General features: G+C 55.1%; 3 protein-coding genes across 3 annotated transcripts; 2 read left to right on the top strand and 1 right to left on the bottom strand.

The window, feature by feature from the left end:
- Positions 1–34: 34 nt before the first annotated feature.
- MKNK2 (MAPK interacting serine/threonine kinase 2) lies at positions 35–3,385 on the top strand. Its single transcript, XM_074163726.1, has 4 exons — positions 35–223; positions 355–519; positions 619–662; positions 933–3,385. The coding sequence occupies exons 1-4, from the start codon at positions 47–49 to the stop codon at positions 1,198–1,200; spliced, it is 654 nt and encodes a 217-aa protein (XP_074019827.1). The 5' UTR covers positions 35–46; the 3' UTR covers positions 1,201–3,385.
- Positions 3,386–11,972: 8,587 nt separating this feature from the next.
- Positions 11,973–37,750, top strand: BTBD2 (BTB domain containing 2). Its single transcript, XM_074163676.1, has 9 exons — positions 11,973–12,607; positions 18,683–18,802; positions 22,094–22,250; positions 26,064–26,169; positions 26,966–27,163; positions 31,649–31,841; positions 33,526–33,613; positions 35,054–35,200; positions 35,731–37,750. The coding sequence occupies exons 1-9, from the start codon at positions 11,973–11,975 to the stop codon at positions 35,890–35,892; spliced, it is 1,806 nt and encodes a 601-aa protein (XP_074019777.1). The 3' UTR covers positions 35,893–37,750.
- Positions 37,751–42,048: 4,298 nt separating this feature from the next.
- Positions 42,049–58,921, bottom strand: CSNK1G2 (casein kinase 1 gamma 2). The gene is made up of 11 exons (XM_074163911.1): positions 58,735–58,921; positions 50,204–50,244; positions 49,583–49,652; positions 49,018–49,166; positions 48,250–48,484; positions 47,946–48,031; positions 47,416–47,500; positions 47,161–47,309; positions 46,563–46,649; positions 42,971–43,077; positions 42,049–42,371 (listed from the first exon to the last, which is right to left on the bottom strand). Exons 1-11 carry the CDS (start codon positions 58,919–58,921, stop codon positions 42,317–42,319), a joined length of 1,251 nt encoding a protein of 416 aa, XP_074020012.1. The 3' UTR covers positions 42,049–42,316.
- Positions 58,922–68,394: the final 9,473 nt, after the last annotated feature.

Here is a 68,394-nt window from a genome sequence, read left to right as displayed (position 1 = left end):
CGGGGCTCACCCCCACATCTCCCCACAGTGCGGCTCTGCTGAGTACATGGCCCCGGAGGTGGTGGAAGCCTTCAACGAGGAGGCGTCCATCTACGACAAGCGCTGTGACCTGTGGAGCCTGGGCGTCATCCTCTACATCATGCTGAGCGGGTACCCCCCCTTTGTGGGCCACTGCGGCTCCGACTGCGGCTGGGACCGGGGCGAGGCGTGTCACACTTGCCAGGTTTGTGGGGGACCCCAGCATCGCCAAAACCCTCCGCCGGTTTGGCAGCACCCCTCCTGGCTCACCCCCTTTTATTTCCCACCCCCTTTTATTTCCCACCCCCCCCCCCCACCCTTCCCATCCCACCCCAGAACATGCTTTTCGAGAGCATCCAGGAGGGGAAGTATGAGTTTCCCGACAAGGACTGGGCGCACATCTCCTTCGGAGCCAAAGACCTCATTTCCAAGCTGCTGGTGAGAGATGCCAAGAAGCGGCTCAGCGCGGCCCAGGTCCTGGAGCACCCCTGGGTGCAGGGGGTGAGTGCTGCCCCCCCCCCCCCTTCTCTCCCCAAAGCCGGGGTGGGGGACACCCTCCTGTGCGGTGCCCAGCTCTGACCGGCTGCCCTTTCATTGCAGTGCGCCCCGGATAACACCCTGCCGACCCCCATCATCCTGCAGAGGTGAGTGTGGGTGGCACTGGGAGGGGGGGGGGATACGTCCCATCCCCCCAAATTCTGGCTCCAGTGGGCCGCTCTCTGCTCTGCTGCCGTTCTTGCTACCCGGGCAGCGGTTGCAGCACATGATTTGGGTTCAAACCCGGGTTTTGGTGCCTGATGGGTCTGGCGTGGCATGCACGCAAGGAGGGACACCCCGATATTTGACCCCCACTTCCCCCCAGCCTCCCCACATCCCACCCTGAGCCCCTGCCTCCCTCCCCCCCCCCCCCACAGGAACAGCAGTGCCAAAGAGCTCACCTCCTTTGCTGCCGAGGCCATCGCTGTCAACCGCCAGCTGACACGGTGTGACGAGGACGAGGAGGAGGAGGCGGAGGAGGAAGCACGACCCATCATCATCAAAGCTACCTCACGGGCCATGCAGCTCTCCCCCCCCTCCGAGTCCAAGCTGGCCAAGCGGCGGCAGAAGAGCAGCCTGGCCAAGGCGGTGGCCGCCGGGCAGCACCTGGTGGCCCCGCTGGTCCTGGTGGCCGACCAAGCCTGAGCTGTGCCCCTCGGACCTGCTGTACCCCGTGTCCCCCTCCTCCTCCTTTCTTTCTTTCTTTCTTTCTTTCTTTCACCCCCACCCCAAAACCCCTCCGTTTCTGGCTAGCGACAAGATCAGGACTCGTCCCTGTGGCTGGTTTCCAAGGTTTTGCTGATCTTGTAGGTCTGGGGGTGGGAGGGTTTGTTTAAGACCTTTTTATTTTTTAAGGTATTAAATCAAGCGTGAGGTTGCTTCACCCAGGGCACACTCAAGGACATCTGACAGACACACGGACTTTTGTTTCCCGACTCTTGGTTTCTCCTCTGACATTTTTTTGCCCCCCCCCCATCTTCCCCCTCCCTCCCCGACACCAAAGGACTCTTTGTATCCGCGGCTGCTTTGACGATTTCAGCTCATTTCATACTGTGAACAAAAGACCCTCGGTCGCGTTTTCAACAACGGGAGTCGCGTTTTAACCTCGTCCCTCCCCTCGGAGCTGCAGGTCTTTCTCCGAAAGTTGGGGTAGATCCCACAAACCGCCCCCCACCCCGTCCGGGGGGGGTCAGAGAGACACCTCCCGGCTGCGGGGATCCCCTCCGTCCCATGCTCGGGGGTGTCCCCGGCAGCGCTTTGGGGGGACGCGGTGGGTGTTGTGCAGGGAACCACTGGGGCCGGAGAGAGACGGTGCCAGCGAGGGAGCAGCGCCCCGTCCCACCGAGCCGCCCTCTCTCCTCGGCAGCCCGTTTCCAGAATAAGCTATTCACCCCCTTTTTTCCTTTTTTTTTTTCTTTTTTCTTTTTTTTTCTTTTTTTCTTTTTTTAATGATTATTGTTGGTTTTAAACTGCTAGCTGTGCTTCTCTACAGGGCACGGAGAAATGTCTTCCTTTCCTCCCACGCTCCGGCCGGCGGCTCCCCGGGTGTAAGGTCAGAGCCGGGGGGGGGACACACACGGGCCGTGCTCCTGCACCGGGTCGGGTGCTGCACCCCTGTTTTCGGAGGGGCTGCTCGCCGGTGGCTGTGCCCTCGTGGAGGTACAAGGCGGAGATGAGGTCTCCAGGGTGGCTGGAGGAGCCAAAAAAACCCCCCCAGACTCTTCTGGGAATAGCAGGGAAAGCGAAAGACCCCCCCCCCCGAGGGTGTTGGGAGCTGGTGCAGGGTGGTGTGCCGTGGCGTGGCCTCAGGCTGGCCCTGAGGCTGCCGTGGCAGAGAGTTGGGGGACACAGAGGGTACCCCAGAGATGCCGGTGGGCGAGCGGCCGGGCTGGCAGCGGCACCCGAGGGCTACGGAGCAGGGATGTGGAGCTGGAAGGTTTGGGGTCCGAGCAGTAGCGCCTGGGTGATGCAGGGTCTGATGGGGCAGAGCTGGGCAAGTGTTCATGCGTGTGCGTCCGTGTTCATGTGTCTTCATGTGTGTTCATCCCTTCCCTTGAGCTTGCTTTGGGGAAGGGAGGGAACACTTATAGGGAAAGGACTCGGGATGCTGGATCGGGATGAGGCCCTCGGTTGGGTTGTGCCGCGTGGGGCTGGGTCTGTCTGGGCGAGTGGTGCCCACACCGGGTCTCCAGCTCCCCCCAAACCCCCCCTCGCCACGCAGCAACCCTCCGCTCCCCGCCATGGATGGTGCCACCGAGCTGTACCCACTGCTGTCCCCGGGCCAGCGTGCCGGGAGGGAGGGTGCCCCCTTCCTTCGCCATCTCCCCTCCCTTCCAGAACTCATTGCTTTGAGCTATTTTGGAAAAGCAGCCCCGGCCCGTGGCGTGTGCCGGTGACAGCGTTGGGAGCTTGCTTGGAGCTGGGGAAGAGACTTCCCCGGGTCTTCAGCTGAAGATAGTCCCTGTCTCTGGGCGGGGAGCGGTGGTGGTGGTGGGGAATTCTCCTTTTTATTTTAAGACTGCTGACAGCAATACTATGCAATATACGTTGGGGTTTTTTTTTGTTTCAGGGAGGTGTGTGTGAGTTATCTCGGGTGTTGATGGAGTTTGGGGCAGGGACTGTCTTTTCTCACCCCTCCCGGCCCTTCTGCCGAGCGGCATCGGTGGGTCGGGGAGGGTGACTCCCCCCCAAAAACCACCTCACACCCGCGATCTGCCCTCTCCCCCGGTGCCCCCGGTCCCATCGCACGGGGTGGGGAGGGGAGACACACACACACACACCCCCCCCCCACGCAGGCACCGGGCCACCCCGGAGAGGCCTCCTTTAAAGGAAAAGAGGAAAAAAAAAAAAATAATAATAATCCATCTTGATTGTACATTGTTACTTTTTATAGCTTATTTTGTTTTATCAGTTGTAGATAATTCCTTGTTGTCTTATATTAAGAAATACTTGAATGACGTACAGTGCGCGATGCCTTGAGCTGGTGTTGTGAGAGCTGTTGGTAACGCTGCACGCCGCAGCCTTTTTTCTTTTTTTTTTTTTTTTTTTTTTAAAGAAAAGAAGAAAAAAAAAATGGTGGGAAGGGGATGGCAGGGGGATGTCTCTGAATTTTTTTTTTTTTTTTGCCCCCTGTGCTTTTATTGGCAAATTGAGTTTCCCCCTCTTCCCACACGTAAGACCTATCTCTTTTATATACATATATATATATAAGGACACACACGCTCTTCTTGATGGCTGGCACGTGGCCGGGGTGACCTGTGCTCTGTGGGGACATCGTCCCCGTGGGTGTCCTCGGCCGGGGATGCCGGCGGGTGCTGCGGGTGTTTGCATCCAGGGGATGGACGTGCCGGTGGGGGCATCCGAGCTCTTTGAAGGTGGCTCGGCCCAGGTTTGGCGTCGCGTTTTGGCTCGGAGGGGGTGTGGGTCGGTTTGACTGTGGACCCGGCACTCGGGGAGGGGGGGGGGGGGGGATCCATGTTGGTGGGATGGTGAGCCCCCAGCAGCTGGGGGGGGGGTGTCTGTGTGTTTTTAGAGGATCCTTAAATGCCTCTAGAGGGGGGGGATAGACTCTGAGACATCTCTAGCAGTGATGGGCACCCATGGGTGCCTCGGCAGGGCTCGGCACAGCACCGGCCTGGCTGGGGAGATGCTGGTGCCGGGGGTGGCCGTCCCCTCCCCACTGCCAGCACCTCCCCCGGGGTGGCTTCCAGACAGATGCTTCCCAACCTACGCTCCAGCACCAGCAAACCCCTCTCGCCAACACCCTTCTGCCTCCTCTTCCTCCTTCAAAGCCTTTCCCTGCCCCCCAGAGCATCTGTCTTGGAAACCAACTTCAAAAAGACTTTTCTTTCTTTTATTTTTTCTTTTAAGCTGGAAATTTTAAGTGTTTTGGCTTCCTCTCCTTCCCCCCCACCCTTCCTTCGGCCGACTAACTCGACTTAGAACTGGTTAGAAATGTTTACTGTGAAGCTAACTCTTTTTTTTAATCAGAACAGGAGAAACTTTCTCCTCTTTACAATTGATGAAGACTGCCAAAGCTGGTTCGACAAGAGTCACGTTAACGCACTGTTGGTTTGTACAATGGCAGTCTCCGCTGGGGGGCTGGCTGGGAAATAAAAAGTGAAAATTAAAAAAAAACAAAAAAAAAACAAAAAAAACCAAAACAAAACACCAAACAAAAAAAAAAACAACAAAAAAAACAAAAACAAACAAAAAAAACCACAAAAAAGGAAAAAAAAACAACAAAACACAAAAACAAGCACTTTACTGTATGTACCAGGTGAACTGATACAGCTGAATTGAAGTTTTCCTTTATAACAATTGTTGATGCCAGAATTTTGTATTCTGTTTTGTAAGAATTTAATAAAAATGCATTGAGACCTATGTGGCTGTGGGGAGGCTGGGCAGTGTGGGGCCGGCACCCCCTGCCGTGGGGCGTGTGAGGAGGGAAGCGCTCCATCCAAGGGCTCTTCCCTGGTCATCCTTCCCAGTCCTGTGCTGGTCCCAGGGTGGGTTGGGGGGGGTGGTGCTGAGCTTGGAGCTGGAGCGGGCAGGTTGGGATGCCAGGAATCGGGGCTGGCAGTGGTTCCGGCCCTGACTCACTTTTCCCAGGGGGGTGGTGTGATCCGGCCAATCCCCAAACGGGGATGGAGAGTCACGGTGCGGCACCGCGCTCTGCCAGCCGCAAACAGTGACACTGAGGCTGCTCTCAGAAACACCCTGGCCCATTTTCCACACACCCCCCACCCCATCTGTCAAGTTGTGGAGGGGTGTCGCGGATGGAAATACTATAATTCCGCAGCGATTCAAAACTTATTAATGATTTGAGGTAGATCAAGGGGTTGAATTTTAGCAGCACTTAATTATTAACCGACTTAAAGATTTAGAGAGTGATTTAATGAAATAATTGAAAGGTGACTTAATTACAAATTTGAAGATGCCAAGATTTGTACCAACAGACTATAAAGTATCCCAAATCCTTACATACACCTGTGAGCAAAAGCATCTATTTCAAATTAATACACATAAGCAAAAACATAAGCACTCACGCACGGGTCTCTAACTGCTGGGATCAAAGATTCCCTCAGTAGTGGGTGACTCTTGAGTTGATGGGTCACCTTTTGGCTCCTACAAATGGAAGGACATCCGCATCCATAAAAACTCATGTCTCTATCAGAAGTATAAAGGTGGACATATGGATGAAAAAGCATATAGTTAAAAAAATACCCTTTTCCCAAGTTTAGAGTAAATACTCACAGCGCATCGGCATTCCTCAACAGGCGGTAATGGCAACTGGAGAGGAGTTGACTCACCCTGGGCTTCTAACCCTGGAGGTGTCATCCTGAGCGGCTCCTGGCCCAGGGGAGGTGCTGGCCACAGCCCACGGCCAGCCAGGAGGGCTCCGAGGGTCTCGCTAGAGTGGCTCCTTAAAGGATCCAAGATAGTTGATTTCTGTCAGGTACTTCTCCGCTCTGGCCCAGCTCGGACAATGGAATAATCTGATACTTGCTACCGGTTTACACAAGCCCAGAACTCGCTAGATCTTGGGGTCCTGGTATCCCCAGTTCTGTGGCCACGATCCATACATTGTCAGCAGTGATTGATTATTATTTTTCAGATGGTAGGAGCCATGGGAACTGGGAATGCTAAGGGGGGTCCCACAGTGTTCTGGTCCGTTGCTCTCCACCTTCTCTTTCTCTCACGGTGGACCATGATGTTCTGGCCTGTTGTATTATTATGTAGTCCAGGTGGGGAGGAAATTGTGCCAAGTACTGAGGGGCCTTGAGGTTTCCCCTTCAAGGGGGAAACTGAGGCACAAGGCGAGTATGTGGTGGGGATATGGGCAGCAGCAGGGACTGGAGGCTGGTGATCAGGATGTGGGAGAAGGGCCTGCAGAAGCCCTGCTGTGCTTTCTTCCCTGGGCAGGGAAGACCTTGTTTAATATATATATATATTTTTAATATATTTTAATCTTTAAGGTACTTTCTGGCCTAAGTAAGTTTTCTAGCCCTGCTGCGAGATGAAGCTCTGAGCCCTCTGGATGCCATTGCCGTGGGTGGTAGGGACGCCCCACCAGCACTGCTGTCCCAGCAGACCCCCAGTTCTGAGGACAGCTTCCCAGTTGCTGCTGCCCTCGGCTCCGCACGCTGGCGAGGGTGGCTCTGAGCCGAGAAAGCCCAACAGCAGCTCGCTGCTGAGAATTCCTTGCTCACCGCTTGATAAATGGCACCGCTGCTCCCTGCAGCAGCCGGATGCAGGCAGAGTCTCCCCTTCCAGGCTGCTCCGGGATGGTGGCACCAGAACTGAGGTCCCCTGGATGCAGAGGATGAGAAGAGCATGTCCCATCCCACTGCACTGTCCCAGCCTCTGTTCAACAAAGGTCCTGTGCCTGTGGCCACCATATCACACCCTTGGACATTTTAGGAGCATCCAGCTCTTCGTTCTCCTTTTCCTCCTCCCTTGTGTATCCTGCTCTCCTTCTCCTCTTGCATGTTGTCTCACCTGCCCTTGGGCCCTCTGCTGTCTTCTCCAGAAACCTTTCCTCTCCTGCTCTTTGCTCATGGCTTGTCCTGCAGCCGATCAACCTTCCAAGGCGCTGGGTGGATCTCAGGTGTCAAAGGGCTCTTTGTTGCAGAGGCTGGTTTAGGTTTTAATCTGTAAAATTTCTTCACGTGGTCCCTCTTCCTCCCCATCCCTGGCTTCACCACCCTCAGAAAGTGCCTGGTGGTTGGAAACCATCTCAAGAGCACGTGCGGAGAAGGGCAGCTCTGAAAATAAACCGATGCTGGGTTAAAATAACCTGCGCTTCTCTGGTGCTTGAGCATCGGCCTAAAATAGGTTCCCCCGCTGGGATAAGGGGCTAAAAATAAGTCTGAGGTGATTTGCGTCAGAGAAAAGCCCCGTAGCAGGAGCAGCGGCAATGCCACCCATGCTGGCTTGGTGGCACCGTGAGAGCGAAGGGGCTACTGCAGAGGCACCGGGGTGGCCCGGGTGACGTAGCGGGTCAGTTGGGCTTTGGGTGACGTGGTGGCAGCTCTCCAGTTCGCAGGATTTAATTGAGCCATCAGGTCACAATTGGATACCAGCAGCCACAAGACTTGGGTGGGCAGTGGGGGTCTCACCTGGCTTTGGCACAGGGCACCGAGGGTGGGCAAGCGGGCTGGTAAAGTGTCTTCAGCATTTTGGGGCTAAGCCTGGCTACATTGGTGACGGGACACAAGCTGGATGATTAACCAATGTTTTGATGCACTATTGGCTAAAAAAAAACCACCCTTGAAGCGAGGAATGTGCATTCCCTCAGTCCCAGACTGCTCTCCTAAAGGGTCAGTGAGCCCTAAATCCCACTGGGCATGCGGAGAGGAAAGGCCTGAAGTGATCAAAAACAGGTTTAATTTTTTCCTTTTTGTGCTTTTAAAATGTTTATGGGATGGGACAGAGAAGGAAAAAAAAAATCACTGTGCATTTTGTGGTGAATCCCCACCCCTGTCCAGGCGACCAACACAAATCAATTTGGGGTAGGTTTTTTTGGTAGAATGTGCCATTTTGGTGTCATTTTTGTGGCTGGGGTGCAGGTTCTCCCTCTGTGGCCATCCCAGGGAGCAACATATGCCCTGGCAGCTCCCGGGTCCGGCCCTGCCCGTGCTGCCCGCAGTCAGTCACTGCTCCAGAACACCCTGCGACAGGCTGGTCCCTCTGCACCAGGGCAAGCCTTGGTGGCACCACATGGCACTGCCACCTCCACCACCGGCTGGAAAAGGCCTTGATCAGTCTGGTGTTTGTGGACTCGGGTGGTGAAGTGTGGCTTTTGGAGAGCCACAGGGTGCAGGTTCAGCTTTCCCGCAGGATTTCAGCTCCTGGTGGAATTACACAGGCCCTGGGAGCTGCAGTCGGTCAGCGGGAGCGAAGCAGCGTTGGGTTTTCCCAAAGCCCAGGACGGTATCTCCGGCTGTGCTTCTCACAGACTCCGCTGCTGCCTGTGGCTGGAGTGGGTCATGGGCCTTGCGCTTCATCTTCTCACCTGGCTGAATATTTAAATAAAAGTTTATTGCTAAAGGATGGGGTTTGGCAAGTCCCGTTGTAGCTGTCCTCCGGCTGACACCCAAGATGTGTCTGTCTTTGCACAGTCCTCCTCGGAGCTTCATTTCATCTTAACGTAACTCCTTTGAGCTGAGCTGCTGAGTCAGGTATGAGCTACCTCTGCCTTGCCTTCCCAGCTTTTGCTTGGAATATATACTCCAAATGCATTGTTTTGCCTCTACGCGGTAAAGAAAGGCCTGGTATCCTCTGCCATCGAACGCTGAGCGCTCCGGTCCCACCAGGTTCATTCCAGCTGCTCGTATCTCACAACCAAGACCCTTTATTTCCAGACCTATAATTGCCTTCATCTAACACCAACTGACTCGCGCCGATTCCCCCGCCCAGAGGCAGCGCTGTGGTTGGGCTTTTTATCATCTTGCGATTACCCCAGCTAAAATAGCGCTGCCTTTTGCTGAGTGCCTGATTTGTGAAGAAATCTGTTGGCTATCAGCTCCAGAAATAACGGCGCTGTGCCATTTTTAGGAGCGTTTGTTCTCAGATTTATTTTGGGGATGTTAAAAGCCTCCCATACAGCACTATTCCTCGACTGTATTTCTTTTGTCCAATACACACCGATCGCTGCTGTGTTGGTCTGGGGACACTGTAGCAAACACCCTGCCCCATCCCACAGAGCCAAGGTGACAGTGTCCCACGCAGATTTCCGCGCTCTCCGTGTTATCCCTTCTTGTTCCTTCACACGGGGCCCGAGTTGAGCCTCTGGCTACTGCCACTATACGAATCATCCTGCTTTATGTCACCCTGTGCCCAGTAAGTAGGATCTGTCTAACAAGCTGTGGCAGGGCCAGCACGGTGAAGGGTGGTGGCGCCGGGGAGATCGGCGTTGAATTGGGAGGGATCACAACGCTGTACCACTCGCTGGAGCCCGCGTCAGCCACAGGGCTCTGGTGGGCATCAAATCTCCTCCCCGCGTGAGGATACATCCTCCTTGGCAGGCACAGCAAGCCCTTGGAGACACTGCTGTTTCTCAAGAATGGCCCAGCTGTGGATCTGCTGGGATTTGGGAGCAGGGAACGCTGTGGTGGAGATGCTTTGGCCTCCACTATCTTCATCCCCACCAGCATGGGTTGGGCTGGATGTTCCTGCACCTCCTAGGCAGGGCAGGGGCCTCTTGATGACCTTCCCAGTGGCACTCCTGGAGCTGAAAGTCTGTGGGACCATCCAGCTGGTACCCGCCTGCCCTGGGACCAGGCTCTGAAATGGGACCTGCCAGATAAAATAAATAAATAAATAAATAAATAAAATAAATAAATGGGAAGCATCAAACCGCCCAGCCGCCCAGTTGGGCGCAGGCAGCAGTCTTTAGCTCCCTCTAATGTTTACGGCCCGAATGAAGCACCCGAAAGCTGAACGGGACTGAGCAGGGACCGGGCAGGCGTCCAGATATCACGTTTGTGAGTAAAAAGTGTGATGCTAAAACACATGGAAGCAGCTTGGCCAGCCAAGGGGGTGTGAGTGCTCAATGTGCTCAGCAAATGGCGTGAAAGACAAAAGGATGCAGTGTTTTTAAAAGAGAATACACCTGTATTTAGCGCTTGGTTTTTACTAATTTAAGAAAGATTTCACAGGAAAAAGAACTGCTCCTCTAAAGGCTCCTACTCATTCCTGTGTGCACAGACAGACACCAGAAGGGACTATTAGGACGGCCACCTCTGAACCCCAGCATAGCTGTGGCTACAGGAGCTTCCCAAACTCATCCACGTGAAGGGTAACACAGCTTTAAAAAATGCAGCAGAAAGCTGCCAGCACGTAAGGCAGCAGAAACAGGTATTTGGTAACATGATACAAAACCAAGTCGGAAGCTCTCGATCAAGATCAGTGGTGTAACACCACTGCCACGACGTGCCACGGCAGCGCCTGGCCACAGCGGTTCATCGGTGAGATCCCTGAGCTACACAAGGGTCTGGAGGCTTTGAATCAATATAAATAGCACGTCTTCGTGTATTACAGAAATGCAAAGGCACAGAAAACAGAAAGGGCAGACAGGACATCTCCTCGCTGAATCAAGGACCACACGTTTGCTCCCGAGTGCACCTCTGAGAGCTGAACACAGATCAGGGGACGGATAACAGAGAAAGGGGGAATGTAATTACCCCGTGAAGAATAAATCACTTTAACGGTTCAGTTCCTGAGATCACAGGAAGGCAGAGGCACAGCCTCTTAATTAATCTTCTTTTCAGATTCCTCCTGACTGCCACCCCCCTGCCATTTTCCACCTCACGCTGGCTAGTGAGATGGCCATCGGTGGGGACCCACTGGCCAGTGCCTTTCTGCTGGGCAGATCTCGCAGGAGCTCGGTGGCAGCAGGGCATGACCAGACCAGGGATCAGACCAGAGCGGATCAGCGTGTCCCCGAGGAGAGCTGCGGCTCCCTGCTATGTGCAGGGTAATACCCACGGTGCTCCTGGAAAGGTGATGCTCCAGGCCTGGTGACACCAGTGGTGGCCTCTCACTCTGACCTGATTATTCTGAGGCACAATCAGGGTGTCTTGGGGATGGCGGAGGCTTGGGTCTGTGCTTTAGAGGAAAGGCTGGTTTGTCAGAGCGGGAAGGGAGCGAGCCGTGTCCCCTCCACATCCCCCCATGCCCCTGCCTCCCGCACCGGGGCTGCCCTCTTTCACCCCCTGACTGCCCCTCCCCACGGCCCAAACCTCCCCCCAGTACAGACCCCCTTCATCACCACAACCCTCACTCTCCCCTCCATGAATTGCTCCCCCCACCCCTCATCCCCCACCAGAATGACCCTCCTCGTGGCATTGCCCCTTCATCCCCCAAACTGCCCTTCAGGGATCGCCCCCTCATCCTCCTCAGAGATGTCCCCTCTTTCCCCTCAGGGATCACCCCTCATTCCTCTCAGGAATAACCCCCTCAGGGATCCCCCAAAAATGCTCATCATGGATTGCCCTCTTGCTCCCCAGAGCTGCCCCTCAGGGATCACCCATCCTTGGAGATGGCCCCTCTTTACCCTCAGGGATCACTCCCTCATCCCCCAAATCATCCCTCAGGGACTGCCCTCTCGCCCTCCAGGGTAACGTCCACCTCATCCCACAAAACTGCCCCTCAGGGATCGCCCCTCATCCTCCTCAGGGATTGCCCCTTCGGTGATCGTCCCCTCATCCCCCAAACTGCTCCTCAGGGATCGATGTCCCCTCTTTCCCCGCAGGGATCGCCCCCTCACCCCGCTCAGGGATGGCCCCGCTCCCCTCACGTCTCCGCACCCCGGCCCCGCCCGCCCGCCGCCCCACGCCTTCTCCCCGCCCCGCCGCCGCCGCTGCCGCCGCTCCCCCCCTGGACCGGCCGGCGGCGGCGCCGCGCCGTGCCCCATGCGCCGCTGCTGCCCGGCTCTCTGCATCGCCACCGGCCCCGCCAGCCGCCGCCCCGCCGCCGCCCGCCCCGCCACCGCCACCGCCGCCATCGCCATCGCCGCCCCCCTCCCTCCCGCCGCCGCCGCCGCCTCCGCCGCCGCCGCCGTGTCCCGCCCGCCGCTCCTGGTGCTGGTGCTGCTGCAGCGCCGCCCCGCGCCGCGCTCTCCTGCGCCTCCGCCGCACAAGATGGCGGCCGGTGGGAGCGGCGGGGGCCCCGGGGGCCTCTCCTCCTCCTGCCCGCAGCCGCCGCCGCCGCCGCCGGGCAACGGTGCCTCCGCCGCCGCCTGCACCAACGGCGCTCCCCCTTCGCCTCCCGGCCTCACCTACAACCAGTGCGGCGCCGCCAACCCGGCGGCCAGCGGCGGCGCGGGGGGCCCGGCGGCGGCGGCGGCGGCGGCTGTGGGGGCGGCGGGGGCCGGCGGGGGGGCGGGCGGCCCCGGCGGGGCGCTGCAGCGGGAGCCGGTCTATAACTGGCAGGCGACGAAGCCGACGGTGCAGGAGCGGTTCGCCTTCCTCTTCAACAACGAGGTGCTCAGCGACGTCCACTTCCTGGTGGGGAAGGGCCGCGGCTCCCAGCGCATCCCGGCGCACAGGTGGGCCCCGCCGGGGGGGGGAACGTGGGGTGCCCCACGCGTGGGGACGCGGGTGGCTGATGTGGGTTGTGGGGGACAGGCGGGCCGTGGGGCCCTGTGGTGGCCTGGCCAGGCCGTGGGGGGTGGTGGCCCGTAGGCCGTGCTGGTGGCCCTGTGAGGTGGTCGAGGGTCCCGGGCCTCTGGCCAGGCCGTGGGTTTGCTGTGGGGTGCCTGGGGGTCCCCCTGCACGTCTTGAGGGGGGGTGACAGGATTTGGGGTTCTGCGCCTCCCTCGTGAAAGGAGAAAGGGGGTTCAGGTAACTTCACCCCGCGTTTTACCCGGAGCTCGGGGGGATGCGCGGGCTTGGCAAGGCCCCGCTCCGCTCCCGGCGGGACAGAGGGAGCTGCTGGCACCGGGGTCCAGAGCGTGGGTCCCCCGGGTTTGATCTGACATGTTGGGAGGTGACTTGGTCCATCATTGTCACCTCAGATCTCCCCCAGCCTTTGGATGGATGTCGTGTTTCTTCCTACGGTTGCCAGCCTGGGCGACGGGGTCCAGCTTTCGGCTGGGGGTGATTTCCCTGGAGGGTGGGTGCGATTGGGGCAACGCTGAGGGGAAAAACCCCAAATCTCTGGGTCTTGCTCATAATCAATCCTTGGTTTTGTGGGTGGTGGAGGAGACAAGAATAGTCTCCGAGGCTGCCTGATCTCTGCCGACAGATGCAGGGATCGGTGAGAGCATTGGGGATGGAAAGGAAAGAGCGATGATTTGAAAAGCCAAATTTCTGCCACGACGTTTTCTTTTAAAAATAACCTTTATTGAGTCTTCTCTGAACCCCTGTATTTTGGGGGGTAACCCACTACTGTAAAACAAGCCCCACGATCCTGGAAGAGCTGTGCTGAGAATGACATCTGGGCATGTGGGAACCGGTGGAGGTTACATTTAAGGCCAAGCTGCCATTTAAGAGTTTGCAGCTCTGAGCTGCTCGGAATCGCCTTCACCTGGAAAACGCAAACCCGAGGTGGCCGATTGACGTTCGGCTGATTCTTGGGGCAGCTCCGGTGGATCGATGTGTGTCACTGGCAACCCACTGCTCAGGAAAGGGCCCCCAGGCTGCTCGGCTCCACCGACAGCAAAGGCAAGAGCCTTTCGCTCAGAGACGGGACCTGCTTTAATTGGGGTGGGGGAAAGCTAATTGGCGTCCTGAGCGCTTGGCAAAGGGAGCCCGCTCCAAACTATTTCAAACTATCGCTTTTCTCATAAGTGCTCGCGTTCCTGGAAGTTTCCCCTTCAGATTTCCTTTTCTCCCCCTTTCTGAACGAAACACGCTTGTTCTAGGTTGGTTTGAGCATTCAGGGTGTCAGTTCTGTTCTTTTATAATTTGAAGCTTAATTAGTATTTGAGGAAGCTTGTCCCTGTCCTGAGAACTAGGCTTGCTAGGTGGGGAGGGGCAATGTTCAGCCCAGAAATAAATGGAAAATAAATGAAGCTTTAAAAAAAAATAGCCCCAAAGTGAAATGCTGCTTAATTGCTCTGAAATCCATCTGGTGCTCTGGGTGGTAAAGATAGAATACAGTGTGTCATGCCATGACATCCCACTTAAGGATTATATAGATTTTTAGTAAAACTTGCCTGTATGATATTACAGTTGGGATATCCTGATGATTCATGAAGTACCGTGGTTATTTCAGAAACAGAGAGCTTAAAATAAAACCACCCAGACCCCTTCTGTGCTCGGTTCTCCCACAGCAGCCTGACAGCAGAAGATACTTTGCGCTGGAATAGAGTCGCAGAGCAACGATGAATTTTAATTTGAGAGGTGCTGTATTGCTCCAGCGACCAGGGGCAGATGTTTGTACTTTGGTGCTAGGTGTGTGAAATAGCACACCGTTAGCAGGTAAGTATTTCCATAGCCTGGTTAAATTTTCAGACCAGGCCAGATATGAAGCGTGGCTGCAGTAGGAGCACGTCTTAAATAGGGTTCTTGGACCTGGTGGTGGTGCCTTGAGGAGCAGTCTGCAATATCTTGCTTGTCACCTTGGATATGGTTGTGTGGAGTGTTGGAAATCGCTGGTTTTGGCGGCAAACTGGTTGGCATGAGTAATCTGCGAGTTGCAGTCCTGCGGGAGCTGGAGGTGATAGTGCAGCTGCCCCCTGGTCGGGCTCCTCAGGAAGGAGCAGAGGTGGAGTATTCTAGGTTTGAGGTAGATAAATGGCATATATGCTGGGTGATCACAGGTGTTGTCGTCCACGTGTTGTGGTGGTGCTGGGAGGAGGTTTCTGAGAGTGAGATAGCTGTAGGTTCAGGTGTGTTTCTAAGAGAGTCTGGCAGGTTCAGTTCGTATAAAGCCGTAGAAGCGGACAATAGATATCTCACATGGCAACTAAGAGCAAACATTCATTTTGCGTGTGAAAGCCCTCTTTGTAGATAAACGGCATCAGTGGCTGTGCTGGGTTTGAAGATTTGTCAGTCCAAGCAGCTGTGCTGTGGAGCCCTGAGAAGATCAGACATTTTCCACCTTCAGGAGGCTCCAGACCCCATGGAAGTTGCTTGTCTACCCTGGAGCAAGCTTAGTCCCTGAGCCTTCAGCTTGTTCCCTGTTGCTGCTGAATCAGCCATGAAGAAGATGGAACAGCCTTAAGCTTTTTTCTGATGTCAAGGCCAATAAACGCCGGACCGAGCAGGCTGCCTCGAAGTTTCACGATGCCAACGTGGCCAAGGTCAACACATTGATTAGGCCCAGCAGTAAGAGGGAAGGTTTTTTTTCTGTCTTTTGCCAGATCTGCTTCAGGGAGCACAACATCAATGACACTAGAAACTTCTAAACCTCATCAGCCAGCAGTTGCATGGGTGTGATAATTGAGCTTGTTAATTGGCCAGAAGACACGGCCCAAAAGGGAACAGGGCAAGCGTGTGGCAATGCCCCTGTGTGTACTCCAGCCTGGGGGATCTGCAGCTTGGGGACAGTCTGAGTAGGTTTTTGACTGCTGTTTCCAGGCACCTCTCTTCTGGCCTCATCCTCTCTTTTCTGCCGTGTCCCGTGCCAAGGTGTCCCAGTGCTCGACTCCTGGGGCTGCATCCGAAGGGCTTCTCCTGGGGGTCTTGGAACCTGCCTCCTTCTTGTTCCACCTGGTGTCTCTGGTCCTTGCGCTGAAGGATGCAGCAAGCAAACCATCATCGTTCATTAGCTTCTCATCACCTACGGTTTCACTGAGCTCCAGCAAATCACGTGTTGCTCTGTTCCTCTGCCAGCTCTTCAGGAGTAGATATTTTAAGATTTCTCCGCAGTGGAGCGGATGGAGGAGGGAGGTGGTGTGCAGCGGTGGGATAGTCGTGGTTCTCCAGTGGTTTATTTTATTATTGCCATTACCATAGTGCCTGGAAAGGGAGCAGGGCTGTTGGGTGCACAAATTAAACTCGGTGACAGGTGGAGATGCCAAGGTGAACAGGGAAGTGGTGAAAATTGATGGGTAGGAAGGTATCAGTAGCGCAATGAAAGACGTTTTCTTGCAGGCCTTCAAAAGCCTTCGGAGTCAACTTTGGATCCTCGTGAAGACAAATCAAATTATTAACCTCATGGAAGTTCCTGTGACTTATTGCTGAAAGTCAGTTCACTTTGATTCTTAACACATACAGAGGGAACGATGAGACATCAAGCGTTGCTCTCTTAGTTCTTTCGCTCCGCTTCTGCTCGTTTCTCTGCATCTTTTCAGTGCTCTGCTTTATTTTGTCCATCGTACTGGTTGAATTCTTCCTCTGACAGAGGAACGCTATGCTGGGCTTAGGGTACCTGCATTTCCCTTTTGAGAGCCGCATGTTTGCATCAGGCGGTGCTCCCTGGGGTTAGGAGAGAGGCTCGCCGTGCCCTGGTCGCTACAGCGCTTCAGAAAATCGGAGGGGAAAACAAAAGCAAACCCCGTTACTCTGCCAGTTTGGCTTAATAGTTGTGTTTCTCCCGTCTGAAACAAACCCCATTTCTTCCTTTTGCAGACCCCAGCGGTTGGGGGAAGCTGTTAGACTGCGTAGGAGAAACGGTGCACGTCGCCGCTTTTCCTGGGGTGTCTTTAGAGTAGCTTTAAGGGTTCTTTTTAGCAAGAGGAAGAAGACACCGTGAAGACAGAGGGATTTTCTTAATTGTGTTCCTTTAATGTTTTAAGGAAACTTACACAGGACTTCGAATTTTATCTCTGGCACCTACTGGGATCCCTTTTGGGCTCAACAATTTAAAAAAATCAGGCTGACTTGTCCCTGAGTGAAATGGAAGCAAAAATGTGAGATGATTTTTTTTTTTTTTTTAAATTAATGCCCTTTTCAAATTGTTTTTGAAGGCTGTCCGCTCCTCGAGGATGCATACCCAGAGATAACGCCTGCGATTGTCTCGCCACCATCACTGCTTCTGTAGGAACAAGGATTTTTGTTTCATCTGGCCATTCCAGTATTGTGAACGGGGGTTTATTATTTGTTCTTGACGTTTTTCTTCAGAATTATTTGATAGAAATAGACGTGTGTGTACTTGTTTGGTTTTTTCTTTTTTTAAATCACTGTGGTTTGTCCCTAGTTCTCTTTAACCGCTCAGAAACAATACAGCCCGGCTTGTCAGCCCAACAGTCTGTCAAGGCAAACAAGCCTGGCACGTCCACGGTGCTTCGCTCTGTAGTGTCTGTGGAAGGCCCCCTCTGGATGGGAGGGGAGCAAAAAGTGAGAAGATGAAAAATTCTGTTTAAAAAGAAAAGGAAAAGGCTTCTGTGTCGCTTCCTACTGGGGAAAATCGAACTGAAATTCCCCTCTAGTGATGGGATTTCCTTGGGGTCCGACTACTGGAGGTTTCTGTCTTGTGCTTTCTGTCCTGTGGGATTTTCTGCCTGCAGTTCCCGGTGCCTCTCTCTGCCCAAACAGCAAACTGCAGCAAACTCCTCTGCGGCGAGAGCCCCTGAATTTTCCAGCTTCTTCCTTTTTACAGTTGGTTGGAGAAGTGGTTGCAGTAATCGCTTCTGCAGCCGGGTCTGCTCCGTTTCCCCACGCTGCTGAGCTGTGACCTGCGTGACCTGCGCTGTATTTTGATTGCAGACACCGGGAACAAGGTTGCTTTACTGGGAAAAACTCATGTCTGCGTTTTCAAACAGTGAAAGTTCTCAAAATGGCTTTTCTAAGGTGTAAGGCAGGTACAGCAGCTTAAATATACACGGGCCCCGCAGCCCGGGTCTGTGCCTCCTCCTAAAACAGGAGTTGGTGTTTATCAGTGAGGGAAATCATGTTGTTTATGTGGGAGCGCTGGAATATTATTTTCGGTCTCAAACCTGGTTTGTGGGAATTCTTTCTTCCTCTTTCTTTAGGGCCGATAACGTGCCTCTTGCCATTAATTACCACGTGAACTCACAGCAGTGTGAAAAGGGTTTGTGTGCACCTAGCAGTGCTAGCTTGCTTCAACTGAGATTTTCTCTGCCTTTTAGGCACGTTTTTCGTGGAAGGAGACAGCGGTGGGCCTGGGGAAGGTGGCTCCCGTGCTGGGTGCTGCAGGAGGTGCCGGTGTCCACAGCTCTCGGTGCAGTTTGCATGGTTTGAGAGCTTACTCCGCTGTCCCCAAGGATGTTGTCCTTGTGGCTGGGGAGAAGGGAGGAGGATGGGTTGTGTGTATCGACAAGTTTTCTGGGTTCTCAGTATGTGGCTGTGGGGGATTGCACCAAGACTCGAGCTCTGTTCAACGGAAGAACTTAAATTCCTTACCTTTGTTCTTTCTTAGCTTCTCAACCTCGTGAATGGTCTGTAGACTCCTACAAAGGCTTTGCAAAGCAGCTGTGTATATTCTGTTCCATGATGCACAAAACCTTGTCTTTGGGGAGCCATTACTGTGTTTATACTGGGACAGGCTCAGGGTGAAGCTGGTGTGTTTGCAGGAACCGAACAGAGAGCCCGACACTCCCTTCTGTTGCAAAACATTTTTGATTTAACGCTAGGAACGATTTGCTTTCCCTTGGGGGTGGCCTTGGGGAATAGCAACCGGCCTGGGATTTTGTTGGAAAGTGAATATGGTTTAATATAAGTTGTGTGTTTTATTATTTTTTTTTTTTTCTTTCTCGTTTGTTTTTTAATATTAGGTTTGTGCTGGCTGTGGGCAGCGCGGTCTTCGATGCCATGTTTAATGGTGGAATGGCCACAACTTCTACAGAGATTGAGCTGCCTGATGTGGAGCCGGCTGCCTTCCTAGCTCTGCTGAAGTAAGCTGCTTCTAGTCTACTGTGTAAATGGAATGAACAGATTTATTGTAGAGATGAAAATATATTTATAATGAAAGCGGCGAGCCATTTTGTGGAGTGGAGATCGTTAAGTTTCTAAATAAAACGCCTCTTTGTTGATCTGCTCGAGGGTGTTTAAATGCTGGGGTTAAATCCCTCTTTTCCTGGGGAAAAGTCTTGTGTGGCCGCTGCACAAAAACACCTGACTCGCTCTATGGTTTGGTTTAGCAATAGTTAAATGAATGTGCCCTCCTGCTGCTGATGTGCACTATGGGCAAAACTACATTGGATAGTTTATAATTTTGTAAATATGTAGTTCTATATAGTTACACCATGCAAATGCAGCAACAGGGAGGTGTTCCTGTTGGCAGTTGGAGTAAGTACACATGGTGGCCCTTGTAGTTGTTGATAAACTCGTTGGCTCATGAATTCTTGTTCAAGAATTGATTTGATTTGATGGAAATGCTATTTGAGAGAAGTGGGGAAAAGCAATCCTCTTAAAGCTCTGAAAGCTACAAACACTTGGAGCTCATTTAGGTTATGGGCAAATGAACAAGTTGTAACAGGTAAGCAAGGGTGTGAAATCAGTGTCAGCCATTCCGTGTGGTATCTCCTGTTGTGTGTGTTTTATTCCTCTCCTGGAGAGCTGGTTTTGAATTTACATTTACAGCAAGTCTGCGTGCTGGGGGGAGGAGGAGGAAGGGGCTCTAGCATCCTATTCACCGATTTCTTTAAGCTCAGCTGGTGCCGTGTTACACCCAGCAGCGATCCTGGATGTACGCTGAAAAGTCATTGTCCCGTTTCTATAGGATTTCTGTAACCTACTTCCAGGGGTTCCCAGTCCTGTGCTCTTGACACGTTCCCTGCTTGCTTCCTATCGGGAGCGATGACTATATATAGCTTTGGCACACTTTTTGCTTTACCTTCAAAAAGCGCTCCGGTCATGACTGTGCTATCTTAGAAGATTTAAAAATTGATCTTTGCTACAATGAAAGACCAGAAATAATAGGGAGCCCTGAGCCCCCTCCCCTTTGGCTCGTTTTAAACCAGGCACCAGCACATGGGGAATCCCTCTAATTGGCGTATGACTGTCAGCCAGGTAAATCTCTCTGGAGCACAGAGCTAGTATCTATCTTTAAAACTTAGTAAGGCTAAAATATCGAGTGAGTTAGAGGAGAGTCATGTTGTTTCCCTGCCAGCGCTGAGATTTCAGCACTTGTATAAACAGTATGGTCATCTGAAAAGACTAAAGGGATGAGTTTAGGTGGATTTCAACAGAAACATACATATTTTGTGTAGGAGAACTTGTGTGGATTATCACGGTGCCTCTAAAGTTTGCAGTTAGGCTACAGTAGCCGTGCATGTGGTCCGGTGATACCTTAGATGCTTAAATCTGGAATCAAACTGTCGCTTTTAAAACGCTCGGAGCTTAAATGTGCCAAAGGAAGTTTGGGTGCTGTGTTCCAGTAGGAAGCTTACCAAGAACGTGGTGTGAACCTTCCTGGAGTAAAACCAGTCCCTCCAAACCCTGCTCTGCAGTGGCAGCTGATCCTTACATTTGTACTGGGATTGCTCCAAGCCATGACCTAATGCTGTGGGATCAGGAGCTTCTCAAGGGACAAAGTGCCCATCCTGAATGTTCAGCAGAAGGTCCCTTCTGGACACTAGATTGTGTTTGTGGGCTGATGGCCTTTAATACCTCTGCTGTAATTGCGTAAGAGATCCTTTATTATTATTATTTTCATGGTAACACAAAGAACAATTTTGCTTGTATGGGGTTATAATCTAAGTCTTCTTTTAAATTGATACTAGCTTTTTCACAGTTTGAGCCTCTCTTGTTACCCCTCAGCACACACTGTTTGGACTGTCGTAAAAATAAATACTAACGTAGTCAGTGCAGTAAACAAACTAGTTGTTTTTAGAGCAACTGTGTTCTTTTAATCTTGCAATAAAAAGGATTATTTAGTGAAAATAGGACTGGTGAAAGGATGTGTGCAAAATACATTCATGAGCCTGTGGCTTGATGCTGTTATTAACAGATGCTCTAGAGAGGCACAAAAGCCTGCTTTCAGCAGCGAGGAGAGCGCTTCCCTCCCTCTGAATCCCTGTTTGTGCTTCCCGGAATTGCATCTTGGCCCTCTCTGGCTGGAGGACCAGGAGCTTCACTGCAAGTCCCTCCAGACAGGGACACTGCCTGGCTCTGTCCCTGCTGCTGCATGAAGCCTCCAGGAACGGTGGCCATGTGACATGTTGCTGTGTCCCCTTAGGAGAAACGCAGGAGAAGACATTGCTGGAGTTTCCAGAATGTCCCCTGGAATAGGAATGCCAGGCATAGTTAACACGCTTAATATTACGCCTCTGTGCTTTGTGCCTTTCAGATCCTGATTGGCAAACGCTCGACTGAGTAAAGGGAAAACAGTAAACAAAAACTCTGCATGGGATTAGGACTGACACCCAGTGTGTAACTGGTTTTACTGAGCTCAGCCTGTGGGTTCCTGCTGGCTCTGATCCGTGCGCTTGGGTACGAGAGGCTCCGTCAGGATTCCTATGGGGACCTTTGTTTTTCCACACGGTCTGAATGTCCTTCCTTGTTTTGGCCTAACAGTGAGGGCTGATGCTTTGCTCGCAGCGTGGCCGTCCTTGTTTTTCATTGCAATTAACTCTTGCTTTGTGCTGAAGTTACACCGTGTGCTGGACTTTACCATCTGTGTAACGAAATGAAACAGCTCCATGTATCAAGCAAAGAGACGAGGGGAAAGCAGGATATGGCTAAAACACCTCATCTGCAGTGGATTTATGTGTTTGAGCTGATTACTTCTGAAATAGTATGTAAAATAGAGCTTCTCTTCTGAAGTAGGCAGGCAGGATTGAATTTTTGTCCTTGTTTAGTCTAATCAAACAGCCAAAAATGTTAATTTTAAGGGGTGCACTTGGCCAGAGACCGGTCTAGGCTAGAGTAAGTGGCAGGATAAACAGCTAGCTGGTTGTGGGATGCTAGGCGGTTTGACGTGCTTCAGCAAATATTCCAGCTATTCCATTCATTAGAAGTTATACTATAAAGAGTGTGGGTTTAAAAAAAAAAAAAAAAAAAAAAGTTTCTCCTTGATAAACCAGCGTCAGTGGAAATGATGTGAAAACCATTCCATCTCTCAAAGTGTAGGAAATGGGGCCAGGGTGATGGGCAGACAAACGTGTTTTTTTATGAACTGCAAGGATTTTTACCCTGTTATCTTCTTGGCTTCACCAGAGCGATGTTTGTTTGCATGCTTTCAGATTTCTTTATTCAGATGAAGTTCAGATTGGACCGGAGACTGTTATGACAACACTTTACACAGCTAAAAAATATGCAGTTCCAGCCCTTGAAGCTCATTGCGTGGAGTTCCTGAAAAAAAACCTCCGAGCAGACAACGCGTTCATGCTGTTAACGCAGGTGAGTTTGCAGTCGTTTGCATTAAATTCCTTGAGTAATGGCTGTCACGATAGGAAAACTGAAGTCTTCGGAGTGTTACGGAGTTGAATTGTCCAAAATGGAGTGGTTCTGTGTCATTTTACATTCTTCCTTACGGGAGTCTAGTGTTGATGAGCAGGTTCTTACAAAGAACAATAAAATCCAGCAAATGTTGCTGCCTTTTCGGATGTGCTTTCCGTTGTGGTGTGGAGGCGACTCCTTCCATAGTGTGAGCTGGGGAAGAAATTAACAGGGTGGAAAAATTTCATCTGCCAAGAGGAAAAGTGAAAGGAGAGGATTTTTGCTTGTTCAGATTCAGGACTGATGTAATAAGCTCTCTCTGTTTGCTTCATCCAGCTGGTCAGATGTTCTTTGAAGGGCTTTTTTGCAATAGTTTCCCTGAACTGAGGGTGAAAGACAGAAAATGCAGCTTTTTCTTGAGTGCTTCAGTTTATTTTCCTAGGAGAGGAACGAAGCCTGTTCCAGCGGACCCTCCCGCTGTACTGAAGGCACACGAACGGGAGTTTCAGTGCAGCTGCTTTTCCTGACTCTTGGTGGGGCCGATTGCCCATCCTTGTGCCCCTCCGTCTGATCCGATCTCCTCCTTCTTCCGTGTGACTCTTCGAAGCAGCAAACTAGAAGCCGGTGTTTACAACTTCTGCTTATTTTGGAGAAGATCAGACTTTGCATGCAGGCTGATTAAATTAACATCATTATCCTTCCCATTTCTTCGCCCCGTCTTTTCTTTCTGGTCCCTGCCACCTTCTCTGCTGATGGTTGGTGACGTATCAGTGACTTCCACAGTGCTGTCACCTGTGTGTTGCCAGGGACACCCTGCTCTGGGTGGTGTGGGAACCAGAAACAAACAGGAATTGTGTGTGCGAGTTTCCTTCCTTTAGTGAATGGGCATCTGAGCTCTGGAGGAGTAGTTCTGATCAGCCAGCTCAGGAGAGCTGCTGTGATTCCACAGAGTCACAGAATGGTAGGGCTTGGAAGGGACCTTCGGAGATCATCTAGTCCAACCAAACAACATTTCTGGTGTTAAACAATCCTTGCAGAGGAGTTTTCACACTGCCCTAACTTGGGAACCAGTACACTGGGGTGGGCTGGCTCTGACGGGTGATCCTGCTTGCCCAGCATATCTGGGTGCTGCCTTCTGTCCTCCTTGTCAGGAGTACAAGCGTCTTTCAGGCTCTGACTGTAGATACCGCATCCCTGGCAGTGTCTGCACCAGCAGTTTTCACAGAAATTGAAGCAGCATTGGCCTGAAGCAGTCGCTGCTGAGCGCTTGGCTTGGTTGCTGTGATTAGGCGGGGTTTTTATTTGACTTTAAATAGTAATATCAAGTCCTCAAAGTAGTTCCATGTTCCATTGCTGTTGTAGACGCTTTGCTGCTAGAATTCAGCTATTGCTGCAAAATACCATATCCCTCTTTACACACCCTCTTTTTAACTCGTCCCTTTTCCACATTTTGTAAACGGGTGATGGCACTGCGGGGGGGAACCACACTGTGCTTCCCTGGGGAAGATTCCGGCCTTAAAAACTCTCCCTTGGGTGATGGTAGCCAGGTCTGCGCTCCCTCTTTGGTTGCAGCTCTCCCATTCCTTGGGTCTGGCAGCCTGCGGTCTGAAAGCTCAGGAGCTGTTATCCAGGAGCCGAGAAGAGCTCTTTCCTGTAGGCTGTGGTTTTGAAGAGGCATCTAACGCGAGCCATCGCCTGGTGTCAGCTTTGTGGTGGGGTTCTTTGTGCAGGGATTTCTGTGGCGTGCTACGTCTCCGCAACCTGACTTTGCAGCTTTGGCAAGGTAACTTCCTTAGAAGTCACAAAGGTCCTGCTTTGTCAAAAGAGGGAGGTGTTGCTAGTTTTTCAGATCTCAAAAACAAGATACTGCCTGGCACTCTTGTCAGCTGCACTGGGGCAGCTGAAATGCCAGATGGACAGGCTTTCCTGGTCCCTTTTGGTTGTGGCTTATCCATTACGACTAATTATCAGTGGTGATTCATATCTAGTTTATGTTCTAGTTACATAAACTAGATTTGTTCTAGTTTATGTAGTATATTGCAGTATATCAAGCCTCTAAAATGTTAGAGGCTGATGTTCTTTGGGGAACGTATCTGTATCTCGGGCTGCACGAGGCACCTTGCTTAATGGAGCTGTTCTCAAAATGCTCTCGGTTCTGGTCCTTCAGTGTGAAAATCAGCCTCTGTTTTCTGCTTTTGCTGTGACAAATTGACAATTTGTACGGTCAGTTACAGACCTGAGATGCATCTTGTACAAAACATTTCCCAACAGGCTTCAGATCGTGGACTTTTAAGATCGCAGAGCCCCAAACCTCCTTTGCGTCTATTGTTGCTGAATCCTGCTGGTCCAGCAACCGTGTCACTGACGGCGTTCCAAGCAACTGCAAACCTCTGGCAGAAATATCAGTGGCAAATAGCTCTCCTAATTGATTGTGCCTTGTAGCAAACCGTGATCCTCTTTCATGCCAGACCTACATGCAAATGTCACTTTGATCAACAAGGAAATAATAGCTTGCCTAAAGCCGCGGTGGGGGAGAACTCTGTGAGCGTAACGTTAAGTCCTTCACGTGTCAAAGGAGAAGCCACTACAGTAGTAACGTCTGAGTCAGTCGCAGCTCTTGGGTGCCAGGAGTGCGAGGCCCTGGCAGGTCTCCAACCCCGGAGCAGGCAATCCCTGCTGAGCTTCCCTGCTCCTGAGAAAATGGGGAGCTGTTTCAGTTCTCCACATTTGAGGTCTTGGCATCGAAGGTGGGCCCTGCCAAGCTCTGCAGCCTGTGAGCAAGGGTGAAGCAGAAGATGCTCCATAGTGCTAAGCCTCCATGAGTGTCTGAATTCCCAGCCCAAACCACAATTTTTAAACCTTTTCTGTGGCAGTGGGTTCAAGTCCTGGCGTGCTCTTGTGCTAGTGTTAGGTGTGATGTTAACGCAGTTCCTTCCTAAATAGCAAAACCAAAGCATTGGTAATAAGAGGCTTAGTGACTTGTGTGTTCCCACCTCACTTTTGGTTCTGTTGGGTACAAGAATGGTTGGACTCGATCTTAAAGGTCCTTTCCAACCTAAATGATTCTGTCATTCCATATCTTGGTGGTCCAGGGGCGTCTGAAGCGGTAGTGAAATTGTTATGAGACTACACTTACTCTGCACAGAGAGATTCTGAGCAACTCTGAGCTGTGTGCAGGCTTTGTTTGGAACAGTAACCTATTTTGGGGGGAGTTCTTTAAGGTAACTAGAGCAGCTGTTTCTGTGCAAAACACACAACTGCACTAAGCAGGCTGTGTCCCCCTCACACACATCTCGATGGGACGCACAGTGTCCCTGCTAAGGCCTTTTTGCTAATACCTGAGCTCAGTGTGACTGTATTCTTACAGAATAAGCTATTTCTGCGTATCCCTACAGCGAGCATCCTGGAGTCATTGGACAAAGCTTTCGTCTAAATATAAAAATGCTGTAGTAAAAATCACCCGTGCTGGGCTGACACGGTCGGTATGGGCGCTAGAAAACGCACTGCAGCCGCATTAACTGATGTGATGGTAAAACAAAGACGTGCCTGAAGACATGCACGGCTAAAGCAGAACTCATGCCAAGGGCAGATTTTTCTAGTGTTTGCCTTGTCATGCTTAACTGCTTGTGAAAGGCTGCTGCGGCCCAGCGAATTCATCACCAGTCAGGCGTAGTATTGCTAACGAAGATGGGCTTGTGGAGAGAAGGGGGGGGTCCACATTTAGTGTAAACTTTAAAATACCTTTTGTGTTAACAACTGCTTCTTCGTTACTAGGCAAGACTTTTTGATGAGCCTCAGCTGGCCAGCCTCTGCCTGGAGAACATCGACAAGAACACGTCAGATGCCATCAATGCGGAGGGGTTCACAGACATTGATCTGGGTAAGCTCTTTTTTTTTTTTTTTTTTTTCCCCTCCACTCTCTACGTGCTTTCAGAACACGCCGACCTCCAAAGTTATTACAGGTTAATACTTGGCACTTTTGTGGCTTTGCTGTTCTGGAGCAATCCGTTGAACCAACAGTCTCTGGCACTGAGTGGCTACAAACCAGGCGTTTGCAAAAGAGCACGCTTGCTTGCAGAAATACCCTGGAATCTGCTTACTTTGCTGCAACCTGAGTTTTCTGGGCATGATACAAAGCCCATTTCCTCTGTTGACGTTGGCAGGTTTGGGGTGAGTGTAAGTTGCCGCCTTTTGTGGAGTTGGCACCGTTCCCTGAGTCTGTGTCAGGTTTTGGAGTTAAAAAGGTGTTGCGTTTTTGGAAGCAAGAACTGGCTATTTTAATTATCCTCTGCAGTTTCCAAGCTTGCTGGGCACAGTTAATAAACATTAAAATTCAGACTTTAACCTTTTCCTGATGAGATGGACTGTGGAGGTAAGGCATGGGTAACCTTCTGGCTTTCGTGCCGCTTGCTTCATCCAAATTTGACGTCAAGTGAATTGCAATTCATTTTACTGCACTGCCATTAACGCCAATTAAATGGGCAGTGTTTGCTGCTCCAGTGAGTTACTTGCTTGTGGAATATGTAGCTATATCTCCCTTGGAGGCTGCAGGCCTGTTTTTTTTTCGATTGTTTCTCTTTTGCTCACCTTGGCTGTACACAGGGCACTCCTGGCTGGGTAAAACGGGGTGATTTGGGTTAGTGCCTAAAGTCATCGCTCTCTGTACTGCCTTGCAGACACCCTGGTTGCGGTGCTGGAGAGGGATACCCTGGGCATCCGGGAGGTTCGTTTGTTTAATGCAGTGGTTCGCTGGTCGGATGCTGAGTGTCAACGGCAGCAACTTCAGGTGATTCCAGAGAACAAGCGGAAAGTACTGGGCAAAGCGCTTTCTCTTATCCGCTTCCCATTGATGACTATTGAGGAGTTTGCAGCAGGTAACTGAACAAAGGCCTTTCTGGCAACCCTGGTCTTTGCTTTCTCTGAACTACAGAGGATCAAGTACATGAAAATGGATTTTCTCTGTGTACCCCGTAGTACTTTAAATTTGAGATGATCCCCCATTCCCACTGATCTGCAAAATCTACTGTGCTATTTTCATCCATAATCATTCACTCTTTTAAAGACTATGGTGCTCTGTCAGGTAGGAGCAAGTCGCATCAGAACTGTTTGTACTCACGGTGTGTTTAGATGGTTACTGTCTCTTTCAGCTGAGAGCTGAGATCCAAACAGGGGTTGACATGTTTTCCTGTCTAACCATTCCAAGCGTTTAAACTCTACGAAGCTAATGGAGTTGCAAGTAATTGGTGTTGATTGTAGCCTGCTCCCAAAGAGAAATGAGGATGTTTCTCCCCATCCTGTGTTTTCTGCTGCCTGTGATCCAGTGGTGGGGTTGGCTGTGTCTTGCAGATGCCCTTCAGAGCAGAGCCCCATAGCAGAAAAAACTTCTAAAATGTTCTTTGAGCTGAGGGGTTAGTGTTGTTTAGTCTGTGACCCAGAGCATTTTTCAAGTTTACATTTAGATCTTGATGTACAAAGATGTCTGAATCATTGAACAGTTTTGACTAAAGATTTTTTTGTTTTGTTTTCGTGGCATGTTGTCTTTGACTTCATGCTCTGGTGATTCTCCAGGGATTGAAAACTGGCCATCGGCTTAAATAGTTCTCATGCTAAAAGACACTGTGGAGCCATTTTCAAAACTGAAAATTGATTTAGGCTGCAAAGAAGCAAAAAGGGTCACTGACACCACTTCCTTTGCACGTCACTTCTCAAGGCAGAGAAGCTTACCAACAGTTAATGTACGGATTTCAAGATGAAGATGAATATTAGTATGAAGTAAATCTGTGCTTAAAACTTGGTACCCGTTTTCTATTTTGCTTGTCACAGCTGTGATGTGGTCTTAGGGATGTGAATCTCTTCAGAAATGCCTTCGTCAGGGATCTGTTCATTCAAACTGGGAAACTTCCCTTTGTGTTGCCCTTGTTGTGAAAACACGGCACACTCTGTTCTGTGTGCACCAAGCCGAAGGGCAGCTCTGCAGCAGATCACAGAATCATACAGTGGGTTGGGTGGGAAGGGCCCTTAAAGCCCACCCAGTGCCACCCCCTGCCCTGGGCAGGGACACCTCCCACGCTTGCTGTGGATCACGAGGCGTTATTCTGACATTAATGCATAATGCCCCTCAGAGCCGTGAGGGTCCCGAGCAGTTCCCGGCCTGACACGGGGGGAGGAGGCGCAGAGGAGGGGAGGGACCTGCCCGGTGTCACACCGCGGGTCACCAGCAGAACCCACACACCAATCAGGGATTTGGACTCTGAAGGTGAAGCTCTTTCTGGTTCCCCGTTACCAGAATGCGCTGGGTTTTTATTATTCCCTGGATTCTGTGCTGAGTTGGTTTAGATAAAGGCAAATGCAGCTGATAGAAACGGGAGTTGGCTGGTGGGTCCGATCTGTTTAGCAGATACTGAGTTAGTTGTTTCATAGAATCACAGACTGGTTTGGGTTGGAAGGGACCTTAAAGCCCACCCAGTGCCACCCCCTGCCCTGGGCAGGGACACCTCCCACCAGACCAGGTTGCTCCAAGCCCCCTCCAACCTGGCCTTGAACCCCTCCAGGGATGGGGCAGCCACAGCTTCTCTGGGCAACCTGGGCCAGGCTCCCACCACCCTCACAGCAAAGAAGTTCTTCCCCAGATCTCGTCTCAATCTCCCCTCTTTCAGTGTCAAACCCTTCCCCCTCCTCCTAGGGCTCCCCTCCCTCATCCAGAGTCCCTCCCCAGCTTTCCTGGAGCCCCTTGAGGGACTGGAAGGGGCTCCAAGGTCTCCCCGGAGCCTTCTCTTCTCCAGGCTGAACCCCCCCAACTCTCTCAGCCTGTCCTCACAGCAGAGGGGCTCCAGCCCTCCCAGCATCTCCGGGGCCTCCTCTGGCCCCGCTCCAACAGCTCCATGTCCTTCTGATGTTGGTGGCCCCAGAGCTGGAGGCAGCACTGGGGGGTGTCTCCCCCGAGCGGAGCAGAGGGGCAAAATCCCCCCCCTCGCCCTGCTGGCCACGCTGCTGGGGATGCAGCCCAGGGTGCGGGGGGTTTCTGGGCTGCTACCACACATTGCTGGGGCATGTGGAGCTTCTCACCCACCAATACCCCCAAGTCCTTCTCCTCAGGGCTGCTCTCCAGCCATTCTCCGCCCGGCCTGGGGTTGTGCTTGGGATTGCCCTGACCCAGGTGCAGGACCCTGCACTTGGCCTTGTGGAACTCCATGAGGTTGGCACAGCCCCACCTCTCCATCCTCTCCAGCTTTGATGACGATCCAGCTTGATGGGAGAGAGCGTCCTCCTCCTGGATAGCTCTACACCCTCAGAGTAGTTCCTGTCTACCAAGCTTTGTATTTTTCTGTAGATCCTGTTTCTTTCAGCCCTTTCTTCAGATGTTGTATCATTCTGTTTCACTGGGAGGAATGTGTTAATTTTGGCATATTTGGGTTGAATCCTTTGAGCTGGGAATGTCAGTAGCACTCCCCTTACTGTCTGTCACAACTGCCTGTTGACTCTGAGCTTTAGTTAATCGTCTTGATTTGAGAGGAACTCTTAAGTTTTCTGCATCCACTTTAACTTCAAAGATGAACAAAAGCAACCCCCAAAGGTGAGAGGCTGCGCTGGTCAACTCTTCCCTAAACGAGGGACTACCTTGGAATTGCTTCGGCTTTGTCCTTTTTCTGAGTTCCGGGGTGACTCAGATTTCTTTGATGATCACAGCAGAGGTAGGAGAGGGAAACCGCTCCCCTCGCCCCCCTCTCCCAAAAGAACAACGAAAAAGGATTTTTACAGGCAGTGGTTTCACCAGTTTATTGTATATTCTGGTGTCGAACATGGAGTTTTGCATGAAGATGTTTTAACTGGCAAATGCGTCCCTCCCCTCCCTTGGAGCAAGTAACTTGAAACATTTGAGAACAGGATAGGATTAGACATGATCAATGACGGCTGATTTTTGCTGAGCAAAGTGTCCATAAGCTCATTTATCTGTTAACAGTCCTTAAATTCTTCCATGTCTCCCTATTGCAGCCTTGGACCACGTTACGTCTGTGTAACGTCGTGCTGAATTTAACCAACTACAGGTTGTTTTGGGCCAACGAGTCACTAGGCATTTGCTTCCCACAATAACGAGCACTTAATGCTGTTGTTTCTTGAGTGTGCAGTGGTCTTGTTTCTGTTAAAATCATCTTGCAAATAGAGGTGCAGAGTGGCTTTTGACTCTTAAGCTAAAAGACTGATTTTTACCTGGATCCCCTTCTGAAAGTATTCGAAGTAGTTTCCAAAGCTTGAGTTCAACATCGCTTTGGAAAAAACATCTGGTTACTGGAGAAAAGATGAGACCGTGGTTCAACTCTTCCTAAAATCGTTAGTGTTTTTACCTAGGTCCTGCAATAAAGGTATTAAAAAAAACAAACAAACCCAAAGCAGGGATTAAATGCCTGAGGGAAGGAGGGAGTCAGATGGCACAAGCTGAACCACCTTTGTCTTGACTGTCCTGTACTATCTAAGTTGATGATAACCAGGTGACGTTCCCTCCTGCTGCCCCTCAAATACCAGTGTAGTTGTGTGAAAATCCCTGTCTCTTACCAGTATTATCATCTCCTGAGGAAGTGGGAGAGGAATAAGCTGCATGTTTTTAGATTTTTAAACCAGTCCTGTGCCAAATGATCTGCAGAGCCACGTGCTTAATCACCGTTTCACCTACGTGTTGCATATGGAGGCTCTGCAGTCCATGACTGGAGCGCAGATAAAAGGCGGGCAGCACGTTCTGTCTGGGGGTTAACTTCCCGATGCACCAACGAGATCATAGAATCACAGACTGGTTTGGGTGGGAAGGGACCTTAAAGCCCACCCAGTGCCACCCCCTGCCCTGGGCAGGGACACCTCCCACCAGACCAGGTCGCTCCAAGCCCCCTCCAACCTGGCCTTGAACCCCTCCAGGGATGGGGCAGCCACAGCTTCTCTGGGCAACCTGGGCCAGGCTCTCACCACCCTCACAGCAAAGAAGTTCTTCCCCACATCTCAGCTCAATCTCCCCTCTTTCAGTGTCAAACCCTTCCCCCTCCTCCTGTGGCTCCCCTCCCTCATCCAGAGTCCCTCCCAGCTTTCCTGGAGCCCCTTGAGGGACTGGAAGGGGCTCCAGGGTCTCCCCGGAGCCTTCTCTTCTCCAGGCTGAACCCCCCCAAGTCTCTCAGCCTGTCCTCACAGCAGAGGGGCTCCAGCCCTCCCAGCATCTCCGTGGCCTCCTCTGTCCCCGCTCCAACAGTTCCCACGTGTGATGTGGGTTTGACCCACTCTTAGCTGCCAATTAAGTTTGTCTCCCCACATAAATCCCCAAAAGATCCCGTCTGGTTTCCGAAGGCTGACGGCATTGCTGCTCTCGTGCTCCTCTGCAGGGCCTGCCCAGTCGGGAATCCTCACGGACCGGGAGGTGGTGAGCCTGTTTCTCCACTTCACTGTCAACCCCAAGCCACGGGTGGAGTTCATCGACCGACCGCGCTGCTGCCTGCGGGGGAAGGAGTGCAGCATCAGCCGATTCCAGCAGGTGGAGAGCCGCTGGGGGTACAGTGGGACTAGTGACAGGATAAGGTCAGCTTCTCTGCTAATTCTGCTGCTGATAGATTCGCGTTTACTGAGCTTTGAGCCTACTCTAGACCTAAACCCGCAAGGTTACGTGCTAGATCTCGACTTGCACCGGATAAACTGAGTGCAAACCCTGCAGGGAAAGTGTTTTGCTGGGTGAAAGCATCGCGTGATGCATGAACCTGCACGTGCGGCTGCCACTTCGCTTCAGTATTGACAAAGTTTTCCAGCAAACGTGGCCCTCCAGCATGGGCCTTTTGGGGGATTATTTCTCCCCTTTTCAAGTGGCTTCCTGCAGCCGTACAGGCATGTAGTGGTTGGAATGACCAGGCAGCTCCTGGCTTCCGCCTGTGCCTGGGAGTGTCAACCCCATCGGGTTCGTACCCTGCTCTGTTCTAAGTGTAAATGTGCCTTGTTGAAGCCCCTTAATCTTGCCTGTTCGAGGGAGGGATTAGGATAAAATCTTGCTGCGCCTGCTTTTCTGCCAGTATCTAGTTTGTTTAGACCTAAGCTTGTAGAGAAACAGCAAAGCCCAGCCGTGGTGACGGTGACGTGGAGGTGTGACGTTGTGAGCGGTGGTGGTTGGCAGGGTTTGTGTGGCCAAGCGGTTAGAGCAAGACAGGAGGTAATGGGAAAGCCTGGGTTATGGCCCCATTCGTCTTTGTCTTGGGTGGAAGGGGGACTCATATTAATACCGTTCTTTAAAATTCTCAAAATTTTTCATCAATGGTTCTCTCGCGTGTCGATAGAGCTGTGGGTTGGATCTTTTGGGCCATCCACCCCCTGACAGGAGATGGTAGTTGGTGGAGTTGATAGCTCCAGACTTTTCCTGCTCTCAGATTGAATGTTCAACAGAGACCTTTTGGAGCTTGTATTTGCCTTTAAGCTCAACCGCTGGCAGGCTCAGGGTCAGTCTTCGGTGAGGCTTGTGTGCAGTCTCAACACTGACTGTTCTTTGGTGGCAGAGCAGCGGCCTCCAGCCTCCCCCAGGTGTTTGTTCTTTAAACGGGCAGGACCGACAACACTGGTGGATGGGTGGAGAAGTTCTTTTGGTAGTTTGGCAGGCACTGAGGCTTCCTGCCGCCTGGGAATACGGAGCTGTAGCGGGGCGGTGGGGTGAATATCCTCCCCCCTGCTGCAGTGGGCAGCCGGGATTCCTGACTTCAGGAACTTTTAAGTCTTATTTTCCGCTCTCGGGTAAACCTTGAGTGCAGTTACCCTGCAGCAAATGCTCAGGAGCACATTAACGCTTCCCCTCAGTGCTTGGCAGTGAAATATCTAATGACTTTGAGTGGTCTTTGCTGTTACCTTGCTGGGAAGGCGTGAGGGTGGGCACTGCTCCGCAGGCCTTTGCCTGGCTGCAGGTTTGAACACCGACGTTGTACCACGACCTCAAAACGCTTCCCGAGCCTGGGCATTGACATTCTGTGATGGGAACGTGCAGCTCTGCATTTCACACGAGCAACCAAAATCATTGCCAGCCCATTAACACAGTCGAAGGTGTAAGCTCCCAAATGATGGTTTCTGTAAAGGAATTCAGTTATTAGTAAGAGTTGCACTAATACTGTGGTGTGTTTGGTTAAATCCTAGGTGTAAAATTAAGGTGAGTGAAGACATTTGTGTATCATCCTTGTACTAAAACAGCCCGGGAGTGGCGAGTTGGTCTGACTTTCCTGATCTGTTCCTGCAGGTTCTCAGTAAACAAAAGGATATTTGTAGTTGGGTTTGGATTATACGGATCCATACACGGGCCAACGGATTACCAAGTAAATATACAGGTAATTCTCTCTACTACATTAGAAATACTCGCTGCTGGGGGGACTAACTTAAACATTTTAGTGAAAATGCAACAAAATCTTGAGTTAGAAAGGACTGCATTTGTTTTCTAGACAGGGTGGTTGGCAGATTTAGTGAGGGCCAGATGGGGCACCGGGGATAAGAGGGATTATTGCTCGCGATTTTATGCAACCTCCCATTGCATGCGTCACTGCAGCATCTCCCCAAGTCCGCTCACAGCCTTTGACAATACGTCTGGGAAGCTGTGATGCAGTTTGGGAAGAAGCCGTGCGTGTTTTGCCGCACTGAGCAGGCTGAGTTCTGCCCCGCAGGTGCTGCAGCAGCAGTGGGTGCTGCCATAGTGCTGGGGTTGTCTCTTGCTCCGGGCTCTACAAATGCAGGGGAGCAGCAGGAAAGAGGAGAAAGCAGTTACTGTGTCTGTGCTGGGCCCGTGCAGTGCCGGTGTGCAGCCTCTCGTCGTCATTGTCCCCTTTGAGATAACGTCAGACTGAGGGAGACCCAGTTGTCTGAAGTCTATCGTGATCTTGCTCAAAGGCTGGGGCGGTTTATGGAAATCTGCTGTGCCTTGTTCTGGGTGTGCGTGGTAACCCTGATCTGGATGACCTGAGCAGAACCGTCCCCAGGAAAGTTACAGAACCACAGACTGGTTTGGGTTGGAAGGGACCTTAAAGCCCACCCAGTGCCACCCCCTGCCCTGGGCAGATACATCTCCCACCAGACCAGGTTGCTCCAAGCCCCCTCCAACCTGGCCTTGAACCCCTCCAGGGATGGGGCAGCCACAGCTTCTCTGGGCAACCTGGGCCAGGCTCTCACCACCCTCACAGCAAAGAAGTTCTTCCCCACATCTCGTCTCAATCTCCCCTCTGTCAGTGTCAAACCCTTCCCCCTCCTCCTAGGGTTCCCCTCCCTCATCCAGAGTCCCTCCCCAGCTTTCCTGGAGCCCCTTGAGGGACTGGAAGGGGCTTGAAGGTCTCCCTGGAGCCTTCTCTTCTCCAGGCTGAACCCCCCCAACTCTCTCAGCCTGTCCTCACAGCAGAGGGGCTCCAGCCCTCGCAACACCATCAGCCCAGCACAGCTGATGTGATGAGCACAGTCTGTCAGCACCTCTTCCTTGCCAGGGTCTCCTTCTGGTGCCCCTCAGCTCTTGGAGGAGAAGGGCAAGCCAAGATTTAAGCGCAGAATGTCGCCTGCAGTCCTCTGCCAGGCTTCAGGGGAAGCTGCTGGTGTCCCCAACTGCCCGGGACCCACGCCCACAGTTCGGTGTGGTCACAGCAGCGCAGATGGACAGAAGCAATGGGACAGTGTGGTTGTAATGGGGCCGGTCAAACTGTTGGGTCCCTCAGAGTCAGTCCGGTTCGGTGGACACATACCTGCACTGTTCAACCAACGGCGCAGATTAAAAGTTACCGCGTGTCTTGCAGATCATCCACACGGACAGTAACACGGTCCTGGGGCAGAACGACACGGGCTTCAGCTGCGACGGATCATCAAACACTTTCCGGGTCATGTTCAAGGAGCCTGTTGAGATTTTACCCAACGTCAACTACACAGCGTGTGCTACTCTAAAGGTACCGGCCCGGGGCGGCGGGGGGAGGAGGGAGGCGGATAAAGACGCGTGAAAGCAAGTAGGTTCTTGCTCTGTGTTTTTCAAGGCCCGTGGTGTAATCTCGAAGGTCTGCTCTGTGGTCCTTCGGTTGGTGGAGCATGTTCACCAGTGTTCAGAGCTGGTTTTTAACTTGTCTTGCAAGTGTACGGTAATTAACAGGCTACACCAGTGATGAAGTGATGGGATTTTGGTTTTTGGTGCGTACAGATAAGCTGTCAGTTCTGCGGGTGTGTAACCCAGAGCCTGCCTGCAGTGGCGTAAAAAAGTTGATGTTTAACTGTTGAGATCTGGTTAAATGCAGTGTTACGTCCCGATAGAGACGAGAACTTTGCTCAAAATACCTGAGGTGCAAGAACCAGAAAGCAAAGGGAGGTGCTGGGATCTCCAGAGCTCGTTGCTTCGGGCCAGACCTCCTGGCGTGGGCCTGGGCAGCGGAGTCCCGCGGGGTGCCGTCCCCATCTTCATCTCTCCTTGTTTCTGTGACCGTCGCAGGGTCCAGATTCCCACTACGGAACCAAAGGACTGCGCAAAGTGATCCATGAATCACCAACAACGGGAGCCAAAACCTGCTTTACGTTCTGTTACGCGGCTGGGAATAACAACGGCACTTCGGTGGAGGATGGACAAATCCCAGAGATCATCTTCTACACATAGTGCAGCTGCGGAGCTGGCTCTGGACTTTCCTCTTCTCTTCCCCGTGACCTTCCAAACTAAATTTCTGGCTGAGTTTGACCACACCGATTGGAGCCACACTAGCCAAAGGTCTCAGTAAAATCATTTCAAAGCTCATGTTTTGCCTTGTGCTAGTGATTCTGCTGCTATCACGTACCAGACTAACTGGTACCCCAGTACCATTTGTAGGTTGTCTGTGGCTAGTCATTTTTCACTTTTACTGATTAATCCTATCTAACAACATGCGTTTTTTTGACTGTAATGAATGTAGATGCTTTTCCACCGGTCAGAAGCATGGAAACGAGTGGCTCTGGTTGTGGTTACACTCGCTGTGAGGAGATAGTCCTGCAGAAAGATGCAGTCCGGGGCTGTGTGGCCCGTCCTCTGCTCTCGCTCGGCAGTGGAGGGGAGAAGGGTTTGTCGCGGGGGGGGGCTCGGCCACCCCCTGCCCTGTGTTGTCCCTCCGCCAGCCACGGCTCGTGTGGCCGCCTGCAAAAAGTGACGGAAAGTGGCCTTTTCCCTGAGGCCTGGCTGTTTCAGCACTACAGGGTCTCGAGGGGAGACCTCCAAACCAGAGCGCCTCTCTGGAGAGACTGCGGCCTTTTCCTGTCCTGCTGTTCTCACTAATCGGTGACAATCCTGTACCTTGGGCAGCTGGTGACAGCGAAGGGGCAGTGGCTCAGGCCGGGCAGGTTCTTCCCTGCCCCGTGTCCCAGCTGCCACCCTGGGGCCTGGCCCTGCTTCTTCCAAACCCTGGGTGATGTCGGATAAGCCCCGCGTGGCCGTCAGCAGCAGGGAACCCGCGCTAATTGTGACCGTGCTAATCAAATCCTTCGCAGCTGGTGCCAGGGTTTGGCAGTTGGAGCAAGGGAGGGACCTTGCCTCACCTGCCCCCCCCCGCTCCTGTGTGTTGCTGCTGTTCTCATGCACGTTTCAATGCATTTTCTCTTTGGTGGTTTCCCTGCGTTCCCAACCCTTGCCGGGGCCGCTTCCCACCCTGCTGCGATGGAGGAGGAGAGGTTTGAGGAGCGACTGCCCGTTACCGGTAACGAAGCAGACGGACCGGGATTTATGGAAGAGTTTAGGAAAACAGTAAAGATTTTTCTGTTTGCCTGTGTGTGTTTGCACAGTTGGCCTGTTCGAACAGGCGCAGGAGGAAGATTTACAACTCTCACCTTGGCTTGGAGCTCGGTGATCCTGAAGACACCCCTTTCTTACCAGTCGAGGGCCGGTTGCTTTTCCCCAGGAGCGGGTACGTCTTCAGCTGAGCAGGGAAGGTCTGTCCTGCCCGGGAGCAGGCGGTGGCTCGGACTGCGAGCAACAGTCGCTGGTGAAGACAACGAGGGTATTTCCTCCCCTTCCTCTGCAGAGGAAGCTGTAATTAAAGCACCGCTCGGCAGCGCGGCCGGAGCCTTCCCAAGTCGGCGCAGGTCTCGCTGGCAGCGCTGGAGCTGCCTCAAAGTGGGAGCTTCCCCTTCGCCAACCTCCGCCCCGGGCACAGGGAGCCGCTGCCACTCGCCGGGAGTTGTAACTCACCGTCGTAACTCACCATATTTAACTGCTGGAAGGCAAAACCCGGTCGTCCCTTGCTGGAGCGGGTGGCTCAGTGCCTGCTCGCTCCCTGGGGACATGACATCTCCTCCTCTTCCTCCCCGTGGTGGGGTCGGGGCTGCCCCTCCATCCCCCGCGCAGCAGAAATACTGTCAGGAACACCCTGCACCTCCCAACCAGTAGCTGTTAGAGATGTCAATAGTGTGTTAATCTTCTCTAGGAAGACGGTGTAAGATGTGTATATTGTCAGCCTGCCGCCGGGTAGGGTGTTTCTAATATGGCCAGTACTAAAAAAAAAAAAAAAAAAAAAAAAAAAAGATTAAAAAAAAAAAGAAAAAGAAAATAAGGGTCCATGACTTAGTTATTGAACCTGACTCTGTGCAATGCAAAGGGTGTTGTGAGATGGATTCACCGACAGGGCAGGCTCCTGCCCCCGCGGGAGGTGGCCCCTTGGGGTGTACGTGGCTGTGCCCGCTCCCCCTCTGCCCCCCTGCTCCAGGGCTGTGGGAACTTCCCTACGAGCCCCTGACAAGCGCCTCGGGGCCTGCGCCTTCCCCGGGGTCAGCTGTGGCTGCCCCATCCCTGGAGGTGTGAGAGCCTGGCCCAGGTTGCCCAGAGAAGCTGTGGCTGCCCCATCCCTGGAGGGGTTCAAGGCCAGGTTGGAGGGGGCTTGGAGCAAGCTGGTCTGGTGGGAGGTGTCCCTGCCCAGGGCAGGGGGTGGCACTGGGTGGGCTTTAAGGTCCCTTCCCACCCAAACCGTTCTATTATCTCCCACCTCGGGCCGTTACTGTTCACGGGTGGCAATAGTGGAAATAATTGGGGTTTGAGAGAAGCCAAGCTGGCTCTGGCTGCAGAAGGAGCGGGGCCCGAGGGCAGCCCCGGCTCAGCCCCGGTGGGCGCCTCCGCGCTGCCTCCTCCCTGGAAGCCTCTGGTTTTACTCCTGTTCCCTTAGGCAGATCCTCCTCCGCGGTCCCCCCCTCCTGCCCTCGCCCCACACGCGGCTCCAGCGGCTCGTCCTGTGGGGAGGGCGAGGCCTCGACCTGAAGCTACACCTGAGCAACTCCTGTTCTTACGGCTTTTATGCAGTTTGATGCAATTCTGGCTTTTGTAGATAGATGAATGTAACTCATTGTTGGACATGCCTGTTCCCCAAAAGTATGAGACATCCTGTTGTACCACGTCACCTTCCGAGCAGAGCTGGGACCGTCCCCACTCCAGTGCTGTATTGATGAATGTATCCGACGCTCTCGTTCCGTGTTCACACTCTGCTTTTGGCCAGCTTTGTGATTTGTAAATAGGAAATCAATAAAGACATTCAGGTTGTCTTTACGGAAGTTTCTTCCTGATTTCCAGGGAGCCGCCGGCCGCGGGGTGTCAGAGGGGAGGTGCTGGGGGGAGCGGGGCCGGGCTGGCTCCTCTGCGGTGCCCGGGACCAGCCGGGCTCCTCGGAGTCCCTGGAGGAGGGTGAATCAAACCCTCTGGGGAACGGGGTTATTATGGACCCACGTTTCTCGTGGGGGGAGAGCAGGGGGTGCAGAGTGGGCGTTATCCCCTCCGTGTGTGCTAGATTCAGCCTGTCATTTTATGACTGAATTTCTTTAACCTTAATTGAAAGGGTTTTGGCAATTAATCACGCACTAAAAGCTGCCCTGGCCTTTGCAGGGGTGAGTCTGGGTCCCTGAGAGCCGGGGGGCGGCGTAAAGGGCTGTTCCCCTGGCCCTGCAGGGAGGGCTGGAAGGCAGGTCCCGGTGTGGGGAGAGGTGGTGGGGCAGGGACCGGGGCTGGGCTCTCCCTGCCCTTCGGCCCCCGGATCCACCCGTCAAAGCACCTTCCAGCAGCTCCCAGGTCTCTGCTCGCACGGAGGAACCAGTGGGGCCGAGTGGGAGCCACCTGGTGACGGTCATCCCCTGGGCTGGGCTGTGGGAGCCCCCCCACTTCATGGGGGACACCGGAGCGTGGGGACCTTGGCCTTGTCCCACTGCTCTTCCTTGTGTATGGATCAGTGCTGCGCTCGAGGCACAAGGTCCTGTGGCCATGGCTGGATCATGCCCATCCCGGCCTTCCTCCTCCTCAGCCGTGAGGCCGAGGGCTCCCCCATCCACATCAGGGCCGTGTTCCTTCAGGCTGGAGCCCCGTTAGGTGCCCCGGTGTGGGAGCGCTGGGCTCCAGTTGGGAATCGCCCTCTGGTGCCACCAACTTCCCAATTCATCGGCTTTTCACAGGCACATCCTCTGGGAGCTCTGGGGAGAGTCGGGCTGGGCAGGGTCGTGCCTGGAGCCACCAAGTGTCACTGCTGCCGCCCTGGCCTCCCCCAGCCGTTCTTCCTCCTCCTCCTCCTCAGCATAAAGAAATTGGGGGGGGGGGGCGGGGGGGGGGCGTTTTGCACCCCGTGCTGTTCGGCAGCAGGATGGGTCGGTGCGCGGCCGAGGAGCCGGCCCTGGGCTGGGGACGGGCACCGAGGGGCCGGGGAACCCGCTGCTGGTCCAGCCTCAGCTGAAAAGGGGGTGCTGGTCAGTGTCCCCCACCCTCGGGGCCGTGCAGTCAAGCACAGGAGAATGCGTAGGGTTTTAAAGATTTTTTTATTTATTTTTGAATAGTTTTATTAAAAAAAAAAAAAAACCAAAACCAAAAAAAAACCCAAAAAAACCAAAAAAAGCCCCTAAATTCTATGGCTTCCAGGAAGCATCAGAGAAACCGAAATGCCGTTTCTGTACACTTTGTTTTAAAGCAGTAACTAAACTCGCGATGGAACGCGCGCCCTCACGTACAATCTCAGTATTTGGACTCCTCGCTGGAAGGACGGGGCAGTCCCGGGGCAGGGGGGTGGGGGGAGCTCCTGGGTGCCCCCCCCCGGGCGGTGCAGGCTGGGGACGGAGCCGGGCAAGGGCAGCCCATTCCCACCCCGGCTCCTCTTCGGCCTCGGCCGGGGCGGCTGCTCTGGGCAGGCTCCGCTTCCAGGGAACATTTTAAGGCGATTTTTAACATTTTTGTTTTGTTTTCTTTGCCTCGTTGGGGAAACAAGGTCAAAGGTTGCACATCACACACCCCCCCCCCCCCAGCACCCCCTCCCTCCCGGGCTGCCCTGGCCCCCCCCCCACCCCACTGCAGCCCAGGAGAAGCCAAAGCCGGGGGGGGGAATCCCAAATTTAGGAAGAGGGGGGGTCGTGGTGCAGTGCCCTCCCCAGGTCCCCATGGGCTCCCGGGCAGGGCAGGGGGACCCCCCCACCCCCCCACTCCTGCCATTCGGGGGCTCCAGCCTCCCCCCCCTCCCCGAGACGGTCAGTTTGGACAAATGTTTCAAAGCAGCCACAGATGGTCCCGTTCCCACCCTGCACCCCCCCCCCCCCCCGCACCCCCAAAGCCTCAGCCCCTCTCTTGGGGCAGAACAACAGGGTTTTGGTAAAGGTAAGTGTGCGCCCTCCCCCCCCCCCCAAAATGTGCCATGGTCAATACACACAACAGCGCAGGGGTTCACCCAGGTGGGGGGAGCTGCAGTGCCCTGGGGGGTTGAGGAACGGGGGGAGTGAGGGGGGTGTCGGGGGGGGGTGTGTGTGTGTCTCTGCGTCCGTGTATTTGTGTCTAAAAACTCCAGTTCCCCCCCCCTCCCCCCCCAGTGCAGGATCAGGCCCGACTCCCGCGTGGGTGGGAGGACGCCACCAGCGCTGGACCATCCCCACGCCCATCACCACGCTCACCGCATCCCCCCCGTGCCACCTGCAGTGCCACCCACCGCGGCCACCACCCCCCCTGCGCCCGCTGCCACCCCCGGGGGGGGGGGGGGGGCTCAGACACGCGGCAAAGGGGCTGTAAAACCAAAGGGGCTGATAAAAACCACCTAAAGTTGGGGTGGAGTCACATCCAGCCCCGGCCACCCCAGCGCCAGGGATGAGGCCGCGCTGCTTCCCCTGCCCTGCTCTGCCACCCCCCCACCCCCCCCCAGCGTGGGTCCCTTCGGCCTCGGCGGGGCCGTCCTCAAAGCTGGACCCCGGGCCCATCCCTGTCCCCGCGTCCCCCAGCCCCCCCAGAGTCACCGACCTGTTCCTGCGGGACCGAACCCGGCCCGTGTCTCCAGCAAAAGTGCATCGGAAAAAGAAGTGTAAACGCGTTTCCTCCCCGGCGCCCCCCGCCCGCGCCCCAGCGCCGCTCACCGAACCCCACACCCCACCGCTCGTCAGCGACGGCGTTAACGAAGGGGGGGGGGGGAGAGAGGGGGGCACCCAACGGGGGGACGCGGAGCCCAGGGGGGGGTTGCCTAAAGGAAGAGCAGAATTCAGTAACACTGAAGATGAGGGTGAAAGACTGACGACTCAGCACTCTGCACCGAGACTCACTTTAAATTAACTTAAGAGACAAAGAAGCAACAGAAAAAAAAAAAAAAAAAAAAAAAGAAAAAAAAATAATAATTCCTCCTTAGCCCAATGCTCTCGAAATTGTCTTCTGCTTCTTCTGACAGCGACGGGTCAGAGTCTGTAGAGTTGATCCCCATTTTCAAACTAGTTAGAGACTCAAAAGCAAGGGACGCTGTGGATTTGTTTCGGTTTGTTTCTTTTTTTTCTTTTTTTTTTTCTTTTTCTTTTTTCTCTTTTTGACGGACGCAGGAACTTCAGCGAAGTCGGGCTCGGTTCGAGTAAACGGCCACGCGCCGGGCGAGTGGCGGAGGAAAGGACAAGCAGTTTGGGGAGGCCCCGCTCCCCGCCTGCGCGTGGGGCGCTGGGGGAGCCCGTCCGGCTCGGCCCCCCCCCCGTCCCCGGCCGAGCCGAGGGGCCGCCGCCGCCGCCGGCTCCGCGGGTCAAGATCCAGCCCCGGCCGGAGGGAGAGGAGCCATCGCACACACCGCTCCACCCGGCCCCGCTGCTCACTTGCGACGCTTGGTGGTTTTCCTCTTCCTTCTCTTGAAGAAACAGCAGCACCTGGGGACGGAGGGGACCCTGTCAGCGCCCGGGGCCGGACATGGACGGGGCCTGCAGCCGGCGGTCGGGGGGACAGAAACCCCTCGGGGTCCTGGTGAGCCCCACGTGGGCAGAGCTGCTCCGGGAAGTGTCCCCAGCACATGGCAGGGGCTGGACAGGGAGCACTGTGATGGCCACGCCAAGTGACAATGACCAGGGTGAGTGACGCCGGCCACGGCACGCAATGCCAGCCACGGCAAGTGACACCGACCAGGGCCAGTGACACTGGCCGTGGCAGATGCCAGCCACAGCAAATGCCAGTGGCCAGAGCCAGGGCCAGGCAGGGGCTCCCGGAGGGGGAATGGTCCCAGATCCGTGCATGGCCACCTGCGCTGGCTTTGGGGAGGATGCGTGATCCCCAGGGCCGGGCGGGGTGAGGTGGAAAGGGGCTGGGGGTGGCTGTGGCCCAGCAGGGACACCCCGAGTGGGGTCCCAGGGGAGAGCGATAGCTTCTCTAGAGCTGGGCTGGTCCTCCCCGGAGGGGATGGGACAAGGCAGATGCCAAAACCCTCATCCATCCCGGCCCCAGCGCGAGGGAGGCAGTGGGGCCACGTCCTTACTTTGTATCGTCTGTCACCTCCACCTCGGTGGGGGCTGTGATGGGGGCGTTCGAATGTCCTGCCGTCGGGTCGTCCGTGTTCAGCTCTCCGTTGGTGGAGCTCATCACCTGGGGAGAGAGGAGGGTCAGCGCGCGGCAGCCACGGGGCACGGGCCAATCCTTGTCCTCATCCCCTCGTCCCAGAGAGGTGCAGCCCCAGGGGGTGGCACAGACCCCCCGTGCCAGGAGCACCGAGGTCCCCAGGCAGGGCAGCAGGACGGTGCCTCGGTGCTGAGCGTTCCCAAGCAGCCCCATCACACAGAGGAGTTTGATCCCTGCGGCGTCACTGGGAGGATCCCGGCTCCCGGGAACCCCCGCACACTCCGCTGGGAGAGGGGCTTCCTGGCAGCCAGCTCCAACGTGCCCCGCAGACACGGCCCCATGAAGCTGTGAGCTCCGAGAAGGAGCCATGGCTGAGCACTGCACACAGCTCTTGCTCTCCAGCCCCGTCGGGCCCTGCAGGACTCAGCCCAGCGCCCACCCCGCGGGCTCCCACCGGCCTCCAGGTGGCCCTGGGCTCCTTGCCCGCTCGCCAGGGCAGCGGGGCCATGCGCGGTGCCAAGGATCCAAGTCACCAAAGCAAGGACGGGGTTGGCACAGGCAATGGGGACTTGCCCGAATCCCTCTCCTGCACCCACTGCCCCCAGGCAAAGCCAGGAGCCCCCCGGGGATGCAGAGGCCAAAGGATCATCAAGCTGCTCATCCCCGGCAAGGAGGCTTGGCCTTACCCAGACTCGTGGAGGAGCTGCCATCTGACAGCCACAGATGCTACGTCAGAGCTACAGCCCCCCAAAATGAGCCCAGAGACCCCTGTGTATCACCAAGATCCCCCCCCTGCAGCGCCGGACACAGGCAGAGGACAGGGGGAAGGTTTGCAGAGCGAGAGCAGGGAGCAGCTGCTGCGACGGGGAGGGGACGAGGGACAGGAGGAGCTGGGCAGAGCGAGGGGACGGTCTGTCCCAGCCTGGCAATGGCAGCCGGGCCCAGGCCCGGGACCCAGCACCGGCAGAGATTCACCATGGAGCAGCAGGAATGAGCAGCAGCGGCGGGGACGGAAGCAGAGACGGAGGAAGCAGCGCAGGTCCAGCTGGGGGGGACCCACCATGGATGCGGGGGCATCCGCGTGGGCTGGACCCCCCTGGCCCAAGGGGGCAGACGGCTGCGAGGGCGGCGAGCATGGGGGCGATGGGACCAGAGCAGGACCCAGCGGGGAGACGAGGGCGAGGACAGCCCAGGGACGGGGAGGAGAAGCAGGGCTCGAAGCCGTCACCCCAGTCAAACCAGGAGACAGTGGGACATCCCCACGTGGGACACGGCCGTGGTGCCCGGCACTGCTGGGATGAGCGGCACGGGGGGCACAGCCCCATGCCCAGCCAGCTGCTCGTGCCGCTGCGTGGCACAAAGCCAGCGCTTTGTCCATCTCTATCGCCCTCCGAGTCCCACCGGCAGCGCCAAGGGAACCCGGCAGACCCCGGGAAGCAGCACCAGCCTCCTCTGTGAGCCGTGAGCATGATGCGCCACGGAGACAGGGCAGCACAGTCCACGTGTCGCAGCCGAGGCAAGACCCTGGGCATGTGCAAGACCCTCAGGGATGGGGAGTGGGGCTGATCCCCTGGCACGGCCAGCAGACACAGGTTGGCTCGTGCCCGGCTGCACGGGCAGGTCCTGTGGCGCGGGTTGGCTCTGCTCCCTCCCGCGCCCGCCCCTGCCCTCGGCGCGTGGTTGCATGTACCTGGACGGACCCCCCGAGCCTGCCGGCTGCCAGGTGAGCTCCCAAAGGCTCCTCGGCAGGCTGCCCACTGGCCTGAGGATCCCACAACTCCGTCCCCTCGGGCGGCTGCTCGCGACAGGCAGGAGGAACAGAATGTAAAGAAACAAAAGAAAAGAAAAGAAAAAAGAAAAGAGGAAGAATGGGAAAGAGAAGGGAGAGGTGGAGGGAAGGGGCAGGGAGAAGAGTGGCAAAGGGAGTCGAGAAAATAAGACATGCAAAAGCAAAAACATGACCGGAGAAGCTCGAGTGTGTGACTGCGGAGGGCACCATCCCAGCGGTCCCCAGAGCCGTCCCTGCGGTGACACCGTGGATCTGCATCCTCCCTGCCACCGACACGCACACACGCACCCCCCAGCAGTGGAGCTGGGCTCTTCCCCGGCACCAGGCACGTCCTCTCGGGGTGGCTGAGGGCACGCTGCCCCACGGAGCACGGCTAGCCCCACGGAGCATGGTCAGCCCCGCGCAGGGCTGGTGGCTGCATCACAGACGTGTGGGGACAGCAGTGCCACTCACTGCGCAGGGAGGTGCAGCTGGGCCGAGGTGACGCCACTGACCGCTCTCCTGCGAGCGCAACGTTCCGAGGCCGACACGGATCCTCGCGAGGGAGCGAGCTGTGCTGCTCCTCAAGGGTACCCAGCTCCTCAGCTCTCCTGCAGCGGAGGAGCACCCTACTGCCAAACCCTCGCCACGGTGAGCGTGGCACAGCCCCGGGTTGGAAACTCCTCCCACACCGTGGGAGTTTTGTGCTTTGCTTTTCCCACTGCCCTCGAGAAGGGATATCCAACACGAGAAGGGATATCCAACACGGCATTTCTTGCAAGTGGAGGCAGAGAGCAGAATCTTACTGGGAGAGTAGTTCCCAGGAACAAACCAGAGGCGCTTGAAGATGTCACCCTCCCTGTAAGGAAGCGCTGCCCAGCAGAAGCCAGAGCTGTCACAGGCTCCTCGTGCTCGGCCACAGCAGCAAGGGACACCACGGGGCCGACTGAGGGAGGAGAGGGTGCTGCACCCTCAGCTCCAGTCCATTTGCAGGTGCTCTGCTGCCTGTGGAGGGTCAAGGCAAGAGGACGAGGGTCTGTACGGGACCACTGGGGAAACGCATGAGGTTTGCTCTGGATGGCAGCAGTCCCAACGCTGTGTTCCCTGCACCAGGGCAGGACAGGCCACCTCACTGGAGGAACGTCAGGCAGCCCAGCCCCTCTCCCACAGCGACCCAGGCGGAAGCTGCCTGCACAGCTCTGCCCCTTTCCCTCCCCTGCCCCACACGCCCTGCTGGTTCCTGGGGCAAAGCCACCCCCTCTCTCCAGCACGGGGCCACATGCTGTAAAGCTGCCCCACGAATCCCCCCCGAGGCACAGGCAACCCGCTCCCCTGTCCCATGTCCCCACCTTGTTGATGAAAGTGGCACCGCGAACAGAGCAGCAAGTTACTCCCATGGGGACACAGCACTGGGGACATTGTCCTTAGCCCAAGGTGGCTCAGCCTGTACTGTGCTGGGCCAGCTGAAGCCCAGGCCTGGCACTTCCCCACCGTGCTACAGCCGCTTCCTCCCGCTTCTGCCAGGCCACCTGGCCCCCGGGACACCACCCTGGTCCCCCTGCTAGCCACAGACCCAGACCTGCAGGGAGGAAGCCCTCCCACAGACAGCACTGGGGAAAACAGGATGCCCCAGTGCCTGTTGCCATCCAGAGGCCCCGCTGGGCTCTGTGGGTCGGTGGAGCAGAAGCCCGAGCTGTGCGTGACTGTGGTGCCGTGCCCCGGCCGGGGCAGTGCCGCCACTCACCTGGTGTTTGGTGTGTGGCTGTGCTTTGTCTCCTCTGTTCGGGGGCTGCACCTGCACCTCGCTGTGCATCGTGCCGATGGGGGTGGGCTGGGGACACGACAAGGACAAATATCAGCCGTGGTACAGCACCCCTCCTGCCGCCCCGTGCCCCACGATCTGACCTCTGGTCAAAGACGCAAAACACCCCAGAATTGGGGCCTGATCCCAGCCCTTACCCCCACCCCAGCAGTTCCACGCTCGGTGTGTGGCTGCAGCGAGCCCCCGCAGTGTGCCCATGGCAGAAAACAAGGCACCAACTCAACTGCTGGGTTCCCCTGAGCTCCAGGAGCCTCAAATTTCTGTCTCACAGAAATTTCTCACTATTTCTGCTTTAACTCATCAGCACGACAGCCCCAGTTTGGAGGTGGCTGCCGGTGTCTGGTGAGGACTGGTGGAGCTGATCTCTCGGGCGGGGATGTGCGTGGCAGGGACGACAGCCCACCTGCATCCCCCCCCAGGCTGCTGCCGCAGTCCATGCTGACTCCCACCCGTGCTGCCCACCGCCCTAGCACCCTGGGGCCCAGCACCCTCTGTCCATCCCCGCTCCCTCCCCACTCACCAAGGGTTTCCCTGCCCAGTCGTATTCGTAGTCAAACACGTAACCGTTCCTCTCGAACAAGTCTGTGAAGAGCTTCCGCAGGTAGTCGTAGTCTGGCTTCTCGAAGAAATCCAGCCGCCGCACGTAGCGCAAGTATGTGGCCATCTCCTCTGCGGGGACAGAGCGGGCTCAGATGGGACAGGGGGACAAGAGGCCAGACCAGCAGGCTCTGGGGACAGGCTGGAGACAGGGACAGGCCATGCAGAGTGATCTCACCTGGGAAGTTCTCACAGAGCACCTCCACTGGAGTGGCTCTTTTGGTGTCGCCGATCTTCTGATACCTCTCCTTTAGCGTGTCAGCCTGTGGAGACAAGGAGCGGGGTCAGCACAAAGGTCAGCATGTCCCCGGGAGAGGGGAAGGCACTGAATGCTGTAAGACCATGAACGGTTTCTTGATCCCCCTTTTCCAGGTACCAGTGAGAGCTCATTCCCAGGGAATCCCCTCACCCAGGGCAGGTCTGGAGGACAAATGTCAGGGAGTGGGATTCCACGTTACCCACTGTGAGAGCGGCTTGGATACCCACAAAGCGGGAGGGACACAGAGAGGGGGACACCTACAGCCACTCAGCACAGCAAAGGCCTGGCACAGAGCTCAGAGCAACAGCCCCTGCATCTGGTGGGCTGGAACCCTCCAACACCCCGGGGGTCACAGCTTTCCCCTCCCCACACCCCAATGCTGCCCGCGCCAGGGCAGAGCCAGACCCAGGGGGCAGCCGTGCCCAGGGGCAGCGGAAGCCGGCAGTTACCTTGAGGCCTTGCCAAGGGAGGCTCCCACGGAGGAAGTACATAAACATGTGCCCTAATGCTTCCAGGTCATCCCTGCGGCTTTGTTCTGCACAGAGAGAAAAAGACATGGGCACGTTCCCTCTACAGCCACCTTCCCTGTCCCTGCCAGACCCTGCGGCAGCCCAATTTCCCAGAACAACATCCCAGGCTGAAGAGCAGGAGGGGAAGTTTGTCCCTGGCCCCATAAATAGTAAGGGGGAGCTCACACCCTGCAGTCCCCTTCCCTTTCCCTTTTGGCCGAGGCAGGGCTCAGCGCACACATACCTTTCCCGAGGTGGGTGTTGATGCTCATGTAACGTGCTGTCCCTGTCAGGCTCTTGTGCTCTCGGTAGGGGATGTGTTTTTTGGTCTCGGGGTCAATATACTCTTTGGCCAGGCCAAAATCGATGATGTGGATGGTGTGCTGCCGCTTGCTGCCCGGCCGCCCCACCAGGAAGTTCTCTGGCTTGACGTCTCTGTAGATCAGGCTTTTGGTGTGGACGTACTCCATCCGTGTGATCTGGGGGCAGAAGGAGACATCAGCACCACGGCAGAGAAGCACCATGTGTCCTGCACGCACCCCTGGGCCCAACTCTGGTCCGACTGCCTTATGCCCAGACTGCCGCCCTGCTCCCCTCAGCCTGTGTGTCACCCTGGGTCGAAAGGAGGGGGATAAGTCCTCCAGCCCTGGGAGACAACCTCAGTCCGGCCACATCTCGGAGACAGTGAGAAACGCTTGGCTGTGCTCAGAGAGGGGCTGCGTGGGGGTGAGGGAGAGCCCCCCCTACATCTTGGAGAGGGCGAGGTACGAAGGGAGGTAGACTGGGATGAGCCAGCAGGCAGTGCCAGGCGCATCCCTCCTTCCCCTTCTCTTTCCTGGGGATCCCCACACACCCCGACTGCCGTGCTGAGGCACCACCCCGCTCCCCTGGGGTGGTTTGCAGCCCGGCGGGATGTGCAGAGCCACCCAGAGCCATGCAGAGCCACCCAGAGCAATTCAGGGCCAGGCAGAGCCCCGCAGAGCCACAGGCGAGGTGGAGGTGCTGCGCTCACCAGCTGGATCGCGATCATCAGGACGGTCTTGAGCGTGAAGGTCCGATCACACAGATCAAAGAGATCTTCTAGGCTGGGTCCTAGCAGCTCCAACACCATGGCGTTGTACTTTCCGCAGGGGCCAAAGTAGTAAACCTGAGGAATTCCTTCTGCAAGAGAGGGAGCAGGGGCTGTCAGGGGTTGCAGGAGGGCTGAGCAGGACACGGCCACGCTGTCACGGCTACGCCATTGCTGGAGCCAGGATGGGGGGCTGCATGGGGAGATGTCTCTGCACTGCCCTCCCTCCACACCGCAGACAGCCTGGCCCTGCTCTTGGCAGGAGGGAGGAGGAGGGAGCTCCATCTGCATCCCTGACTGCTGCGGGGGAGGTGGGGGGAAAGAACTAAATAAAAAGGGATCAAAGATTAGACGTGGCTCTGTGTAAAATCAGCCTCTCCCAAGCCGAGCAGATGGGCAGGAGTCGCTCACGCCGGGGAGCGAATTTGTGGAGTCACATTTATAGGAAGCCTCCCCCTTTCCCAGCCGTGTCGCCAGCTCCCCGTGGCAGCTCAGCCCGGCCCCGTACCTGCATTGCCGAGCTGTTTGTAGAACCGATACTCCAGGTGCAGCTGAGGGGCCCGGGATTTTATGGGTTCCTTGGAGGAGAGAAGGAGAACAGTTAAGGCTGTTGTAGGGAGCAGGATGTTAGGGAGGTTTGGGTGTCAGACACCTCCTTCACATGCTGGCAGCAGCTGGACTGAAAGCATTCGGGGTTGAGAAAAACTGGTATAAAATAGAGATGAAGCCTCAGGGGACAATGAGAGAAAAGCAGCCCATATGGGAGCCAGATCCACCCCCTCCAGAGAGATCCGGGTGCTGGGGTAGACATTGATGGGAGCAGGTATCAGTGGGGACCACCCTCCCCTGGAGGTCTCTCTGCCGCTGGCACCGGCTGAGCTCAGCACAGGCCACGGCGAGGTCCTGGAGAAGCGATGACCCAGCTCTTCTCTCTCCAGGCCCAGCTCACCCCACCTGCAGTGACGTGTGTTGCTTTGCCTGCCCTCAATTCCTGGCAGCGAGCACGGCTCCCCGCGCAGCCACCCAGCCATCACCCACCACAACCCGCTCTGACAGCCTGGGGAGGGCGAACAATAATCTCCCTCCCAGGTGGCCTCAACATCACCACCCCGACCACAGAGGGACTCACCAATTTGATAGCTACGTATTCGTTCGTGTAGAGGTTCTTTCCTGCACGGAGAGAGAAGAAAAAGGCAATTGAAGCAAGTGAGCCTTCGCATTAACCCCACATCACACCCGCCACCGTCCCCTGAGGGCTCCGGGGCTGCAGAACATCCCAAACAGGTTCGGTGGCTCCCACAACACATAAACAGTCCTCGAGGCACCAGTGGGAGCAGGAATGGTTGTGGGGAGTTGCAACATGCCTGGTAATTACTTCCAGATGGGGTAGGTGGATTCCTCTGGGATGGGCAGGCTGTTGGGGGGCTGGAGGGAGCCAAGTCTGCTGGGAGGGGACAATGTCCCAGTCTTGGCCTATAGGGATGGGACTAGCCAAGAAGGGAACAAGGCTGGGACTTGCTGTTTCTCCTAGGGATGCCCTGCCCGGAGAGGGGCTGCCCTGCTCTGGGAGGGCTGTCCAGAGCTGGGGGATGCTGCTCTGTGGGACCACGCAGAGGGTGGCAGGGAGGAAGGACCTCCCAAGAGCACTGGGACAGCTTGAGGCATCGCAGCTGGAAGGTTGGAAGACACCGCAGGTAGGTGGAAATCCCTTCCCCAGGGCTGGAGTCGCTCCTGGGAATGGTATGTGTGTGTGTGTGTGTGTGCGCACACATGTGAGGCTCAACCACATCCTTCAGGATGCTCCCACCCACCCGAGGGTGCAGGGGGAGCCGGGAGCAGACCCACAGCACGGCCCAGACTGTGCGAGGAGGAGCTGATGGCACCGAAGTGCTGGGGGTGGGGGGCAGATGCCTGCCTCCGAGTGCCCAGGAGAGCTGAAAGGGCAGCCGTGCCACCCTAAACCCCTGTAAAAGACTTCCTGGTGTTATGGGAGTTTTCACACTATAGAAAGGTTGAACTAACGGTGTCTGCACATCACTCTGCTCACCCCAGAGAGCCAGGAGGGCATGAGGAAGGTGTTACACTCGAGAAGCGTCAGTACAACCTCTGCCCCTGGTCTGTAAAGGCAAAGATTAAAGAGGTTTGGAGAAATATCTGAGTGCCCCCTCTGCCAGAGCCCCCCAGGACACCAGGGAGATGGGAGTTAATGGCAGCAGGTTCCCTTCCGTGGCACGCAGAGCCAGCCGACACGCGATCCCACTGCCTGGCATGTGCGTATCTGATGGAGCTGCATCTGTCTCCTCGGATTTTCTCCAAGCAATTTGCTCAGGGAACAAGCTCCTCCTGGCATAAGATTTCATCTGCTCCGACTGCTGCTCTCCACCTGAAGCAGCAATAAATCCTCGCCGGGTGACATCAGAGCCAGCTGCTGAGCGCCAGAGTCGGCAGCAGGATTACGGGAAGAGGGATGAATGGGAGATATTAATGGAGCGGCTCCTCCCAGGGCCAGGCTCTGCAGCCAAGGAAGGGCTCAATCCTGCTGCCTCGCTGACCCTCTCCCATCCCAGGGGACCTCTGCCAAGCCACTTTGTCTCCTGCTTCTGCAAAACCAAATCCCTTCACAGCAATTAGGAAGTAGGCGATTAGGGAGGGAGAAACGCCTGGCTAACACCAGCGTATGCCAGATCCAGGGTTTCTGGCCCATCAGGGCCTGACATTTCCTGGGGAGGAGGTGGGACATCCCCCAGAGCTCCAGAGAAGAAACTCTCAGTTCATTGGGAACTTGATTGGGGCAGGGAAGAACTGAGATCCCAGTGGATCCCAGTGCAGTCCCCGCTGTGAGCACAGTCACCTCTCAACGACTTAACGGGGAGAAGAGGCAGCAGGCCGGCAGGGAGGAGAAGCGCGTGCAGGCAGCTTATCTTCCACGCACCGGGACCTCTGTGTTTTGCAAACAATAGCAAGGGAGAGCAAAACAGCCCCAGCCGCCGGCCAGGATGCAGGGGCAGACAGAGCTCAGTGTGGCCCTGCCTGTGACAATGGCACAGCATCCCCACGTCCTCCCCAGCTAAGATGAGTTCTGGCCCCAGGGCCATACAGTTCAGTCCAAAAAAACTCACTGCTGCCCTGAGGGCAGTGACACGCAACCAGAAGACTCACAAGGGAGTTTTCCCTGAGGTTAGGTGGGGTCTGAAGAGGGAAAAATATAACATGGCAGGATACCTGCCACCCTGCCAGAGGGGCACTGCAAAACTGGCCCAGCACAGCCAGGAGGGAGAAGGGAAGGAGGCAGGAGCATCCCCAGCAGGGTTGTCCCTGTCCCTGTTACGTGGCATCTGTCCTGTCCCCACTACACTGCCCCCCCCCCCGTGGCTTGCCGGCACAGAAAGCTACCCACAAAAACGTTCTGGGAGCTGGCAGCCCTCTCCCAGCCCAACAAATGAGTCCAAATTGTTTGATACCCCCGTGGTTCACCCCTTCCTGTAACACTCAGAGGGCTTGGACAAAGCTGCTAGAGGAGATGGGGGAGCAGGGAGAGTACAGACCATCTAACCACCATCATCCTCTTCCCCTTCCCTGATAAAACCAAAAGGTGCGAAGAGCAGAACCGGCCTATCATGAGGGAAAAAAAAAGCAAGAGGAAAGAAAGCAAAAGAGAAGGAGGCAGGGCTTGGAGGGTCCTTCCCCAGGCCCACGCCAGGGAACTCCTCGCTGCAGCTCCCGGAGCAGCTCCCACAGCCACCCCCTGCTCTGCCCAGCACTCGCTAATGGTGATAAATGTGCTGGAGTCCACAGACTGCCCCAGAGGAAGACCCAAGCAGGCAGCACTGCAGGATTCACAGAAGAAAAGGTGCTTTTGGAAGAAGAAAAAAAGAGAAAAGTGGCAAGATGAACAGGAGAAAGCAAATATTTGCGTTTTCAGAGAGGCCTTTGCCCAGCTCAGTGCTGGCAGCGGCGCTGAATCCAGCTGCTGTGGACACCTGTGGGACACGGCGTGTCCCATCAGAGCCCAGCCACAGCCACCATCGGAGGAGGCAGCCAGATCCGGGCTCTGTATCGCATTTAAAAGCCGGACGTGGCTTTCTCTTAACACTGTGCTAACACCCAAATCGCCCCCCTCCCAGAGGCAGGTTTGGCAGCGGGGGGGGATCCGACACCTGCTCCTGCACATCACGGCGGCCCCAGGAGGAGCCAGGCTCCCAACCGGGTCCCCATCCAGTGCCGGCCCCTCTTCCTGGCACTGCCACTCGATTATGGCACGGCGCGGGTGACAGCGCCACACCGATGGCACCGGGAGCCTCTGTGCCCCATGGTCAGGCCTGCAGCAGGAGCAGGGAGATGTGCCGGGGCACGGGGACTAGCAACTTGGGTTCTCCGGTCCCCAGGCGACGCAGTCGAGGAACGCAGGGAAAGGCAGCAGCTCTGTACAAAGGCATCCAGGCACCGGCCCAGCACCGCAGCCCCGGCGACACAAGCTGCATCACTCCAAGCAATGACAGTTCCTCAGAGCATTAATACCGTCAAAAAAAAAGAGAAAAGTTATTTTAGAGTTTGACCTTCTTCTAGAGGAAGCTCTGAAAGACCAAGAGGAAAACCAACCGTGAGCAAGGGAGGCAAGAGGAGCCGTCAGCGTGTGGGCTCTTCTCTCCCACAGCCTCCTCCGAGGACACCCATGAGCCCCCTGTGGCACGTGGTGGGTCTGTGGCTCTGAGCAGCCAGTACAGCAGAGCCCCTCACCATACCTGCACGCGTGCGGAGGTCCCCGCGGAGCCACAGAGAGAAAACATGCAGGACCCCAGCCCACTTTTTCTGAAGGTACCTTTTGTGACCTTCAAAAAGTGACCCCCCGGGAGGCTGCAGGCCAGGGGTGAGAGCCACAGCTCAAGAGAGCTTGGGAATGTCCCCAGCACTCGCACGTGACCATTCAGCAGGGACGTGGCTCCGGCCCAGCTGTAGTAGTGACCTGCTGCTGGCTCACACGCCGCACAAGGACCCACCCCCCTCATTTTCCTCCCTCCAAAACCCTGGGTTTACTTTTTAAAAACAAGTTGATTTCCAGCCTTTGACTTCGAAGGAAAACAGCTGCTGTGTTTCCAAGCTGCCATTAGAAATGAATGCACCGGGCTGGGGGAGAGGGGTGAGCACGGGAAAGCTGCAAAAAGCACATCTGCAGAAGTTTATTTTAGGAAGAGCACAAGCAGCAGCCTCCGCTGGGTCCCTGTCCCTCCCCACATAGAATCCTAGAATCACAGACTGGTTTGGGTTGGAAGGGACCTTAAAGCCCACCCAGTGCCACCCCCTGCCCTGGGCAGGGACACCTCCCACCAGACCAGCTTGCTCCAAGCCCCCTCCAACCTGGCCTTGAACCCCTCCAGGGATGGGGCAGGCACAGCTTCTCTGGGCAACCTGGGCCAGGCTCTCACCACCCTCGCAGCAAAGGATTGCTTCCCCGGATCTCATCTCAATCTCCCCTCTTCCAGTGTCAAACCCTTTCCCCTCCTCCTGTGGCTCCCCTCCCTGATCCAGAATCCCTTCCCCAGCTCTCCTGTAGGCCCCTTTTAGGGACTGGAAGGATCCCTCTCCCTGGGAAGCCTGCCCCAGGGTAGCTCCATGACCCAGTCTTGGGCCAGGCTCAGAAGGGGGCCATCAGGGAAGTCCCTACCTGGGCAGGACAAACAGCAGCTCCTGGCTCCAAAGCACAGCTCTGAGGCAGCCCAGCACCAGGCAGAGCTCAGGGAAGGGGGATTCCATACCACCTAGGTGCTTTGGGCTCAATTTTGACCTTTATGGTGAATGTTTGGGTTTTCCTCCTCTCCCCTATCACAGCCCACCTCAAAGCACCACCGAGGAACTGCTCAGAGGGGCCTGCTCTGACAAACCCTCCCTGTGAGCGGTACGTGCTGGCCTCGCTCCCAGGGGCACAGAGAGCTGGCAGAGACAGTGGCCCTATCCCAGTGCCAGGGCACACAAGCCACCAGCCACGCTCCAGCCACCCCTGCTGCCACCAGCTTCCTCCTGCCCTGTGTTTCAGAGGGCAGCATCCAGCCCTGGCACGGAGCAGGGTTGGCTGCGGGCAGCAGACAGGCAGGGGGGCTGTCCAGCCAGGGCAGGGGGGAAGCTGGGGGTGGGGGGGAGAGGTGCTGCAGGCAGCGGGTGTTGCCCAGGACTGCCTTTGGAAAGCCCCAGGAGGAGCTGGGCTGGCACTAGCCCATGGCTGCGGGCTGGCAGGGGGAGGAACAAGCACTTGGGATGTGCTGGCCAAGGCTCAGTGCCCTGCCCAGCCCAGGGTGAAGCACCAGGATGGGGTGACCAGTTTTGCTCGTACAGCGGGGAACTGGCCAGCTGTGCTGCCGGACTGGGACAGGGACTGGCACTACATTTGGGGACTGGCACTATGTCTGTGTATGGCTTGGGGTGCCAAAGCCAGCAGGAAGGGGGAGGGGGGGGATCCAAGCATGGCTCTGGCAGCCAGGAACTCCTGCCCAAGTCATTCCCCTTCTGGCTTCCACAAATACCTTATGCCAATTTTTTTTTTTTTTTTTTTTTAGTTTTATTTTTAAACAAGTCACTTGATTTTGGACATCTCTGTAGCTGGGAAGACACTTGTCCCCATCTGGGACCGCTGAGCTGAGGCACCTGGAAGGACAGATGGGCACCTGCCTCTCGGTGCGGTGGTGAAACTGGGCAAAATGGTACCTGTTTCAGGAAGACAAGTTCATCTTCCTCCATGCCCAGCGCCGGGAGGTGGAGGAGTCACCTCCCAGTGTGTTTTTGCAAGATCTCCGGTTTTTTTTTACTAAAGGAAAAAGTCCAAAAAAAAATTGTGAGCTTTTAAACACTGAGCTACACTTCGACCTCTGCAACCAGCCTGCCTTGAGGACTGAAAACTCAATTCCCAGGGGAAAACTGAGTGTCCAGGATGCATCCCTGCTCATGCCACCACTTCCCAGTGGGATCTCTCTGGTCCCTTGCCATTCATCTGGAGGAATCCCTACTTTCTGTGAAGTCCTGAAGGCATTCTTGAGCCCTGAGGCAGCTCAGAGGCACACCTAAGGAAGAGAAATGCGATTTTAGGAGAAAAGCCACATAGCTGTGGCTTCCACTGCCCTGAGATCTTGTGCTCAGGCCATTACCACGTCACAGCCGGGCACTACAGGGCAAGGAAAACCACGCAAAGGGACTAGAAGCTTCTCTTGCTGGTGGCAAGGACAAACTCTGGCAGCAAGAATTGACTGCTGCAGAGCCCCAGAGCAAGAGCTCTCTGCTTGTCCCTTCAGCCATGAGCAAACTGAGCCCAACCGCTCCCTGCAGCGGCTCCGCACTGAGCAACCCAGACTCCCAGTTCCACAGATGTTCCTCAGATCCACGTGAGACTCTTATCCACCTTGATGCTGTCCCCAAAATGTGAGGGGAAAGGCTATGGCAGGGGATCACACCGTCCCTCAGTGCTGAGCACACCACACAAAGCAACAGCCACAGCCCTGGTTGTTTCAGAATCCTGCCTAGAGTGGCATCGTGGAAGAGAGCTCACCCAGAAACATGTACCCACTGTGGCACATTGGCTGGCGAGCAGGAAAAAGGAGGTGGAAGGACACACAGGTAGGCCCTGCACAGCCCAGAGAGCCAGGTCCACCCCTCCCAGCCAGCCCTGCAGGGCAGCAGGAGGCGCAGGGTCCCCAGGGGGTGTCCAGATCGACCTGGGTAGTGGAAGGAGCAGCTGGCACAGCAAAATCCCTAAATACCTCCCCTTCCACACCACCTTGGTCTGGAGGAAGGATGAGAGCTCTTCATGACACTGGGAGAGACAGATCCTCCACTGCTGAACACAGGAACTACTTGACTGGATTTTAAATAGAGCATTTTTCCCAAGCTCTACAATTAAGCAGCGATCCCATCGGGGAGTTCAGGAACAGGAGGGTTTAGCCTGGCACCAGCCAGTCTGTCACGCTGGGAAGAGCTAACATTAACTCCCCACAGACAGAGGCGGCCCAGGGAGGTGGGAGAACTCACCCCACCCTCCATGCGGGTGCCCGAGCCTCCCACCTACCACTCCTTTTGCATGCAAACAGCCTGCCCAGACGACCACATTTACTGCAGGTTTAGCTCAGAGCTTGGTTTGAAAAGGCGCTGCTTAAAATATCACGGAGCAACAAGTCCTCACGGCCGTCACAGCCTCCCAGCCCGCTCCGGGGACCCGACTCTTCCCTCTTCTCAGGGCAAAAGCCCTTTCCCAAGGCACTCGCAGATGAGGCCAAGGCTCCCCCTGGCAGAGACTCCATCAGCACGTCCAAGGCGCATTCCTGGAGACATCCAGGCTGCACTGCTGGCACGGCGGTGCCTGGCACTGCCTGGCCTCTCCCAGCTGCCTGACGCCAACCCAAGAGTTAAGAGCTTGCTGAAAGCCTCCCAGGGCACGCCGAGTCCTTGGGACCTCTCCCAACCCACCCTCTAAACAAGAATCTGCTTGAACCGTTTCCTGATGAACTTGGTTCAAAATGGAAAGCAACCGTGGAAAGCGTTTGGGTTTTACTCAGCCCTTTCTCTCTCCCCCGCATAAATTTTTATTGGTCTCTGAAATAACCAGTTTCAACAACTGGAGAATTTACCCAGGATAAAATACTGACTCTTCCCCAGCTGCTCCCCCCAGCAGAGTGAACATCCCACAGGCCTCCACCCTCTATCCGCTCTCCTGAGGCACGTGATGCAGCAGTGGGGTGAGATCTCGTGCACAAGTGGGGTGAGATCTGGTGAGCACACAGTGGCATCTCGTGAAACATTACCCACTAGGTGTTCCTGGACTGGGGGGACACCCAGGCCCACGTGGTCCCGCCACCACTTCCAAAAGACAGGACTGAACTGTAACACTCTCCCTGACAAACCCTGAAGAGCGACAGGTATAGGGAGGAGATGAGAATCACAGACTGGCAGGGGTTGGAAAGGACCTCTGGAAGCCTTCTCCTCCAACCCGCTGCCAGAGCAGGGTCACCCAGAGCAGGTCCCACAGGAACACATCCAGGCGGGTTTTCAATGTCTCCAGAGAAGGAGACTCCACCACCTCTCTGGGCAGCCTCTTCCAGGGCTCTGCCACCCTCACAGGAAAGAACTTCCTCCTCATGTTTAGATGGAACTTCCCATGTTCAAGTTTGTGCCCGTTCCCTCTTGTCCTGTCACTGGGCACCACTGAAAAAAGACTGGCCCCATCCTCCTGACACCCGCCCCTTAAGTATTTATAGGCGCTGCTCAGATCTCAGTCTGACTAAAAAGACCCAAGTCCCTCAGCCTTTTTCGCAAGCGAGATGTTCTAGTCCCCTCATCATCTTCATAGCCCTTTGTTGTACCCCCACCAGCAGTTCCCTATTCTTCTTGAACCGGGAAGCCCAGAACACCTCTGGGAAACACCTCTGCAATCAGTCCTTTGGGCTGTGATCAAAGATCTTGATCAAAGCTTGACCAAAGATCAAGCACAGCGTGAAGGGGCTGAGGAAAAGGACACTGAAGGAAGCAAGGGCAATGTGCAACGCTTCAATGCCGTATGGCCAAGCCAACACCCTGGTGCTGACGGTCACAGGCCTGTGCCCGCTCCTCCTGCTGCAGGAGGCAGGTGCCGGGGCAATCCCTGCACAGGGAGTTATAGCGAGGACAGAAGAAGGCCCTTCTCACCTAGTCGGAGCTCCCCGAAATTGCCGCATCCAATCTTCTTGCCGACCCGGAAGTTGGGACCCACCATTAAGACTCCCGAATTGGTTCCAGCACTTCGGCTTCCATGACTGCTCCTTCCTCCACCTGTCTTGGACATCCTTTTACCTTCCTCCAGGTCCCCTTTCCCTCCTCTCTTATCAAAATCCATAAGTTTGTGATACCCCGGCCTCTCCACGGTTACGCTGCTGCCATACAAATCCCAGAGCTGCCGAAAGTTGAGGGGTGAGGAGGAAAGAAGCAGGGTTCTTCTTGGTTAATACACCATCACGGTGAGCGGTGGGAGGGCGGGGTGTGGAGAAGGAGGGAGAAGCGGCCGCCCACGGGTGCTGGGCTACTGAAATGTTAGTGCTTTCCAAGGTCCCGCCGGGATTGTCATCGTCGCCTGTTACAGGGAGTTCTTTGGTGGAGAGAACATCCTGCGGAGAGGGTCCTCCCAGCGTGGCTCCTTGGTCTCCCAGCTGCAGAAAGGAGAGGGAGAAAATTAGCACAAGGAAACCAGGAGGCAGAAGACCCCTGTGGGTTCCAGGCTCCTGTCCCCAGATCTGCAGAGCCCCTCCAACACCTTCCCTGCGTTACAGGTAACTCCCACTAGGATGAAGGGTGCCACAATTGAAGGGTGAGAGAAGCTAGGGTACCAGGACTGTCACAGGGTGACAGCCAAAGATGCTGGCATAAATAAAGAAATAAGAATCTGGCCACGGCAGAAGGCAAAACGCTCGATGGGTGTCTCCAGGTCGGAGCCAGTAGAGCATCACTTGAGGAGAACAACGTCCCCACGGAGAAGGGCTGCTGGCAGCGGGGAGCCCTTCGGAGGCACGACCAAGGCACTTGGGGCCAGGCTGCTGCTCGTCAGACCCCAGAGTCCCCACGTAAATCATGACGTTATGGGGCAAACCACGCCAGGCGTGCAATTTCCTACGAAGTGAAAAGAGGATATTCTCCCCAGGCGGCTGCTCGCCAGGAGTATCCCTGCGGGTCCAGGGGCTGAGTCAGAGCACTTCTCCCAGCACCAACCTCTGCTGCGGCTGGGCCGGGACCTCTGTGCCAGCAACCCTGTGCCAGGACGCGTGGGAGAGGACACGGTTTCTAAGGGACGTGTGGGGAATGACCACGCTCAGAGCTCCCATGACAGGCCTGCTGGGCTGGGGTAAAACAGACACCAGTGAACAGGAACCCAGGAATCACTAGTCCCTCGCTTGCCAGCTCCTGATGGCCACCATTTCCTCCGCTCTTGCCAACAAACCTTGATTTTAATTGCAAAGCTCGGAGTGAGGCACAGTGGCCAACAGGGCTGCTAGCCACAGCCTGGGCAAAAGCCTCTGTCACGCTCACTGACAGTAACTGATGGCCGTGGATGCTTGTTTGCTCGGTAGTCCTCCAGCACCGGTCCTGCAGCACCTTGCCTACCTCACGTACGCAGCTCCCAGCACTTCCCAGTGAGACTGGTGGGAAGCCTTGTGCACGGTGGGGTAACCTGGGGTTCCCCTCAGCTCCCACAAACAGCTCAGCCCCTCGAAGCAGAGAGCTCATTGCAGGGGGGCTGGACTAGATAACCTTTACAGGTCCCTTCCAACCCAAACTATTCAAAGAAACTGCAACATCGACTCCGCACAACTCCCTCACGCAGGTGACCGTGTCCACCCGGGTACAGCCCAACAGTGAGGCCAAATCGGCCCCTTGCTCCCTTCTGGAGGGGTGAGGTGACAAGTACCATCAATCACCTCTGTGCTCAGGGAACCAGGCTCCCAAGAGGGAGCCATACTCTCCCTCCATCCAGGACTCCGACCGGAGGGTCCTGGGGGGAGGCCACGCTGGGTTCCTCCTCGCAGGGACAGAGTGTGGCAGGAGCAGGAGAGCCAGGAAGCCAAACGCAGGCTGGAAAGCGCAGAGGGTCCAGCAGGAGCCGCGTGCAGGCTGGGGGGCCACGTGGGAGACAGACAGACAGACACACGCATGCACATCCCGCCTTCCCCGCAGCATTCATCACCTCTGTTCTGCTCCCGGCTCAGCCCTTGCTGTGTTTTGAGCAAGCCAAGCTGGGAGAGAGCCCTGACTCCTCCCTGGCTCCCACCCCGGCCCCGCTCCCCCTCTCACCACCTTCCTCCGCTCCTCTCCGGGCTCCCGTGATGCCCACACCAAGAGCCCTCGTTGCCGCAGCCTCATTACCTGTGGGTTAAACAAGCAAACCCACACCCCTCCAGTGCTCAGGCTCCAGGAAATGAGCACACTGCAAGCCCTGACGCTTGGCCAAACCCTGTAAAACTTTTTATTGGCTCTCAATAGCTATTAATAACAAAAAAAGGCTTCTTGTGCTAAAGGGTGCACGGGGAGAAATAGGGGAGGGGAGGGCCTAAGAGCACCAGAGGGAAAAAAGACACCCAAGGTGGAACTCGGCATGGAAGAAGGACGAGCTGTGTAAGGGTCTGTGGGCTGGGGAGCTGCTCCCTGGGGCTGCCCCGCTCCCAGTCCTCGCGTGACACTGAATCCCGGCCAGGGCCACCACGCTGTCCCCAGCGTCCTGGCAAAATGCCGCTGCTCTCCAGGAGGGACAAGAGCTGCAGGCACTGAGGGCACAGGGTACTGGCCCAGCTCCTCAGGGCTGTTGTGGGTGCACAACACCCATCTGTGGGACCTGCCTGTTCAAGTACCAGGGAATAGGGTTTTCACGTGGGATGGGAGTCCACTCCTTCTTCTACAGGCTCTGTCCTCCAGGCCAACACCTCCAGAGCATCCCCAGAGCAGCCACAGCACAGCATGGCTCTCCAAGGCCACCCCCAGCAGGCCAACACCTGAAGACCATTCTGCTGCACCCAGCCCATCTTAGATGAGGGAAACTGAGGCACGCAGAGCCTTGCAGCTTCCCCAAAGCTGGGCAGCCACGGGCCGGCTCCTGCCCTGATGCTCCCTTCCCTCCGGCAGCCCAGCGGTCTCCGTCCCGTGCCAGCAGGAAGCGGGGTGGGAGCGGCAGCGGAGTAGGGCTTCCCTGCGCTTTGTTCTCCCCCAGCCCTGAGCGCACACGGCCGACACGTGATATCCTGCTCATTCTTTGCTCTCCCAATAATTTCCGCTCCGGGTTCAGTGCATGGCGGTGCCCTCCCGCCCGTCTCATGCTTCTCCCACCTCCGCTGGCCTCGCACAAGGGCGCCGGGGAGCCGTTCCCCTTGTGACCTCCCAGCTCCCGGAACAGGCGGCCCAGCACGATCCTCCTGGGGTGTTTCAGGAGCCACCTTCCCCAGACATGGCTCCAGCCACACACCAGGGAAGGGCAGGCAGCTGGCGATGTATGGGCCATGCTGCTTCATACCCCATTTTCGTTTTGAATCAGACCTTTATGTTCAGTCCCGGGGGATTTCAGGCCCAGACTGTTTGCACAGAGTCAGGCGGCCGACAGCCAGAGCAGAGGGAGCTCCAGCTCCGCGCTTGGGATTATTATTTTTTTTTTTTTTTTAGAGAGTTATGGGTCAGTCTCTGCAAAGGAATTTCAGACAATGGAGCAAGACAGAGCCCTAACAGAAGGGAAAAAATAAATACTGTTTCCTGTGAGCACTGGGAGCCTATTCTGTCTTCCCCCAGCCCAGACAAACACAGGCAGCAGCATAGTATGACTCTGCCTGGGGAGCAGCCCTCCTAAAAGAGCCCGGCTCCAAATGCTGATTTCAAGCAGCGGGGCCAGGGAAACGACTGGCGAGGCCACGGCACCGACCCCTGGGCCGGGGCTGTGCCAGCCGGCTACCGTGCTGCGGTTCCCCCTTGCCCAAAGCCGGGCAGTCAGAGAAGTCACTGAACTGCCTCTGTGTGAGTCAGGCCAGAGCAAGTGATGCTCCTTCAAACTCTAGCCACCAGCCTCCCCCAGGGATGAGCCATGGGGAGCCGAGGGCTGGGAGGAATCTATTTTCGCATCCAAAGAGCGCCAAGGAGAGGCAACAGCTCGCTCTACCTCGGCACAAAAGCAGGACCCACCTCTCTGTGTGGTGTCAGCGACTGGTCAGGTTTTCCACTCTGTGCCATAAAGAGATCCCTGGCCTTTAAAATTGAGAACAACCTAATTAGAAACAGAAACCTTTGGTAAAATCCCAGGACTCCCACTGCTCTGGAGTGAGCAGTCCTAAAAAACTTGTGTTTGTTAAAACACAGCAGCCTCTGGATAGGCAACAGCAACCCAGACCTGCCCCATCTCACCACCCCAGGGCAGCAGCACAGGGGGGAAGATGGCCCTGAGAAAACCGACGGCACATTGTTGTGTTACAAACAGGAATCCTCACCCAGGTCGTCACATCGACGCAAGCAGCTTCAGAAAAGCACCTTCCAGGCTGGATTCGTTGGCCCGGTATCAAATCTGATACAAGATGAGACTAAGAAAACTTCTTTCTCTCTTTGGGGGAGAAGAGGAGGGGGAATAAGAAAAAAAAATAAAATAAAATTGGCCTGGAGTTTGGTAGAATAAATTCCAAAGCAAGCTGTGGTCTTAAAACAAATAAGCACTGCCCTGCAGTGTTTGCAACGCAAGTGCTCCAAGCCAGGGAACCTGAAAGTGAAATAAACTGCAGCCAAGTGCAAGTCACTTCAGCACCTCCCCCAAAACAGAACCACAAAAACACCGAAAGTACCATAAAGGGGGCAAAAACCTACACCAAAGCGATAATCTGAAACCCAAAGCAGAGGTCCCTGTTGCTTTTGTTGAAATATTGGGTTATTTTTATTTGCCATCTGGTTTTGAGCAGGCCAGGTCTGCTCCAGTCACATTTACAAGCTTTTCCCTGCAGCCATGAAGGTGAGAAAAAGGGATTGGGGGTAGGGAGTTGTTTGTTGTTTCCTTAAAAAAAGAAATAAAAGAAGAAAAAGCTGCGATTCTAGTGCTAGCTCTTGTCTCTGAGCCCTGTGACTTGCACTCAGATACCAAGGCTCGGGAAGTTCCTGGTCACATTTGCAAGTATGAAATGCTGAAAAGCTGTATTTTAAAAAAAATTTCTTTCCTGTATAGCGAAACCTTGTGGCTGCCGAGAAGGGACTCGTACAATACCATCTGGGGCACATTGTTCTGGGCCCTTTATACACACACAGCGTCCCTGCCCGAAAGAGGTTACAATTAAACTGGGCAAGACAAAAGAGGGGAAGAGGAGGAAAAAATAGCGGCCCTGGAGCAGGGAAGTGAGGGGTGAAGGTCAGGGAGCAGGTCCGTGGCTCTTCTTGGAACAGAGGCCGGGTGTCCTGGACCAGCGGGCACCCCCGGGTGGCTGCGATGCTCTACAGAGGCTTGGCCACACTGAGCCCTGGTCTCCACAAACCCTCGGGACGCTTACTTGAAGCTGGTTTCCCCATGTCGTCTGCGCTTCGCGAGCAAAAGAGAAACGCAGCTGCATCCAGATGAAAGAGAAAGGAAAGCTTCTTGAGAGCGCAAAAAAGAAAAGCCCTTGACACCATGCAGCTCCAAGTACAGATCACTGCCAATTAAAAGCTAAAAATAATCACAAGTATCCCAATGTCCCCAAGGACGACCCCATCAGCTGGCTCCCAATACAAAAATCCAGACCAAAAAGCAACCGGTGGCCTTACACAGCTGAAACCCAAACCCAATAAATTTTAAAAGTTTAAGAGGCAGACGAAGTCTGAGCTTACAAGGAGATCAAAAGTCTTAAACCGAAGCAAGATCCAACATCTTCAACGCGAGCTGCAGACGGTTCCAGATGATGTCTACAAAGGTTTGTAGTTCAAAATGTGTTCCAGGCTCCAGCACCGGCAGCCAACCCCGCTCCTGACAAAACCGGGAAAAGCTGTGCCACAACACGGAGGTTTCCCAAAATGCGGGGTCATGGAAAGCCTCACCAGGCTTCCCCCAAGAGACCCCTGTGATGGGTACAGTCAAGGTGGAGGTAGAAGCGGAGGCACTGAAGGGATGCAGGGCAGGAGAACCAGGGCATCCCTACAAAGGCACCTCCCAAGAGCTCAGCGAGCAGAAAGGCAACAGGCTGCTGGAAGGCTCCAGCTTTTGAGCAGCCTCCAGGCACCATCGCGGCACCACCAGGGCCCTCTCCATCCACCCCACACCCAACATGAGGCCTCCAGGGATGCCAGACAAGCAGGACAACTCTTGGTGCTCATGCCTGGCTCTGACCTAGGGACCTTGCAGGTCAAGCAGACTTAGAAGGGGAGCATCAACTCATCTGAGGGGTGAGCAGCTGTAGAATGAGAAATAGATGCTGAAGGAAGGGTGAAAGAACCCCAAAACTCATTCCAACCTAATGCTGTGAACTGTAGTGGTATGAAAGATCCTCCTGAGATGGACATTTGGGCCACCGTTCTCCATGAGGTCACCGTTCCGACATGTGCCCATGGCAGTGGGGAGCAGAGGCCAACACAGGCTGGAGGAACAGGCTGGCAGCTTGGGGACAAAGGCTGTTCCAGCTGCTCCAAAGGATGGGAACTGGCCATGAAGTCACCTTCTCCCACCAACTTTACTCTGGACAGAGAGGAAGTGAAAAACCTTCTGGAGTGTCCCAGCGCAGCAGAAATGTGTCCTGCTGGGTCTGTGGTGTCCTGTGTTCCACAGGGCTGGCTGAGGTCCTCCCTCAGGTCTGAAGCTCCTTACTTCTGCTACCATACACTTCTGCTCCATACAGCTACCACAAAAGGGAAATTCAGTGGATTTTCCAGGATGTAAAAATAATACAACCACTTCTATTCTGGAAATTCTATGTTCAAACCATAGCCCAATGCTCGCATCTCTTGTGGGACACCCAATGTCACCAGTACAACCAGACAACCTGTACCGGAGTGACAGCAAGGGCATACACATGTGTAAAGACCCAGCTTGACCCACTGTTATTTAATTGACCTTTAAGAACAAACACAAGCAAAGTGGAACTGGGCGACCTTTACACTGAGGTGGGAGCGCTCACACACCTTCGGCACCATTTTAACTTCACCGGCTGGAAATTCCTCTCCTCCACAACCAACAGGGAGCTGTAACGTATGTCAGGGGGTAGCTCACTCCCAGCCCCGCAGGAGTACCAAGAACCCGCTCCTCACACCACTTTCCTTCCCTTTTCTCTCTGCGCACACACAAACACACACACGCTGGTGCTGCAGGAGAAAGCCCGGTTTGAGACAGCCACGTCAGACATCGCAATAAGCCCCGCTCTTGCCTCTATCTTGGAGAGGTGGCATTGTGCTCCAGAGCACGCTGCCGAGCTCCCTGCGACCCAAGTCTTAACATTTATGCGAAAAATCCATGCTGGGTCGATTTTTGAGGAAACAAGACAATTGGTAGGAGCAGTTTTTAGGTTTTGGTGGGGTTTTTTTGTTTGGTTGGTTTTTGTTTGGGGTTTTTTTTTTTTTTTTCCCCCAAGACTAGGACTTGGACAGTTTACAGTGGTCTTCTGCTCAGGCAACAGGAAAGTCATAAGCTGGAAGCATAAGCTCCTCTCCCTGCCTCGTACCGGGCTCAGGCAATGAAACAGGCTCCAGAGGGATCTCCTGAGCTTCCTCGACTCCCAGACATGCACCTCTCCTCAAGCTGGACGCAGCCGCTCACCAGCAGCTCCCTCACACAGCAGAAGCAGCTCAGGTCCCCAGGTGGGCTGTCCCCAGCTCCTTCCCCAGGAGGAAGAGGGAAACTTTGTTGTTTGGAGGAATCCCACCCTGACCTCCACCCAGGGAAGTTTCCTCCATGGGCTGGAGAGGCAGCGGGGCTGTGCAGCACTCGGAGCTCACTCCATCTTGCACCTCCATCACCTACAGCTCCAGTTATGGGAGACCCAAGCAAATCCTCCAGCGCAGCAGAATATTCCTTATGGCAAAGGCAGATTGGCTTGTTCTGGCCCAATTTCCTCCCGATCCCTCAAGAAAAGAGGAGATCGAGTGCTTTGACTGAGGATCTCAAGGCAAAAGGTGGAGAAGGGAGTTCTGGATGTGAGCATCTCGCCTGCCACAGTCCAGGAGAGTTGTGGCAACCCCATCAGGATGGAGGACCAGTCATGTCTCGCAGGGGACAGCCCCTACGGAGGAGTGGGAGCATCAGGGCAGGGGTGACGGGGCCTTTATCCATCCCAGGGAATCCCTTAAAAATCAGGAAGTCCCGAAAGCAGCCGCTTTCCCAGCGCCATACGATGCCTGCGCAGTTTCTGCTGCTCGCAGCCACAAGAACATCATTCCCTGACCCCAGCAGGGTCAGGTCAAGCGGAGATGGCGTCCCGGCCTCCTCACAACATCCAACGCTTTTCCCAGCTTACAGCGAGGCGGGAGCCAGCACAGCTCTGTTTACTCCGTTTCCTCCTTTGTGCGTTGATGTTGGTGTCAGCACAACAGGAAGCTCTTGTTAAATAGTTTGTTACTTAACTGCTGATGCAGAGCCACCGGGGAGCCCAGGCGTAACGTGCAGCACGTTCCTAGAGGTGGGGGAGCCTTGGAGCTCAAGTTCAGGGCTGGGATTTGAGAGCTCTCGGCTCTGCCACCGCCTCCCTGCTCATTTGGGCATGTACTGACTTCCCAGCCCTTCACATCCCAACCGTTACTCTGGGATAACAACTCCCCCGCATCTGCCTCGTCCATTTGAGGTCCCCGGGGAGATGATTGGCTCTTTCTCAGCTTTTGAGCAACCGTCCCCCCCTGCCTCCTCCAAGGCATCCTCCAGGGAAACGACAAGAGCCCAGTAACTGACTGAAGAAACTCTCACACCAAACAGCAACATCCCGGGAATCTGCCCGCCGTACCTGCTCTCCTGCTGCCCATCAGCCCACTGGCGGGGAACATCCAACGGTCACAAAGCTACTTTTTTGGGTCCTCACATCAAGCCTGCTGGTCCCGAAGAGCGGCCCTCGCCCAAAGTCCTGCAGCTCATCTCCCCGACTGCTTCCTCACAAGCCATCGCATCCCTCATCGCCCAAACACGGACACCGGTTCACGTCTGTACAGTGCTCTCAGCCTGAGTCATCGATTACATGGCAGACGCAGTCCTGTCACCATGGTCACTGCACCAGGAGCGGCTGAAGCACAGTTTCCCCTTCGAAACGGCCACGGTCGCGGCTGGTCTCCCCCTCCAGCAAACAGAGACACCACAGCCTGGTTTCACTTTTGGCCCCACAATGTTCACAAGTAGGGAGTTTGCATGAGCAGTTTGTCTAAAACATGTTTGGTTTTTTTTTTTTCCGTTCAGATGGTTTCATGAAAAGGAAAAAAAAAAAAAAAAAAAAAAAGCTGAGGCTAATGTTTCTACCAGAATTTCTTCTAGTGTTCAAGGGGAAAAAAACACCCAACCACAAAAAACCCTAAACTGTGGCAGCAAAGCTTTTAATCCAACATGATCCGAGCATCCTTGTTCCAAATCTCCCCTCCCTTCCTGGCTTCCCAGCTCTGCACTGGGAACACGGTGTGTCGGTGAGGAGGGAGGACTCCATCCGCACGCTCCAGCCCAGCTCAGCCCCGGGGCAGCAGGCACTGGGTGCTCCCGGCACCCTCAGCCCCCCGGGCACCAGGTTCTCCCCCAGGAGCAGCGGGCACTGGGTGCTCCTGGGCACCCTCGGCCCCTCAGGCACCGGGTGCTCCTCCAGGAGCAGCAGGCACCGGACGCTCCCGGGCACCCTCGGCCCCCTGGGAGCAGCGGGCATCAGGGCTCCCAGGCACCCT

Source organism: Numenius arquata, chromosome 25 (assembly GCF_964106895.1).
Source record: "Numenius arquata chromosome 25, bNumArq3.hap1.1, whole genome shotgun sequence".
NCBI classification, from domain to species: domain Eukaryota; kingdom Metazoa; phylum Chordata; class Aves; order Charadriiformes; family Scolopacidae; genus Numenius; species Numenius arquata.
This window is presented reverse-complemented; position numbering and strand designations above follow the sequence as displayed.

Bases quoted from the DNA above. Each gene is read 5' to 3' on its own strand.
- MKNK2 (XM_074163726.1), top strand. From the start codon at position 47: ATGGCCCCGGAGGTGGTGGAAGCCTTCAACGAGGAGGCGTCCATCTAC. The intron at 224-354 runs GTTTGTGGGGGA...ATCCCACCCCAG, and splicing joins AGGCGTGTCACACTTGCCAG to AACATGCTTTTCGAGAGCAT. The intron at 520-618 runs GTGAGTGCTGCC...CTTTCATTGCAG, and splicing joins AGCACCCCTGGGTGCAGGGG to TGCGCCCCGGATAACACCCT.
- BTBD2 (XM_074163676.1), top strand. From the start codon at position 11,973: ATGCGCCGCTGCTGCCCGGCTCTCTGCATCGCCACCGGCCCCGCCAGC. The intron at 18,803-22,093 runs GTAAGCTGCTTC...GCATGCTTTCAG, and splicing joins GCCTTCCTAGCTCTGCTGAA to ATTTCTTTATTCAGATGAAG. The intron at 35,201-35,730 runs GTACCGGCCCGG...TGACCGTCGCAG, and splicing joins CAGCGTGTGCTACTCTAAAG to GGTCCAGATTCCCACTACGG.
- CSNK1G2 (XM_074163911.1), bottom strand. From the start codon at position 58,921: ATGGATTTTGATAAGAGAGGAGGGAAAGGGGACCTGGAGGAAGGTAAA. The intron at 48,485-49,017 runs GTGAGCGCAGCA...TTCTGCCCCCAG, and splicing joins TGATGATCGCGATCCAGCTG to ATCACACGGATGGAGTACGT. The intron at 47,501-47,945 runs GTAACTGCCGGC...TTGTCTCCACAG, and splicing joins TCCCTTGGCAAGGCCTCAAG to GCTGACACGCTAAAGGAGAG.